This window comes from Raphanus sativus, chromosome 9 (assembly GCF_000801105.2).
Source record: "Raphanus sativus cultivar WK10039 chromosome 9, ASM80110v3, whole genome shotgun sequence".
Taxonomy (NCBI): domain Eukaryota; kingdom Viridiplantae; phylum Streptophyta; class Magnoliopsida; order Brassicales; family Brassicaceae; genus Raphanus; species Raphanus sativus.
In genome coordinates, this window is record NC_079519.1 from 19,498,326 (window position 1) to 19,567,842 (window position 69,517).

General features: G+C 37.4%; 10 protein-coding genes and 1 pseudogene across 12 annotated transcripts; 4 read left to right on the plus strand and 7 right to left on the minus strand.

Annotated features, from left to right (window-relative positions):
* Window positions 1-1,783: 1,783 nt before the first annotated feature.
* On the plus strand, window positions 1,784-3,831 carry LOC108835793 (bidirectional sugar transporter SWEET7). Its single transcript, XM_018609014.2, has 5 exons — window positions 1,784-1,978; window positions 2,095-2,131; window positions 2,576-2,957; window positions 3,136-3,255; window positions 3,445-3,831. The coding sequence occupies exons 1-5, from the start codon at window positions 1,936-1,938 to the stop codon at window positions 3,607-3,609; spliced, it is 747 nt and encodes a 248-aa protein (XP_018464516.1). The 5' UTR covers window positions 1,784-1,935; the 3' UTR covers window positions 3,610-3,831.
* Window positions 3,832-5,687: 1,856 nt separating this feature from the next.
* Window positions 5,688-7,650, plus strand: LOC108835792 (uncharacterized). 2 transcript variants are annotated; one of them, XM_018609011.2, is made up of 8 exons: window positions 5,688-5,893; window positions 5,966-6,200; window positions 6,304-6,366; window positions 6,453-6,509; window positions 6,798-6,866; window positions 6,981-7,061; window positions 7,152-7,298; window positions 7,377-7,650. In XM_018609011.2, exons 1-8 carry the CDS (start codon window positions 5,789-5,791, stop codon window positions 7,502-7,504), a joined length of 885 nt encoding a protein of 294 aa, XP_018464513.2. In that variant the 5' UTR covers window positions 5,688-5,788; the 3' UTR covers window positions 7,505-7,650. The 2 variants fall into 2 exon arrangements, with proteins under 2 accessions (XP_018464513.2, XP_018464514.2); XM_018609012.2 differs by having other exon boundaries at window positions 7,380-7,650.
* Window positions 7,651-9,430: 1,780 nt separating this feature from the next.
* LOC130500141 (cold shock domain-containing protein 4-like) lies at window positions 9,431-9,880 on the plus strand. The gene has a single exon (XM_056994868.1). It carries the CDS (start codon window positions 9,431-9,433, stop codon window positions 9,878-9,880), a length of 450 nt encoding a protein of 149 aa, XP_056850848.1.
* Window positions 9,881-17,325: 7,445 nt separating this feature from the next.
* LOC108837563 (B3 domain-containing protein At1g08985) lies at window positions 17,326-17,993 on the minus strand. Its single transcript, XM_018610597.1, has 2 exons — window positions 17,686-17,993; window positions 17,326-17,401 (listed from the first exon to the last, which is right to left on the minus strand). The coding sequence occupies exons 1-2, from the start codon at window positions 17,991-17,993 to the stop codon at window positions 17,326-17,328; spliced, it is 384 nt and encodes a 127-aa protein (XP_018466099.1).
* A 2,937-nt stretch (window positions 17,994-20,930) lies between these two features.
* Window positions 20,931-22,529, minus strand: LOC108823688 (F-box protein SKIP8). Of its 2 annotated transcripts, none has more exons than XM_056993394.1 (4): window positions 22,366-22,529; window positions 22,001-22,258; window positions 21,639-21,839; window positions 20,931-21,379 (listed from the first exon to the last, which is right to left on the minus strand). In XM_056993394.1, the coding sequence occupies exons 2-4, from the start codon at window positions 22,235-22,237 to the stop codon at window positions 21,128-21,130; spliced, it is 690 nt and encodes a 229-aa protein (XP_056849374.1). In that variant the 5' UTR covers window positions 22,238-22,258; window positions 22,366-22,529; the 3' UTR covers window positions 20,931-21,127. The 2 variants fall into 2 exon arrangements, with proteins under 2 accessions (XP_056849374.1, XP_056849373.1); XM_056993393.1 differs by having other exon boundaries at window positions 22,001-22,287; window positions 22,366-22,528.
* Window positions 22,530-23,081: 552 nt separating this feature from the next.
* Window positions 23,082-25,459, minus strand: LOC108828491 (GDSL esterase/lipase At5g08460). The gene is made up of 6 exons (XM_018602204.2): window positions 25,324-25,459; window positions 24,785-25,132; window positions 24,557-24,684; window positions 24,244-24,483; window positions 23,746-24,001; window positions 23,082-23,523 (listed from the first exon to the last, which is right to left on the minus strand). The coding sequence occupies exons 2-6, from the start codon at window positions 25,125-25,127 to the stop codon at window positions 23,300-23,302; spliced, it is 1,191 nt and encodes a 396-aa protein (XP_018457706.1). The 5' UTR covers window positions 25,128-25,132; window positions 25,324-25,459; the 3' UTR covers window positions 23,082-23,299.
* On the minus strand, window positions 25,243-27,191 carry LOC108828492 (GDSL esterase/lipase At4g10955). The gene is made up of 4 exons (XM_018602205.2): window positions 27,039-27,191; window positions 26,644-26,738; window positions 25,908-26,485; window positions 25,243-25,776 (listed from the first exon to the last, which is right to left on the minus strand). Exons 2-4 carry the CDS (start codon window positions 26,703-26,705, stop codon window positions 25,349-25,351), a joined length of 1,068 nt encoding a protein of 355 aa, XP_018457707.1. The 5' UTR covers window positions 26,706-26,738; window positions 27,039-27,191; the 3' UTR covers window positions 25,243-25,348.
* A 226-nt stretch (window positions 27,192-27,417) lies between these two features.
* Window positions 27,418-30,041, minus strand: LOC108826046 (UDP-glucose 4-epimerase 5). Its single transcript, XM_018599420.2, has 9 exons — window positions 29,707-30,041; window positions 29,086-29,135; window positions 28,838-28,973; window positions 28,645-28,746; window positions 28,318-28,545; window positions 28,133-28,211; window positions 27,960-28,042; window positions 27,760-27,851; window positions 27,418-27,682 (listed from the first exon to the last, which is right to left on the minus strand). Exons 1-9 carry the CDS (start codon window positions 29,890-29,892, stop codon window positions 27,595-27,597), a joined length of 1,044 nt encoding a protein of 347 aa, XP_018454922.1. The 5' UTR covers window positions 29,893-30,041; the 3' UTR covers window positions 27,418-27,594.
* An 8,104-nt stretch (window positions 30,042-38,145) lies between these two features.
* Window positions 38,146-41,984, minus strand: LOC130499568 (uncharacterized). Its single transcript, XM_056993754.1, has 7 exons — window positions 41,131-41,984; window positions 40,477-40,788; window positions 40,130-40,254; window positions 39,854-40,046; window positions 39,362-39,777; window positions 39,200-39,293; window positions 38,146-38,853 (listed from the first exon to the last, which is right to left on the minus strand). Exons 1-7 carry the CDS (start codon window positions 41,977-41,979, stop codon window positions 38,146-38,148), a joined length of 2,697 nt encoding a protein of 898 aa, XP_056849734.1. The 5' UTR covers window positions 41,980-41,984.
* A 6,086-nt stretch (window positions 41,985-48,070) lies between these two features.
* LOC108831534 (ankyrin repeat-containing protein BDA1-like) lies at window positions 48,071-48,747 on the plus strand (annotated as a pseudogene).
* A 916-nt stretch (window positions 48,748-49,663) lies between these two features.
* LOC108831535 (nucleoside diphosphate kinase III, chloroplastic/mitochondrial) lies at window positions 49,664-51,337 on the minus strand. Its single transcript, XM_056993412.1, is given in 8 exon segments — window positions 49,664-49,976; window positions 50,075-50,151; window positions 50,154-50,189; window positions 50,276-50,431; window positions 50,507-50,557; window positions 50,638-50,675; window positions 50,800-50,928; window positions 51,169-51,337. Coding segments are annotated over 6 exon segments (477 nt in total). The 5' UTR covers window positions 50,671-50,675; window positions 50,800-50,928; window positions 51,169-51,337; the 3' UTR covers window positions 49,664-49,852.
* Between the last annotated feature and the right edge of the window lie 18,180 nt (window positions 51,338-69,517).

A 69,517-nucleotide genomic window follows, 5' to 3' on the forward strand; every position in this document is an offset into this window, starting at 1 on the left:
CCAAACACACTACCGCCTACTCCAAACTCCAAACCGATCACAACCTCCATTAAAGACTCGTAGCTTTCCAGCAACAAGCCGGCGGATCTCGACGGTTTTGAATCGCAATTCTCTTGAATCTCTTTCGTTGCCGCTGTGTGAGACAGAGAGACGGTGGATCTCTACGGTTGATTCCGAGAGAAAAGATCGATCTCAAAAGGATCGATGATTGAAGCAAAATAGGCCGAGGATAGTATTGTCTTTTGCTCATTTGTTAAAGTGGTATTTGTGAAAATGTCATTTGATTGATGGTAAAAATAAAAAGTGGTACCAAACAAAATGTAGTTATGAAATTTCCCCTTCTTTCTTTCTCGTAATTTCCTTTTACAATGGTAAGGTTTTAAATGTTCTTTGAGTAACGGCAGATATTTTTTTTTTACTTAAAAAAACAAAACTGCATATTTTTTTCTGAGAAGTGGAAGAAGCAAATCTCACAAAATTGAAGTTGTGATTTTCTCTGTAAACTTAAAGTTAAGCTTAATAAATGCAAAATAAAGTACAACGCGATAAATCCAAAGAATATTTATCATTAGATTTTAATAACACATTAATAGGCTTAACTAGCTTTGAATTAAGTATTTTGGACATTTAACATGCTCGAATTTGACAACCTACCATCATTGAAATAGTATTGGAAGAGTCTAAGCTTGTTAGACAAGAGCCTCTAGGAAATCTAAAATGTTTACATTTGACAATCTAATTTGAATTATATTTTGAGATTTAAACCTTTAGGCAAGTAGTTGTTGCCATCTTGCTATTTTTGTGTACCAGAGCGAGACTTCGGTTTTTTCTACTCCTAAGGTTAAATGGACGTCTCAATGACAAAAGACCTTGTTTAAACCCACGTAATGAGATGATGCTAATATTAACACCATACCTAAACTTCAACATTGGTAATTTTAAGTTTCAACGTTACATATGTACTCTTCGTTGTCAACAATATGTGTTCATTTAAAAAATGTTCAAATCCACCGTTTTTGCCGATAGAAAACGATTAAACAACAAACATTTTGATTTTTAGTCAGAAAAGCAATCATTTCTCAAAATTAATAGAGTTTGTTTCATTGTTGTTTTCCTTTTCTTGATCTATTTGTATACTTTGATATGATTCATAACAAAGTTTGGCAGAAAAAACAAGCTAAAAATTATTACTACCCAATTTTTTTTGTTTGTTTCTTGAGGATCAGTTTAGGATAATTGTTTTTTTTTTGACGAACTTTTAGGATAATTGTTTAATTTGGAGAATCACTGAATTTTTTAGAAAATTTAATGTTATAGATAACATTATAAAGCAATTTATAACATAATCTTATGGGAATGGCCACTTTTTTTCTTCTAATTCCGTCAATCACTTTAAGGGATGAATTCATGTATATAATAAGTCATTTATCATTTTTTTTTATAAAGAGTCATTTATCATTATTCCACCATAAAATATATAAATGCCACGAATTGAAGTTTATGCTCATATACATCTATACAGATACAAGTATCATAAATGTGTGTTATAATTCAACTACCTTCCAAAGTTAGTTTACAAACCGATAATTACTGACTTACTCACATTTTTATTGTACACGGTGCATGCATTTATTCACACATGACACATGTATAATGTATGGTATTAATATATGTCACACCATAACATTGGTATTTTTATTTTATTTTTTTTTTGATTGATTTTTTTTTGATAAAAGATTTTCTATTAACATTGGTATTCTTGGTCTCTCGCACCCTTCTCTTCGCATCTCATTATATATAAACACCACCATCGACTATCCTTCTTCTCTGACTATTAACTGAAATGGTTCTCAAATCACTTGATTAGACTCGTCTTCGTTTTCTCCTCCTTCTTCTTGACCACCATCATCGTTATCGTAAGTTACAATCAAAACTATGGTGTCTGAACAGTATATTCGGAAGAGTGTGGGTATAATAGGTATTTTTTTCGATTATTCACATTTACGAACCTCTTTTTCCTTTCAGATTTTTCATAAACCTACCATTTGCGTCTAATATGTTGATTTTTTTCAATTCATATGATCAAATTTGCAGGAAATGTCATCGCATTATGTTTGTTTCTATCACCAACGTAAGGTTTCTTTATACTATTTTGAATAAAATTTCTGAAACAAAGAACGTTCATGAATCAATTATTTATATTTTTTTTCTTAAAGAAAATAAATATTTCATAAATTCAAGGTATGATTTCTCTTGAAAGATCTGAGTTGCGTTCACCACTTTTTAAGTTTTACTTCTTGTAACCAGAGTAATAAAGTTGATGCTTTTCTCGCAATAAAAATGTTTTTGCCAATATTTTATAAAAACAAAGAAAGTTTAACATATATATACTAGTAGATTTTATTCCAAAGAGATAAAGGTATTCTAGTTAGTAAACTAGGTAATATCATAAAATAAGAAAAACAATTCCTAGAAAAATAGATAAATAATAATAAGTGATATTAAAATGATTAATTTAAACTTAATGTTCCATTTACAATATTTTTTTTTTGCAAACTCCATTTACAATATTCAGGCCAACATTTAGAAGGATCATGAAAAATAAGTCAGTGGAGGAATACTCACCAATACCGTATTTAGCGACTCTAGTAAACTGTCTCGTTTGGGTTCTCTATGGACTCCCTATGGTGCATCCTGACAGCACACTGGTCGTTACAATCAACGGTGCAGGCATCCTAATCGAAGTTGTGTTCATTACCATCTTTTTCGTTTTTAGTGGCCGCCCAAAACAGAGATTGGTAATAGCCGCTGTTTTAGCGGGTGAAACGCTGTTCGTGGCTATTCTCGTAGTCTTGGTCTTCACTTTACAACACACTACCGCAGAACGTACGACGAGCGTTGGAATCATATGTTGCGTGTTCAACGTGATGATGTATGCTTCTCCATTGTCTGTTATGGTATGCTTTTGTTAATAATTATTATTTATCAGAATTATATTTCCTTGCTAATTATTATTTTTCTTTCATTTTGGGGTTTCAATATTTAATGATGCACTTAAGACTTTTGGCTTCCTTTACAAACTTGCAACTAATTTTTTTTTTTTTGCAAAATAATTACCTCGGAAAAAATATGAAGAAAATGGTAATAAGAACGAAAAGCGTGGAGTTCATGCCGTTTTGGCTGTCGTTAGCTGCGTTTCTAAACGCGAGTGTTTGGACAGTTTATGCACTCATACCTTTTGATCCATTCATAGCTGTGAGTTTTCTTTCTTTTTCATCAAAGTTTCATGATTTACCTATAAAACTAGATTTGATCATATTTTATTTAAAAAGAAGATACTGAACCCAAATAACGAATATGATAAAGTACAATAAATGAGAATTATATACATCGTTCGTAGGAGATAAAAGTTATTAATTTGATTTTAAACATTATTTTGTTCAGATACCAAATGGAATTGGATGTGTGTTTGGACTGGCCCAATTAATATTGTACGCTGCATACTACAAATCCACTAAAAGAATGATGGCGGAAAGACAACAGATGATAGGTTTATCCAGTGCGGTCGTTCGTATTGGACCTGAGAAAGTTGCGCAACAATCGGCTTAGCGGGGGTTTGGTTTTGATCTACTCGAACTATTCACCGTCCGATCATCATGCTTTTATTTTCAGTCTTCGTTTAAGTAATTTGCGATGTCCGTTATTTGAGGAGCAATGTGTTCTTTTGAAAACTATGTGGTTTGTAATGTTCCAACTTAAAGATTATGCGGACTAAAATAAAAATTTTAAAAGTGTCTTAGCCTGGGCGGGGGTATTGAGAAGCAATTTATATCTATCATATACTATTTGTTATTGTTTATTAATCAATTTTTTTTTGAACATCGGATTTGTATTAGATTAAAGCTCATACGAGCAAAGATTAATTACATGATGTAACGAACTACCAGTAAGATAGCTCAATCCCCTAATCTATATTTGAGAAGTGATTTACCACATGTATTCTCTACAATCGCTTTCACAAAAAATTGTGACGTGGCTATTAAGATTGATGACATGTCATATGGTTAAATATGACATGGACAATTACATTTAAAGCTGATATATATTTTTAGAAATCTTTTTAGAATATGACAATAACTCATATATTACATTTAATATTAATTTATATTTTTGGTAAACTTTGTAGAAAATGGTAATAACTCATAAATCATCACTAAAATAAATATATTCAAATATTACATTTTGAATTTCGAAATATTATATAATTATACTTTTATAATTATAAAATTGTTATTATCTAAAATTTTCTAAATTTTCTCAATTTAAAAAAAAAATCTTATTATTTAGTTTTAATTTTTGATAACTATACAATTTTATATGATTTTTAGTAATTTAATAAATTTAACTAGATGAAATAAATAATTTTTTAATCTAAGATTTTAACTTTATATATATACATATATATTCTTAAATATAATTAAAAATAAAAATATTTACTCTTAATTTTATGTTTAATTAATGATAGTTATATTAATTATTGGTCAAACTAATAAAATATATAATATTAATAAATTACATTTTAAAATATAAAATTTAACTTTTAAAAAATTCATCACTACACATGGTGCAGGAAAACACCTAGATTAATAATTATGACATGACTACTAAAATTGATGACATGTCTTATAGATTAATATGACATAAACAATTATATTTAATGTTAATTTATATTTTGGTAAACTTTTTAAAATATGGTAATAACTCATATATTACATTTATTATCGATTTATATTTTTGGACTTTTTAAAAATATGGTAATAACTCATAAATCATCATTAAAATAAATATATTCAATTATAGCATTTAAAATTTCGAAATATAATTTAAATTAAAAATATTTCAAAAATATATACATATTTTTAGAAAATTATAAAAATTAAAATCATAAAATCAAATTATATCGTGAAATCATTAGTTTCTTATATATATATATATATATATATATATATATATATATATATCTGCAGATTTTATGAATATTGTTTAATTTAATTTTTGACAATTATGCAATTTTACATATTTATTTAATATATTTAACTAAAATAAATAGATATAAAAATCTACCTAATATTCTAATTTTAAATATATACATGCACTTTCTTAAATATAATTCAAAATAAACAAAATTGTTTTTATCTTAATTTTAATGTTCAGTTAAATCAAATTTATATTAAAATATTGATAAAAAAAAAGAAATTTATAATATTAATAAAAAATTAAATATAATTTATGTTTATCTATTAAAAGATATTTTTAAAAACAATTACTGCACATAGTGCAGGAAAACACCTAGTAGTATTTTAAATTCGCATTAGTTATGTACCTCTCGGTCTATGTAAATAAGTGAATTTCTATTTTAAATATTCTTTTTAAATTCTAAACTTTATCCTCTAAAACTACATTTCTCAAATCTAAATCCCTTTCTCAACAAAAAAAGATAATCTAAATCCTGATTCTTAATTTGATCCAAAAAATAATCTAAACTAGTTAACCATAGAAATAAAATATTTATGTACTTATTAAATAAAATATGATAAAAAGAAAAGTTGAATGTCGTCATCTTGAAATTTTAATGTTAATTTAATGGGGATATTTGAGTTTTTTAATTTTAATTCAGTAGAAAGCAGTCCGCTCAAATTTTGAAAAGAAGAGAGAGTTACGAGTCGATCAAATTGGGATTCTCTCTTCTCGGAGGAGCTAAGAAGAAGGGAAGAGAGAGAGAGAGAAAATGGGGGATAAGAAGAGATGGATAGCGATGTATACGAAGCACCTCACACAGAAGAGAAAGGTCTTTCACGATGGCTTCCTCGATCTCCACCTCACCAGAAAAAAGGTTTCTCTTCCGATTTTTGGGGCTTACTTTACTCGAATCGAATAGAATCAGATCTTCATCCACTTCATGCAGGTGTTGCTTTACGATGAGGCAGATAATCTACTGGAAAGCAGGATGTTAAAATCGAACGAAGTTGTGAGCTCTGGTGAACGGCTCACGTTTCAAGCTTATCTTGTCGATGTTTGCGAACCAAAGGACGAATCTGAGCCTGCTTCTTCATCTGATCCAAAGCCTCAACCAAGTGTTCAACACCGCAAACCGTTTGCAGTCCTCAAGCCTAATTTCAAGAAATCTTCTCCTTCTTCTGGTATTTTATTCATATCACTAAATCCTCAAGAGTTTATTTTTCTCAGGACATTACCAAGACTGACTTATTTTCCTTTTTTTTCTTTCTGTCTGTCTGGCACAAGAGAAAAAAACTAATAATTTTGCTTCTTCAAAGAACCTCAGCCCATCTCACAAAATGATTAGAGGTTTAGTTTATATCCCTGGAGTGAACTATATTACTCCCTCTTGAGTGTTAGCAAGGCTATTAATGTTTTCCTTGTACATTTTGCAGCATTCAAAAAGAGAGAACTCCACAAGTTTCCCGATTCTGTTAAACCAACATTTGAAGGTTTGATCCTTTCTTTGAAACCTTCTTGTGTTTTCGAGAAGGTGATGTTTAACCTGTGGCATTGCTCTTGTTATTAAATCATCATCCCTATCTATCTCTCCTCAACTCAATGTATTTATAACCTCCACAAGGATGGAGGTTAACATAGTTCATGTTAGGGACAGGATACTCTTTTTTTCATGTGTTTTAGGCTCTATTTAAATAATGAAAACTCAACAGTCAGAAAGAAACGGAGCATGTACATGTATAATGAAAACTCAACAGTCAAAACTAACAGCAAGTATGCAGGCACTCCACCTCTTGGCTTAGCTAATAATGGAAGCAGTGATAACCCTCTGATCAACTCTCCTTGTGATGGTAATAATATGGGAAATCTACCCACTTCATACTTCCATAATTGTGGTTATTTGAAGCGTTAATCATTACAAAAACATGAGAGATGTTGCAAACTCATCTGGTAAAATGGTGCAGGAAAGTCTGGTGCTGATTTAAGCCGCCGAGAGATTGACGAGTTTAGCAAGGACGTTCCTCCACGTAGGCCTTTACGTGATGGTAAGTCAAATGTTCATTTTTTAATTGTTTCAGTTTTTTTGTCCAAAGTGGTTTCTTTGTAATAACAATACAGATGAAACCTCATTGCAGTAAATCAAATACTCTCCATGCTTCGGAGACCGAATGCTACAGCCACATGTTCTGACATTAACCCGACGACGCCAATGTCCTCAACAAAAGTACCTCCAGAATCTGATACCAGCCAAAAAATCATAGTGGAGCCTATATCACCGAGAGGTAATTCCCCAATTTAAATGCTTTTAAGACTTGAATTAAAAAAAATACTGAAATGGGAGTGTCTTATCTGAATTGCAGCAGCATCTAGAGATTCACTTCCCCAGCAGTTCATGGTGCGTGAAACCTCTTCACTGGCCAAGACAAGTGCACGCACAATGACTCATCTGAACTCGGCCTCTCCTCCGAGTTTTGACCTTGGAATATGAAACCCCCACTCTCTCATTTTACGCAAGTTCCTCCCTGAACTGTATAACTTTTTCTTTTATGAAATGAACTATACGGGAACAAAGATATGTAGTTTTATGTCCGACTGAAAAAAACTGACGAGCCAGATCCAAAGTTTAACAACTCAGTCTGATCATTACTTGTATCTCGTTTTCGTCCCAGGAAGAAAAAAATAATACACATAATAAATAGCGTGAGAACATCACTTTCATCTGACTTCTTGACCTCATAAATCTCCTACTTTCTTTTGTCAACATTTCATAAAACAACAACAGTACGTTATTTTGAAGCTAAATATAGAATAATAAAACGCATACCCAAGGAGCGAGTCTTAATCATTTCCTAGGATTACGGTCAACCTTAATAACCAACAAATATCGTCTACAAATTCCAAATTTTCAACCACACAAAAACACACTTCACAGAGCGATCTTTAGAAGAAATTTCTTGAGAGATATACGTTACTTCCATATAGATATATAAAAAGTAAAGGGAAATGGCGGGACCGGAACAAGCAGCAAGGCAGTCAAGTGAAGTATTGGGCCAGCGGCGAGCATTAGGGATGTGTCCGGTGAGAGCAGCAGCGGTTGGATTTGTGATTGTTGGTGGACTTGGCTACATGGTCTTGTACAGCAAAAAGAAGCCAGAAGCTTCAGCAGGTGATGTCGCTAAAGTTATATCCGGTGTCTCTGGTACTACTGAGAGTACTCGTCCTCGTAACTGACATTTTCTCAAATTTAAGCAAAAAAAAAAAAAAACTGACATTTTTGCTATATTTGTTTGATTGAAGTATATAGTGAATCTTTAAATATTTTAAAAATTTCAGTATTTGAATTTGTTATTCATTTATTCTTGACATCAATCCTTTTTTTTTTTTTTTGTAAACTGCATATTGACATCACTCCTTCCAAAGTCAGTTATTTGCTCTTATTTTTTTGGGAATGTGAAATCATATGTATGGCATGATATTATGCTCGAGTCATTCAATTATAACTTGAAAATAAAAAACAAATATTGTTTTTTTTTAACGCTGATTTATTATGATATTACAATTATTAGAAACATTACATAAACACGATAATAATGAATAAAAATATGAATGGTAGAAACATATATATCACATACATATACAACAAAAACATATATATTACAGGCACACACATATATATATATATATATATATATATATATATTAGGTCATTTTTGGCAAATTTTCCATATATATATCGAGTCAAGGATTTATATTTACAAATATTGAAACTTGTGATATCAATTTAATTATTTTCCAATATACATATAATATAGTGCTCGAAATTAATGGAAACTAATGAATTTGCATTCAGACGAATAAGAACACATTTTTATTGGTGAATATAGCCATGGTAGAACTTCTTAACTCTTTACTTGAAAATGGAAGCATCTATGCTAATTATTTCAAATATTATTTGAAGGGAATGATTGTCGAGAAATTTACTTCCAGAGACACATTCTCAGTTATCAATTACGTTATCAGTCACTTTGTGACTTTGACACACTTTTCTTGTGTGATAGACCTAAACTGCCCTTAACCAAACCTAAATATTACACTAACTAGAGTCCATTAACTATTATCTAACCTAAACATTTCTTTTTCATTATTTATATATTCAACATCGATATCAACACCTCTTCATCTTTTACTTTCACGAATCGCTTGTCTTTTTCTCAGTTTCAATAATTCAATCTCTATTTTTGCCATTTTTTAATTTGTTATTATAGCTTTATGAATGAATAATAAAATCGGAACTTGATTGAGGTAGCGGCGGCAGCGGTGGTGGTGACTGTGGGAGTAACGGTGGTGACTATGGGAGTAACGGTGGTGGCTCTGAACAAGATGATGATAGTTATGAACGGCAGCACTCAGTCCAATGGAAGCGGTGGTTGACACCGTGGTGGATATCATAGTAGAGGCGGTGGTGGTGGTGGTGGTGGAAAGTGATAATAAAGGTGGGAGAGATCGTGGAGACAGTGGTGGATACCATACTGGAGGCGGTAGTGGTTATGGAAGTGGCTGCAGTGGATACGAAGGTGATAATGGAGGTGGAGGTGTTGGTAATTATGGAGGTGACGGTGGCCTTTTGACCAATGTGTGTGTGGATATTGTTGATGTAGTCAGAAGAGTTGTGGATAATGAAGGTGGAGGAGATAGTGGAGGCGGTGGCGTGTATGAAGGTGACGATGGTTCTCTTGGTCAATGTGTGTGTGGATGTTGTTTATGTGGTCAGAAGAGTTGTAGATCGGGATCTCGTGGTCAGAGTTGTATTGATGTGATATGGGCTCTCGATGGTGGATATGAAAGTGGTAATATCGATGGATGAGATAGTGGAGATGGTGATTAAAACGAAAGGGTAATTAAAATGAAGGTGTAATGAAGGTGGAGGAGATCGTGGAGGCGGTGGTGTTTATGAAGGTGACGGTGGCTCTCTTGTCAATGTGTGTGTGAATATTGTTTATGTGGTCGGAAGAGTTGTGGATAGGGATCTCGTGGTCAGAGTTGTATTGATGTAATCAGAAGAGTTGTGGATGGGCTCTCGATGGTGGATATGAAAGTGGTAATAGAGGTGGTGGAGATAGTGGAGGTGGTGATTAAAACAGAAATGGTAATTAAAACTAAGGTGGAACGGTGATGGAGGAGATAGTGGAGGAGGTGGTGATATTACACCCTAAAATATTCGCTTTATTGTAGCTTGTTAGATCGTATGCCTTTACACAAAAATTCGTCTACGAAATCTCTTGTAAAATTAAAAACCTTGTCCACGAGAATTCGTTCATGAAATCTCATCCACATATCTCACATCTACAACTACACCATCCATAAATATTCATTCACAATTACACCATCCATATATATCAATATATGTATATATATATATTATAAATTTTACAAGAAATATATGCATTATGGATATCAAAATGTACAAGAGAAAAAATCATAATTTGTTTTACACATAAATATAAAATTTTATACATTATAATTTGCAATAGAGAGCGGTAAAAATTTTCACCTACTTTCTCAAGCTACTTAAATATTTATTTCTCGATATATGTACTTATCCACTTTACATTAATTATAACTGAAACGTTTCATAGTTACAAATGAAGTAAACACCACTTACAAAGCAAAATGTCTCTTTACCTAAGGCAAGGGCATCTCTGTCAAAAAAGGACACCTGTCTCAACAATGTGTCCCAAATCCATATTGTGTCTCTCACCGAGAAAGAAATACACAATGTGTCTGTTTTTGTAAGTGTCTCATGATTGTCATGTTCTTAAGATGGAGATAAAACATTAAAAGTCCTACCAGAGTGGTCTACCTTCTTCATTGTTTAGAGAGAATATTACTCTCAGAAACACAATCTGAATTGTGAATTACACTAAAAGACACAATTTTAGTTGACACATTTTATTCTTGTAATTTTACCAAGATAACCTCTAACTAATGAGGTTGTCGATTTCGTTAGGCTTTAAAACTAAACAAAACATATCTACTATTTTATTTTTTATTTATTAAACCAAATAATCTATTTCTCTCCTCTGTAACACAGATCTGATTTCTCTCATCTATAAAACAAAATAGATCTGATTTATTTTTCTCCTCTATAACACTTTCTCTGTCATGGTGACTTTGGTGAAGTTCTCCAGCTTGCTCGATCTGAGACTGCTCCGCCGGATTAGTCTCTCCAGCTCATCATCCTCAACCATTGGTGAGTCACACCATGAATCTAGAAACTCCAATCCATTCTCAATCGTGATTCTCTATTCCTAATTTCAGAGATATATCTAACTGACTCATATATGAAAAGTAAATTTCTTGTCTGATTTTTTTTTTTTAGTTTCAAGATCTGATTTCAAAATGAAGATGTTAGAAGTTGTGGTGGAGAAGCGGTGGATACCTCAATGGATGTGGTGGTGGAAGACGTGAGGGTAAAAACAGTGGTGGAGATGGTGATGGATGACGTGGTGGATGCCGTGATGGTGGATCCTATGATGGTAGATGTGGATACAAATGTGGAAGACGTGAGGAGGAAGAGGTGATGGTGGATGCCGTGATAGTGGATGCTATGGTAGTCAATGTGGATACAGAGGTGGAAGATGTGAGAATGATGAGGTGGTGGTAGATGCTTTGGTTGTGGATGCTGTGGCGGTGGATGTAAACATGGAGATGGAAGCCGTGAAGAAGAGAAAGTGGCCGTAGATATCGTGTTGGTGGATACTGTGGTGGTGGATAGAGATACAAAGGTAGACGACGTAAGGAGGAGGAAGTGGTGGTGTATACAGTGTTGGTAGATGTTGTGGTGGTGAATGTAGATACAGAGGTAGAAGACGTGAGGAGGAGAAGGTGGTGGTGGTGGGCTTTACAGACAATCTCCAACATGTAAGGTTTATTTTTGATTTCAAAAACACCTACACTCTTCTCATCTCACCAACTACGACTTCTGCCACTCTCTCATCGATATTCCACTGATCTCCATCTTTAGATACGCCGTTATACTCTATGAGTAAAAGATTCAAACTTTTCAAAACCCCATGCTTATGTATTAAATACTCTGTTAGTAAAGTTCAAGACTTTTTGGAGCACATAGATGGAAAAGACTCGGGTTTTGTTAAATCTTTGTCGAACATGCTTTGTGACGGACCCAAATTATCGAGAGGTCCGTATCTGACAATAACAATGATTTGCTCTGTTTCGTCTCTGATCTACGTTTCGTTAAAAGCTGGGTTTGTTTTCGGCGAGCCGATGAACGGAGATGGCGGAGGTAATAACCCATAAAATTATGTAACTTTTTCGTGTACACAGAAGTTGTGTCCACAGAAATCTTGTCCACTGAATTATGTCTACAAAAACTCAATCACTGTACTAAATGACGAATCAGGTCCACAATTAATTGATTCACATATTCTTTTCTTTTTTATTCAATTCGAAACCAGCTATTTAAATACCTTAATCAAGTATATGAGAAGTTAATAGAGTTGTTTACCATCTAAGACACATTTTGAGTTTTTCTAACACGTAGAGACACAATGAGCTTTTGGGACACTTTCTTTGGACACGTGTCCTTTTTTAGACTCTTATGCCCTTTGGTCCATTTAGTTGTGGACGGATGACTCGTGGATGTGATTCTTACTCTATCATAATACTTCTTTAAACTCATTCATCTTTTTCATAAAAAAAAATGTTAAACTTTTTTTTTTCTTGACAAGTTCCATGGATGATACAGTGTGGATGAGGTTTGTGAACGAATTTTCATCAACAAAATTTCCAATCCTACAATATCAGATTTGTGGATATCAGATTTGTGGACAATAAAATTAGTGGACATGAGATTGCTGGCAGTAAAAGCGTAAACAAGACATGCTTTATTGAATATAGCATGAAAAAATATTTTGTTGTGACAATAAAAGATCAATACATGATGTCAAATTAAGATTACATAGTTCTGAGGTATCCACAAAATAGAGAGAGATGTTACTGTCTATCCACAAAAGAGAGAAAGAAAGAGATGTTACCAGAGAGAAAGAGATGTACTGACGACTATCCCTGAAATCTTGAGCTCGGATGTTGCCGACATTTTTGAGAGATGATGATTATGTTTTTGAAGATGTAATGGTGGTGCTCTGTTTCTGAGGTAGCTTGTAGTATAAATGTTTGACATTTTTCATGTATTTTCAAATAACTTCTTTGGTTGTTGAGTTCATTCTCTTTACTGAGGACGGAGCTGCGGTTGTGTTGACAGAACGGCGGTTACGGAGTTACGATGAAAAGAGCTAAGGTCGGAAGAGGGGGAAGAGGCACATAATCAGTGGATGATAAAGATTCAGTGGAGTCACGTGTGGTGGAGGAAGAATAGCTATAGTTAGAGCAAGAACAAAGTGTACAGGCCAGAGAAAAACAAGGGAGAAACTGGCTTTGGTAGAAGAGCTCTTTGGATCCTTATCTCTGTTTTGTATGATTTTTTCTACTTTGTGTCTAGACTTTTGCCAGATCTATAAGAAAGAGAGAGAGAGAGAGAGGTTCCACCGACATGAGGAAGAGGATGAGTGTGTTTTAGATTTAGATTGCTTTGAATATGAGTTATGAAATATGAATATTTCTGGGAAAATAAGAGAGTGAGATGAATTAGGGTTGATAAAGTGTGAATTGAGAAAGCGAGATAGAGTTGGGAGATATTTACGAGAGATGTTGGTATTATAAATTAATAGAGTTGTAGTTGACAAAAAAAAGAGTTGTGTTGGAGGTTATAATGGTCAAACAACACCAAAGAAGTGTGTCTCATGTGGAAATTGACTCCACACGTAATTGTGAAGTCATAAAGTGTCTCTAGAGATAAATTTCTCAAGTTAATAAACAATCTCATGTTATTGATCATTCTCTTGTCCACCATTGCTTTGTCCACATACCATGTCTACATATTCTCAGCCATTTGATCTTATGCATGTAAACATATCCAACACCTCAAAACAATTTACTTTTTATACCCCTATTTTTTCATTTTAACTTTTATCATTTACTGTAACTAAACACAAACTTAATTTTAACTTACTCATCTTACGATTGTCTCCTTAGAAGAGAGAGGAAAGAGACACACTTCTTCTTACACAAAAGAAGGGTCATTTCTGTCTAGAAAAAGACAGCTGTCAAGAGAAAGTGTGCCAAAAGACAATGTGTCTCTGAGAGTAAACAAAAGTCAGATTGTGTCCTTTTACGTAACTCTCTCTTGTTTGGATTGTGTATTGAAATAGAATTTCTATTTTCTGCCTCTCTTATTCGTCGCATATTAAATGCCAAGATAGATTCTAATCCATCTTTTAGAGTTACTAGAGTTGTTTTCCGTGTATAGTGAATAGCCGAGCGTTTTTTAAAATGTATTTTATAAATTTTCATTACGTAAACAAAAAATTATTTGTGCTACATTTAAGAAAAGGTGACTAATGAAACTTTCGGCTGACATTTGTTAGATTTGGTTTGTTATGGTTTCCAACTTAATACCGTTTAGTGAATTGGTCATAATCTCTACTATTATTATTTGCGAAGTGATTTTTCGCAACGGAGCTCTCACGTTAAAAGTTAGACTGGCTAAATACGATGATACCCTTAATGATTTTATATATAATTTATTATATAACTAAAAACGAAATATATGTTAATAATAATATATTTATATGTTATATTAGATTATACATTAATATTGTCAAAATTATAAATATAATTCTTATATATATATTGTGTTGTTATCTAAAAATAATATTTTTAAAAAATTTAAATTCAAAAACGAATTTTAAGTTAATTTTATGTTAATAATATTATATTTAGATGTTATATTAGATTATAAATTAATATTGTCAAAATTATAAATATAATTCTTATATATATTGTGTTGTTATCTGAAAGTAATATTTTAAAAAAATAAAGTTAAAAACGAATTTTAAGTTAATAGTATAGATTTAGATGTTATATTAGATTATAAATTAATATTGTCAAAAAAAAAGATAATTCTTACATATATTAAGTTGATATCTAATAATAATATTTTTTAATTTTAAATTTTAAGTTAATAATATTTTATTTATATGTTATATTATATTATAAATTAATATTGTCAAAAAGATAATTCTTATATATATTATGTTTTATAAAAGTTAAAATTAACATAAAAACAATTTAAAATTAGATATTATTCAATCAAAAAAATTTGTATACTCTCACGTTAAAAGTTAGACTGGCTAACTACGAAGATACCCTTAATGATTTTATATATAATCTATTATATAATTTAAAACGAAATTTATGTTAATAACATTATATTTATATGTTATATTAGATTAAAATTTAATATTGTCAAAATTATAAAGATAATTCTTATATATATTGTGTTGTTATCTGAAAATAATATTTTTAAAACATTTAAATTTCAAAAAACGAATTTTAAGTCTATTTTATGTTAATAATATTATATTTAGATGTTATATTAGATTATAAATTAATATTGTCAAAATTATAAATATAATTCTTATATATATTGTGTTGTTATCTGAAAGTAATATTTTTAAAAAACATTAAAGTTAAAAACGAATTTTAAGTTAATAGTATAGATTTATATGTTATATTAGATTATAAATTAATATTGTCAAAATAAAAGATAATTATTACATATATTAAGTTGTTATCTAATAATAAAATAAATTAATTTTAAAAATTTAAGTTAATAATATCATATTTATATGTTATATTAGATTATAAATTAATATTGTCAAAAAGATAATTAGTTTATATATTATGTTTTATAAAAGTTAAAAATTAACATATAAAACAATTTAAAATTTGATACTATTCAATCAAAAACATTTGTATAAGTTTCTTTTCTAAAATATTTCAAATATGTGAGTTTTTTTAAAATTCCAACACAATAATAAAAGTATATATTTTTATGAATTTTTTTATCATACATAAAAATGATGTTTAATTAAATTTTTGATAACATAAATAATAATTTATTATAATTTTAAATTAATAAATATTTAAAATAAAATTATGCCAGCATGTGCGGGCAAACCACCTAGTTTTTATATATTAGTTAATATCTCATTAAATTTCCGATGTGAATACATTGTCTCTAATACTTCTCTTCGAGACGATGACTTTTATCGGCAAGAAATCTCAGAATTTTAAGACGGTTATATTCAGTCGAGCGAGTTAATTATAACCTTTATACCCGGTCGGATAAGATTATACTAATTAGGGATTTAGTATATTTAAGATCTGGACTCTAATACCATATTAGATTCAGTTTGTTATGAATTTCAAACTTAAAACTAATTGGCGATTAATGCATTGGTCACTAAATTTATGATGTGGGATAAATCGTGTCTAATAACATTAGTTCTCAAAAATTATACATCAACCATAATTTTATTTATTATTAGATTACTCCTATAGTCAGCTACATTGTCACCTTAAAAAAACATTGTCACCTTTACTTTACTTTTTTGTATATCTCACAGTAGAAGGAAGACATGTAAAGCAAGCAGTGCAACAACTATGATACTATTGTAATATAAAAATGTGTATACGTTATACATCTGTAATTACAAAGACACTTAATGAAGTTGACATTAGATATCCTCAGACTCTCATAAAATACCATAAGCATTTGATATGATTTTTGTTTTAAAATCCTTAAGTGAAGAACTATAATTTTAAAGGTTTGGGTCAAGTGTACATTGGATACGCTTTTGGACTTGTATCAAATTTAATTACTGATAGAATTCCAAATATGATGGCATGGCTTTTACATAACTTTAAGAACCTCATTTATATAATCATAGGAATAGTTGGTGTAGTTTTTGATACAATACAATATTTAGAATTGGTTATACTTATACATTAACTGATCGTCTGTGTAATTCGTTTTTTACTCTTTTAAAAAATTGATTTGGCCCCATAAAGTTTTCATTTCATCTCATCTAATTACTTCCCAAGTTATGGCTTTTAAAAAATTTCATGTATATAACCATGCCCTATGCACCTCCCGTTGGGGGATTAGTCTGGGCCTCAGCCTGGGATACACCCAAGTTAAAAAAAAAAAAAAACCATGCCCTATAGATGGTTACACTAGTTAATGACACAATACAATAATTAACATGAATTTGCATACATTACCCCATAGTCTGTGTAGTTACAGAATATCTGTATTGCACTTTTTTTATATTGCACTTATTATTTATACTTATATGATATTTATTATATTCATTTATTTTGCATAATTTACTGTTCTCCCATTGATAGATTAGAGGAGCTGTTCTCTCCTTTCTGACATGCTTGTTCTGCTTCAGACGATGGGCTGTCAAAATTTCAAACCGTTACATATTAACATCTACTTTATATATTTTATTTTCTACAAGTAAAATATGTTGTGTAGCTATAGTTTAATAACTCATTTTTCATATTTCTTTTTGGGTAATATAAATTTCATAGTTTAGATGACAAGCAAATCGCATGGGACTGTTTTGTATGATACATATATAAAACACATCCAAAATATTATTAGTTAAGACACAAAACACTAGTAAATATATATCGACCAACAAAATGAATAACCAGGATAATAAACAAAAGAAGACTTACCACATAGAGAAAATGAATTTGGTGGATTTCCAATATAAATGGATGATATCTCCTGTTTTGAGACCTCTTGCATCTCTGATTTTGTTCCACCCACATGTGATACGGTAACCACCAGATGTGTGTTTATTGAGGTTTACCCAGTAGGATTTGTCATTGTCCAAAATTTCCACTTGAGCACCATTTCGGGGTATCGTATATCCCATGTTCTTTTCCATATTCTCGGTCAGATGTTTTGATAAATACAAACAACCGGCTTTGGACAGATCGCTGTTTGTTAACACTTTTTCTATCATCATATTGTGATCCATTTTACTAAACTTTTAACGCTTTACTTTTATAACTAAGAATGCTTACAGAAAATGAAATGTTTGAGGAGATAAGAGCTTAACACATATATTTATATATAGTTCTCGAGAAAATAATGTTCCTTGTCATAACTGTTTATGTTTACAATATTAATTTTATCTTAAAAAATAATTCTCTAATTTAAGTAACTTATATGGATGTATTTTCTAATCCACCATATTTTAGTTTTAAAACTCATAGGTTAAATTATTTATTCTAGTTATGCTACTGCAACAACCCTGATTTTTTAATCCTTACAAATAATACTCCCATTTATACATGCTAAACATATTACAATATCTCAGAAACATTAAAATATTTTGATATTATAAAATTTTATTCCAAACACACTGTAACTGCACTTATGGTACTAGATATTTTTATATCTATTTAGTTTTTACAGTTAATCCAATTATATTTTTCAACATTTATTCTTGAATTTAAATTAGTATTAACAATAACCAATCTAGTCATTATTTATTTTTCATTCTAATCATTCTAAATTGATGTTTAAGATTGTACCATATATATGTATATATGCAATAAATCATTCATGCATGTTGATATGTAGTATTCAAACAATATATATTATTTGGTGATCAGTGAAATTTAGGAGAAATATTATCGAATTATTAATTAACTTCTTAAATAATTTTTATTCAACATAACATTGATCCCATTTTAGTTTCCGGCAACACCATCATTCCAGTCTGATGAGTGTTAGTCTGATTCATTTGCAAAGAAGAACATGCATATAAAGTTATTACTATTATATTGTATAATTTGATACTTATATACTTAAATAATTAGTATATTATGTATCTTTATCGTGACTCATTAACTTCAGACACATCAGAGTTTTACAGTACTTGGTTGTATTCGTCGAAACATGTAATACTAACTAAACTTGAAGGTAAATCTAATAATGCGGGTTATACTTTTAATTTTCAAATAAATACAAACAAATATGAATACATATATATTCATAAAAAGACAGTTTTCCCGATTGTTGAGCAAGAACTCGTACTCAAACTGAACTGCAATGTCACCTACTGTTTTACATTCTATTATATGTTCATTGTGTATGACAAACATGTTATGAAAAAATAGTATATATATTATACAGAACAATAATTATGCCTACCATTTTAAATAAAGAAACTCATGAGTGCAAGATCTTTTTTTTGTCAGAAAGAACTGCACAACTTCCTTAAGAAAACAAACTTAACACCGAAAACAGTAATCATCAACAATGGGATTGCGGACCAAACCCAATCTATCCACCATAGCGACGTGAAGATGGACTTGTACAGCACCATCATTGGAGCAATTTCACTTCCCTTTCAACCATTGGCCGCTAGTGCTGCCACAAATCATGAGGTTTACACAAGCCTTATCTTCAGAATACCAACACGGGGACACATTAAACAACTAAAATATCAAGTCAAAAGTTGTGTCAAAAGCACCAAAACCATCAGTGAATACATGCGCCTCATCAAATCAACATCTGATGAACTTACGCTTCTTATCAAACCTATTGATGCAGAAGATTTAATTGAACAAATACAAGATGGCTTACCAGAGATGGCAGAGACAACTTGATCTCTTTCTATGAACTTACAGAGAAACTCCTCAACTCTGAAGCCATGATTGTGTGTGAACAACCAACGACACAATCATTCTTAGTCATTCCCAATCACAGCGAATGTTGTCACAAAAGGCAACAAAAATAACAATAGTGGTACTTGGAAACACTCCTTCAGGCCTCGCAAAACCAACACCAACAACAACAACAACAACAACACCAATCCCAACAATGGTAATCGATCTCGTCCATACTTCGGTCATTGTCAGACATGTGGTACCCAAGGTCACAGTGTTTAACATTGTCCATCTTTAAAAGGTTGTTTTAGCTGATATGGTATCACACAAAAACACTAACTCTCAGTGGCTTCAGTGGCACACTTTGCCTTGGTGAACTTTTCAACACCTCGATGCTTGGCTTATGGACAGTGAGGCTTCTCATCATACTACATTAGACATGAACCACTTGGCATCTCATATGCAATACTCCGGACCAAATGGCATTGTGATTCGTAATGACACCATCTTGCTAATCACCCACACTAGTTAATGAAAATGTGTATATGAAACGCGTATGAATGGCATGTTGCTCAGTTATGTGCGCCTCTTACATTATCTGCGACAGCCTCTTCTCCCGTAGATTGGCACCACCGTCTAGGCCACTCGGCTTTTCATATCTGACAAAAGGTTTCTTCTAGTTTTTCTCTTGGTTTTTCTTGTCGCGATTTTAATTCTTTTCATTGCAATGCTTTTCATTGCAATGCTCGCTCTATCAATAAAAGTGAATGATAATTTCATGTCTTAGAGATAAATTCTATACTTTAGATGATGATGACTTATGTATATATTCTCTCGTATGATGTATCCATGTAAACTTTACATAGAGTACATATTGTGAATTAATAATACTTCTGCATTGTATATTATATCCACTATCCATAGGACCGTCAAGTAGAGTGTTGTTGACCTGCTTGTCATCGTCTTCAGAAAAAAAGAAGAAAAAATAGCAAGCTGAGAGTCTTAAGTTTAGTATGAATTTTGGGGACAAATCTAGAATTGGATGTCACTCTATTATGCAGTTGAAAAGTTTCCTTACATAAGGCAATATCTTAAACGGAGCCAGCTTGATGACAATCTGATTGGTATAGAAGCGCATTGTTAATCTACTCCTCATTGGTAATCAATTTGTATAAGTAATCCCAACCATTTACTAGATTCAATAGCACCAAATACTAATGTGCGGAGAGCTCTGTACAAACAATCCAAAGTGATTTTGCAATATTTTCTATCAAATACCCAAGAAAATAATATGGAAATTAGGAGAACAATTAGACCAAACCATTTAAAATAAACATTCAGTACATGTCATTAAAACTAAATAATAGCACTAATTAATCTAATATGCCAATTTCCAAATACGCAGGTTTCCTTCTCCCTTCACATTTTTTTTGGGTCCCATTCCTTAAAAAAAAGGAAAAGAAGAAGGGGAAAACAAAACTAGAGATATCATAGATCAATGAACAACAACCTGTTGATTGACGCCATCGATGAGCATCACAGAGCTGTGATGATGAACCATGTGCCACCTCCCATTGTGGTACTCAAAGACGTTGGTGATGAGGAAGGGACCAGCGTCCACGTTCAGGTATGCTTTCATTGTAACCCAGGCCATGTCGGTTAGTATCCGAGTGCGAACGTTGTGGACCTGAAAGTCAAACCCTTGTTCCCAGTTGAAACAAAGTTGCCAGCTTTGCATCACTTCAGCGTACCTGCAATTTTGAGGCGGCAAAAACATTACATGATTCATTCATACATATTGTATCTTCTATCACTAGAAATTACATCAGAGGATTTGCGATATTGGGTCCAATGTGTGGTTCACTAGCATACTCAAACATCTAAAGGACCCACCTTACGGCAGCTAGCAACATAAAAGCATACTCAAAAAACCGTTAATAAACAGGCAGAATAATGGGAAGAGAAAAAAAAACAGACTCTTCAAAATAAGGAAGGTGGAGAAGTAGGTACCCAGAGAAAAGTTCGCCAGAGGCATGGATGCACTTGACATAGTCGGAGTTGAGCCACAACTGAGCCATATCTTGAAGAGACCTCTCTCTGATGATGTTGAAGAATCCAGTATTCACACTAATGATTGCTCTAGTTGTTGCATAGTAAGCTTTCCACCCGTTGACAGGGGTTATAGCATCTTGTTCCAGAGTAAAATCCTAGACCAACAAAGGAAGACAAAAATCAAAAAGACCATATCCAACAACACATTCATTTACACAATCACGAATCCAATTAAAAAAAATGCTAAAAATCGTATCTTTAAAGCACAACTCATCAAAATCAACAGATGAACAAGTGAGTGATTGAAGCAAACCACCTTGTGATAGAGGGCCTTCCAAGCATTATCGTCATTAGCAGCCTTCCTCATCAAGGAATTGGTCATGGACAAGCGGCAAAGACTTGGATAATCCAAGTAACTGAGGGCGTGAGTTGTGATCTCCGGAACCAACTGCTCCATCATCGACACTCCCGCCTTATCATCCGCCACAACAACATCCGGTCTCTCTCCTGCGTTTCCGTTGACACTGCCGTTGGCCACCGACGTCGACGGCATAGGTTTCTCCAGATTTATCTCCTGAATTGAGAAAACGATTGGGAGTGATACTGCGATTATCACGAACAAGAGGGTTACAAGGGATGATGAGACATGTAAAAAACTTGGTAAAAAATGAACAGAAAAACCTTGTAAGGTGACGATGCTTAGGGTTTTGTGGAGAGATTGGTTTCTCCTGCGGAAACCCTAAAATTGAATTGGCGAGAGGAGACGAGGAAGAGGAGAGAGTTTTGTAGAAAGCGTTTTGGGTCTCCAACTCCGTAACTGACCATCGCAAATGTGTGTGTCACTATACGAAATTAGCCTTATGTTGCAAGGGTGTTATTGTAAGTTCTCACTTGTATGTTTATCCAAGTGCGTAATTTAGCCTTACCTGTTAAGGATACCACGTTGTGGCCCAAGAGGCTTTTCAGGATTTTGAGGGCTTTTTCATACCCCGGGATGTTTCTTCACGGTATTGTCTAATCTTTTTCAGTTTTTAGCAGCTCAACATTTTTTTTTATTTTTTTTTTTACTCCCATCAATTTCAAATTCACCAACACAAAGATACGCAACACTTTTTTCCCTTATATATAAGAACAAATTTTGTACTCTGATATTTTACACGCACAAATATGTACTGGAATTTCTACAATCGAACTTTTACTAAAGTGATGAGTCATCCCTATTAGATCAAAATATGGATTAGCGTAGTATAAAATTCAAATTACTTTTTAGTTAGAGAAGGATTTAGCACGCCATAAAAGTTTAGGTACCAATTTTCTTGTGACTCATAGGTGGGCATGAACAAGCCGTTTTCACTTTCTGTTTAATAAGGGCAATTTACGTAAACCTACCAATAAACTGTTGCAAAACTTATCAAAGTTTACCAAAAAAAGACTTATCAAAGTTTACTTGAATCCAAGATCTTTTTTACTATTTCCTTTTCAATCCCGTACTTTCATTTTAAGTCAGGAAGACCCCCACAGTGTTTTTCCCCTAAACGAAAAATATATGATAAACTATGTGACAAAAGACAAATATGTTCTTTTATGTGCAAATTGCTTTAACTCCTCCGTTGACTTAAGCATGAAGCATCGCTTCAAGGTTTGTTGGGTAACACATGTCCACATGGCGACCATTCCATACATTGTCCGCGAGGATGGCGTTCACGGCGTCTGTAGGATGAAACTGGTCCCACCAAAGATGTCCCGAGGCGTCAGAGCAAGCCATCTCCGGCGAGATGCACGGAAGCCATCCCTTGTACCTCCCTAGCCCACAACACGCCTCCGTCGTCTCATTAAAACCTGACAACAAAACACACAATTAAGATTAAACCAAACCTCTGAGAAGTCTTTTTCACAAGGGCTCCAGGGTCATGAGAAAACTCTATATTAGGCAACTCTTAGAAAGCTCGCAGTATATATATACAATCTAGAGAGTTCCCAAGATAATGGGATCGATCATAAGGTTATCTTGTTACGAAAGCAAAATCTTTGTCTGAAGTGAGTATTGTAGTTGTTGCTTACCGTAGAGCTGGTGGTTCTTGAGGATGTCCATTGCGCTTTGGAAGACATCGCAGTATATAACAGATGCGCCTGGAAGCTCACGGTTAAGCTGATCTACAGTGTACCTCATGACGAAGTTGGATTCCATGATCATATTGTTCACGTCTTCTGCACATTCTCCGTTCTTGCTCCTGTATTTCCAGAGGTAGTACGGTGCACAGCCAATCGGTGGCAACCCCATCACCACCATCCTCCTCACTTTGACATTGTACAAGGTCTGAGAAACAAACAGAATACTTCACTTCTTAGTGAGATCAAAGGATGATATATAACCCAATAAAGACGAAAGTATTCATAACTCAAATGATCTTAGGCTCTCAATATTCAGCTTCAAGAGCTTCAGATACCATTCAGAGATCCAAAACAGAACAAGCGTTGTGGTTTGATCTTTTTTACAAGCGAATCATACTTATCTGTTGCTACAAACTATCACCACCAAACATAGAAACGAAGTCTAACCTTGAGCTCCTGTTTCATATTGGAAGCCAAGAACTGATTAAAAAGCCAAGGAGAATAGAGACTCTGAACACTGGAGATGTTTCTGATGTAGAAATGTATGTAATCATTCACTCCAATCGAAATGTAGAAAACCGAGTTGGAGACAAGACGATCTGAAGCTTCCTCCCCAATGCTCAGTATCATCTGCTGGAAGGTATCCACAAACTGCTCAACCTGCATGGCAAATGAAACACGCTGGCCCTGCAAAGAAGGGATTCATTCTCAAGTGAACTCGAAAAAGACTTGAAATTTTGAGAATTTTTTAGAGTATTACTAATTCGGATCCACTAGACAAGATGATCCCTGCACCGGCTGATGCATAGTTAACGCCTTGAAACATGCCTTTCACGGCCCCAGATTGTCCAAGATAGCTAGGAACGAATGGTAAGCCTAGACGATTCGCTGTTCACATGATTCGCAATCAACACACAAAACTAATGATTCAGTCTAACTAATCAACTAAAGAGCAGATGATTCTTGATACAAAGAAAGCGATATTAACCTAGAAAATCAACGGGGATCCTGCCATTGCTAAACCTCCCCGTCGGCTGATGCGTATCGAAATCCCTGCCGTACGGAAGCCGATCCGCTCTCGCCAAGGTCCCAAGAAAGTTATTGGTTCCACAGTCTACAGAGGAATCTCCGAACACGAACAACGCCGGTACACGAGGGAAAGACGACTCCGCCACCGGGGACTGGGCCGTGAGCGACGGGAACGGAGGAATCGGATAAGATTTGGACGGGAACGGAGAGATCCTTGAAGATGAGTGATGATCCACGATCACTTTAGGTCTCGTGAAGAGTATCAGAGCAGAGAAAACGAGAAGGAGGAGTTTGATCGACATTCTCTCTGGCGAGAGCGGGAAAGTGCGAGTGGGGGTTAGCAAGACAAAGAAAACGTCGTCGTGTTAAATCAGCTTACAAGATCGAGACGACGAGAGATTTTTATTTATTTATATAATAAAAGGACTGCGATACATTGAACCGGCTAAACCGGAAAGAAGATAAGCAAAAGACCAAGTATTGGTTTAACATACATACCGGTTAACCCGATTTAATTTATCAATCACTTGTACTGGTAGATTTTGGTCTCGAATATCTTGTCCTCCCTCCACCACTGGTGAATCCCATGAGCTTCTCTAAAATCTCTCGAAGAACTCTTGTTAACAGTTAAAACCGCCGTGGGAATCAGATGAACCGGTGCTTCAGTGTTCTTTCCTCCGCTCACAACATCCATCACCAAACCGCCCAACGAGTGCTGTGTAGCTAACCTCTCTACAAAACCGGCTCCTATTTCCTCCATCTTGTTTCGGTGCTCGAAGTAACCGATAAACTCCGAGCACAAGTGGTCCCCGGGATTGACGTAAAGCCGTGGAAACCAGTCGGACAAGGCGGCAAACGGGTCGGGTGGTGCTGGTAATGCACGGTGGTGGTTTTGGCTGACTTGTTGGGTGGCTTTTTTGGCTAGAGCAAGTCCAGCCGTGATCACACTACCTGTACCATTAAATGATATAAAGTTAATATGCAAAACGTGGACATTCCCGCTAACCGGTTTTGGTACAGTATGGTTATTTTGGATTTTTCCGGTCTATCTGACTCGTTTGGAAGACTATAAGGTACTTTACCTGCGATACGTATCCCGTGTTTGATCCTCTTATCTTTGATTTTTTCGATAGGAGGAGACAAGAAAGGCGGATTAAAGGCGAAACACTCGGGAAGAACACCGGTTCTAGCGACTGTTTTCCCGGCGAGCAAAGCCATGGAAGCACCAAGAGAATGACCAGCGAGCCAGACATTCGAACAACCAACCGAAGCCACCATGTTTCTCACAGCTTGCATAGCTATCTCAAACCGTGTGGTAGTGTGCAGACCGTTTTTAATGATGTGGATGTCTAGCTCGATGTCGCGGGAGATGGAATCGGCTTTGTTAACGGTTCCTCTGAACGCAATCACGAAACGAGGACTAAGTTCTTGGGACTTGACGGTAGTATTAGAAGACGGTCTGTACTCGTAGATTCCTCCGAATATGGAGAAGTCAGCGTCGTCTACGAGCTTGCGAATGAGGCGGAAATGGAAAAACTCAGACCATAGTGGAGATAGAGCTAGGTCGGGACCTTCCCTTTGTAGCTGACGGTCACGCTCCGCTACATAGATTCCTTGGACCAAAGAGGCAGCTACAGATCGCCTATGGTGTTCATTAGCCCTGCAGAATCAAGACGAAAGAACAACCATCTTAATGTTAAATCAGGGTTTAGCCATAAACCAATGGTGCCAAAATAGTATCTAACTCTTACATGAACGAAAATAATTAGTTTTTATAACCAAAAAAATATAAGAGGAGAGAGAGAGAGAGATACAGACCAATCTACCGATGTTAAGTGTAATGGACCAGTGAGGCTGAAATCATCTCTCTCGCAAATCATTGTTACTCCTTCCTCCTACACTGTAACTCTAATCTGGGGAAGGGTGAGACATTAGAACAGCAAGTGTCGGTTATATTCAGTCACAGTTGAACATAAAGAAGTCATGTGTAAAATCTCAGTCTCGTATCCTGAAGAACCCTAATCGTAATACGATAATGTAATTCAACTAAACTGATAAACATTTTCAAAAAATATGTTTTTTTTCTATTAGCAATGTGTTATCCCTAGGAAATAACAGAGAAACCCCAAACACAAGTTCGATCTAAGGAAACGATATTATCCAATATCCAATCACAGATAAGAAAAAAGGGTATGAGTTGAAACTTGACGAACCTTGAGAGGCGGATTCAGATCTGGAGTTTCGTTTAGTGTCACAGCGTTGTGATGATGTTTATAAAAAGGAGTTAATGGCGAAAGAGAGTCTTGTGGGGGAGGCTCAGACTTCAAAGCCTCAGAAAGGGACATTTCAACTCTCTGTGATATCGACTCGAAAACGACGTCGTAAGTCGCAACTGCTTCAAGATACTTTTTTGCCGTATAAACATAAACATTTGCTTTGTAGGTTGGTAACAAACTTGATTTTGTTTATTTGTAGCTTCCCTCTCTTTGGACTCCGTTACAATGAACAAGACTTTTGTTTCTTTGTTCATAGTTTTTTTAGATCAGGAAAGACAAATTACGCCGACTAAATTAACAAATTGATCACTTGAAACAGTAAAGATATGATTATTATTATTATTATTATTAAAATGATAATAATATACAACGCAACTTCAATATTTTCTTTAAATCAGCTTTTTTTCCTGTGAGTGTTTAACACATGGACATGGTATAGGTAGACAAATAAGTTAAAAAGAAAAGAAGAATAACGAGGGTTAATGAGAAATCTTCAGGCATCAGAGGAATCATATCCATAAGGATTATTACTAGTCCAGTTCCACGAGTCCCTGCACATCTCCTCAATCCCGTATTTGGCTCTGCGCATTGTTACAAACCCAATAAGAGACTTCTTTCAAGTCTCATGAATATGAATGACTAAATAAATGAAACTTACTTCCAATTCAATTCGCTTTCTGCTCTCTCCGTTGATGCATAGACAACTTCAGCATCTCCCGGACGACGTCCAGCAGTCACCAGAGGGATTTTCTGAAAGGATGAAAAAAAAACAAGTTCCAAACTTGAGCATAAACAGGACACAAAAACATGATCAAGAATCCAAGAACAAAAGAAAGCATCATTGTCTTTTTTTTTTACCTTCCCAGACGCTTTTTCAAAGGCATCAACCATTTCAAGAACAGATGTTCCATTTCCAGTTCCAAGATTGTACACTTCACAACCTAAAATATAATACACACAGAGAGTTACAGATTTGAGTATGATTCACAGTGGAAAAGAGAAACAAAAAGGAGTTGTTAATATCATCATACCGATTTTGCAATCCTCTAGCTTGCGGAGAGCGGCTATGTGTCCATCAGCTAAATCCATTACATGAATGTAATCTCTAACCTGAGCAAAACAAACAAATAAAAAAAGAGAGAATATGAGATCAAAATGTAAAGAAACTCTTCACTTTCTATGAAAAAAACAAACATAAAATGATAGACATGCATACCCCTGTTCCATCTGTTGTGTTGTAGTCACTTCCATAGACAGTGAGATGAGGTCTCCTTCCAACAGCGACTTGCTGTACAAAAGGCATGAGATTGTTTGGAATACCCCGAGGATCTTCACCAATGTCACCACTAGGATGTGCACCAACAGGGTTGAAATACCTAAGCAATACGATCTTCCATTCCGGGTCAGAGCCATATACATCACGACAGATCTCCTCAATGAATAGCTACAGTAAACCAAACAAACAAAAAAAGATCCATAACTTAAGATTCACTTAATTAACCTGAAAATTCAAGTGGGTTTTGGTTAAAAGAAAATAGTCCACCTTTGTTCGTCCGTATGGGTTCAATGCTGAGATTGGAAACTCCTCTGTGCAAGGAACTTCTTTTGGTGAGCCATACACAGTTGCTGATGATGAAAACACAAGCTGGAAAAACATAGTAGTAATGAAAAGATTAAACAAAAAATATAGAGAAATGGTCTCAAACGAGAAGACATATGGTAGGACAAAATCATACATTTTTGCAGTTGTGTTGAGCCATAACTTCCAAAAGCGTAATAGTCCCAGCAAGATTGTTATTATAATACAGCAAAGGCTTGTCTACACTCTCACCGACTGCTTTAAGTCCAGCAAAGTGTATCACTGCATCAAACCTGTACATAGAAATAATTCCACGTTCATCAATAAAACTTAAAACCCAATCATATGCATAAACCAAAATCATTGTTGGTGATAAAATGAAAAAGATAGAAAATCTTATCATACTTTGTTTCTGAGAAGATCTTCTCAAGGACAGGTCTATCCCTGAGATCAACCTACAATAAAATAAAAAGAAAACAATGAAGTTTAAAGAATTCTTGATCCAAAAGATTTCTTATGCTAATGAAACAAAACAATCAAATTCAACAAATGGCAATCCAGTTTCAGACAGAACAGAACATTCAGAACATTGGCCAAGTACAAAGATAATATTATTTTACTCTTCCACATGGCACTGACAAATTTATTCCTAAATCATTAATTTTCTCTATAAACGTAATTTTATTTGCTTCAAAAATATATAAGATTTTGATATATTATATTTAGAAACATCAATGGCAAATAATATCATTAAAATTGCTGATAATTAGTGAAATAAATAACAAAATAACAAAATTAGTTAGATCTCTGCAATATCAAATAATCTTCGAAAATAGATCATTTTATTCCGAGAATTTATGCTTAAAGAACATTAAAATAAATAAAAGAAACCGCCTCCTTTAGTATAGTCAAATAGATGTTTAACAAGTCAAACGACAATCCAAATTTCGTTGAAACCCTAAATTATTAGAAATTATTGAGTCACACGTTACATAGTCCCTAGAAAAAAAATGAGATTCACCGAACCTGGTGGAAGGAGAGGCGTTCGCCGTGTTCTGCGGCGAGTTTCTTCACGCGCTGGAGCGAAACGGCGGAGGAATTGTCGAGGTTATCGACAACTACAGCGGAGTAACCGCCGGTGAGCAGTTGAAGCACGGTGTGACTTCCGATATATCCAGCACCGCCGGTTACCAAAACGTTCTTAGACACCATCGTTCACGAGACTTAGCGAAAGATTAAAAAAAAAACTTTTATTGTTTGTTTTTCTTTTGGCAAAAACTTTATTGTGTGTTGTAAAGGATTTAAGAGAAATGGTTTTATAGGATTGTTCGGCTGTTTTGTTTGTTTGTGATCCAGCGAAGAAGGGTTTTGATAACGGTGTAGGTTACGTGATTTCACTAAACATGGAAGTTTTGATTTGAACATAGAAGTTTAATAATAAACTTACCCTTATTTGTTTTATTTATTTTGACAGGTAAACAGGAAAATAACAGCCTTATTAAAACGCAGAATTTAAGGGAAAATAGAAGAGTATCTGGTATGGATGTTGCCATGTTGGGATAATACAACTGTTTCAGTCATCAGATCTTCCCTAAAAACATCGTCTTAATTAAGCTCAAGGAGATGTTAAATTAAGCTTTATCTACTAGTCAGCCAGACAATATTAACGGGGGCTGAATAGCGAAATGGAGCAAAACTGTGGAATTGTTTTAATAAAGAAAATTTATTCGTAAAATTGCGTTACAAAACGTTAGTTACTATAAAATAATTCCCAATTAAGTATCTATACCATAACATATATTGACATTGTTAATTTAGTTACTCAAAGCAAGTTGTAAAATACTGAGTTGATAAATATTTTTTCTGTTTCACAATGTAAGATGCTTTAAAATGGGTATTTTAAAATATTTAATATTTTTAGATTTAGATAAAATTTAACTTGATAACAGTTATGTGATAAATTATATTTTGTAACTGTTTGATTTTAGTTTAGTATTTAATATTAGTTTTATATAACAAATTAATCTTGAGAGTATTGCAAATATGATCTAAACTTGAAATCAAATGAAAAAAAAAAACATTTTTGGATATTTCATTTGTTCTATTCACCCTAGAAATTTAAATTATTCACGAAAATGCTATTATTTTTTTTCTTTTCGAAAATGATTGTTTTATTATATCATCCTCTTATTCCTCTTTTATTTACAAGTTTGTATTATGATCAATAGATTAACAACCATGAATAATCAATTTCAAGCTCTAAATGCCAATAATATCAACATCTAAATTTTCATATTCTTATTTTTTACACATACAAACAATCTTTCTTTCATTTTCTCTCTCATTTCATTCTAAAATCCTAATTTTTTTATTTTAAATAAGCGTATTAGAGTTACCCAAAATTCATGATTCTTGGTTAAGAACGAGTGGATATAGCTTTCATTAAAAAGTTATTTGTATTTGGAAAAACTAAACATGAATTTTACTGGACCTAAGAATGATATTTTTTTCAGATTTGTTTCGCGACAGTTTCTATAGTCCCAACATCATTCTAACACAAGAGAATGCTCGTCAAACCTTATGTATGTCGTCACCGAAGTGGAAAAGGGTCTTGTGTTTCAATCACTTGGATCCGGTAAGTTTGTTCGCCAGAAGACCGAGAGTTAGGAGCTGGCTTGAGAGCAGACGGAGCCTAAATCCCTCGGAACTACTTATTCACTCTTAACCTTCTTTGCTTCGACCTAGTAGTAGCAGAGCGAATTCCCTCACTTGCACTATTTCCGACTTCTCTCGTCTTAGTAGTTAACTCTGCCTTCTTTCTGGACTATGTTCTTATCCAAGAGAAACCGGTTCAACTAATGAATAGTATGTTTTGCCCTTCTATTAATTTATTTAATAGAACGTCGCTTATGCCTATTCCAAAGACGATCACGCCCATCTCTTCAGAAAGAAAGTGGTTCCTACGCGCAGAGAGAAACAGAAGATAGGCTACGCTCCTCATCTCGAAATTGAAAGAAAGCTACTGAACTAAGACGTAACTTCTACTAGTGTGTTCCTCTAGCTTTTAGGATCAGACCATAAAGAAGGTTAAGAGAGAGAACTGACGATAAATTGAAGGTGACTGTTAGGTTCTTAGCTTCTCACACAAGTCTGCTCGCTTCTCATCTACATTCCATGGAGCCCGCTTCTACCAATCTCTTATTCCTTGGTAAATGGAGAACAGAGTCCCCATCACAACAGAATATGTGCATGAAGCCGCCATCCGCCCCAACGACAGAGTTTGCTCACTCATCCAGCAGAAGGAGAAGCAGCGTAGGAGCAGATAGATGGATATTGATTCTAAACTTTCTCTAGGCAAAAGACGAGCTAGGGCTATCTTAGTTCCCATTGTAATCAGACAAAAAATTCACTTTCTTTCTTCGATGTGTGGAAATCGTCTAGGCTCTTGCTTGCCTTTACAAATACAACATTTATTATGAGATTCTGGTCAAACCGAAATATGTTTTTAACTTTCAAAAGTTTTAAATAACTTCGAAGTATCAAGTCATATGGTTTAATGTGTCTTCTATGAACATAAGATATACCTTTTAATTTTCATGAGATTTACACAACTTCAAAGTATTATATCTATCCATATCTAGTGTTATGAACTTATCGTTATGTTTATTATATGTTGAATATTATATAATTACAAGCCTCCATTTTAAGTTGCACAACCTTAATATTAACAAAATAAAATTTTTACAATGAAGACAATAGTTTATGATTACAAAAACTTGAATTAATAAATTAAGCATTACACAATTTTTTTAATAAATAAGAAATAAAGTGGATATATTATTTATAGTATTATATAAACTATTACACAAGAGTCTGTTAACCATAAGAGAGAACTAAAATTTTAAGTAATATTTAATCGCAAATTGGTCTTCTTTTAGAAGACTTCTCTAGAAGTCTTATAATTCACAGTCAAATTCACTTGAAATTAAGTCTTATGTTTAAATTTTAATTTTCCACTTAATTTGCGTGAAGTGTTAGATGTCTTTCGAGAAATTTTCTTGAGAAGTCTGCTCAAGAAGTCTGCTCGTGAAGTCTCCCGAGAAGTCTGCTATGAAGTATGATATACTAAAAAAAATTACATATCTATATATGTTTAAAATGATTTCAACCAAAGGATTTTTTAAACAATAAAACTTTTAAGCTTAAATAAGAAAAACAACTATAATAAAATGTATCTTACTTTATATAAAGAAAGATAAACCAAGAATTTAAGCTATGATAATAAAATAATCACATTAATTTGAACCTATAACTTTATTTTGAGTTAACACACAAAAACACAAAAAAATTGTGAAAACTAAAATCTTACCAGGTTTGGCAGTTTCCATAGCAGACTTTTCCTTCGGAAGTCTTCTGAAAAAATAAACCTGCTAATTAATTCTGAATTCAGACTCGGATCTGAAAAACATGCATATTTAAAATGTTAAAATAGCTTCAAAATATACAAAAACTTCAAAAAAATATGCATAAATAATAAATAAAACAATCACATTATGTTAAATTTATATTTTTTGGAATTGAACATATAAAATACAAAAAAAATCTATTCAAGTATAGAATTTTAATTTAGGTGTATTCGGATGCCTGAAATATTTCGGTATTGTTCAGGTTTGGTATTGTTGGGGTTCAGATCTTATTCTTCATATACCAAAATTTTGGATCCATTCAGATATTTTACCAATTTTAGTTCGAGTTTGGTCTAATTTTTTGGCTTGGTTTCTGTTCGCTTCTTTGGGTTCAAATATTTTTTCCAACCCTAATAGCTTTAATGTGATTTTTCCTATAATTTGTATTATTTTATTTATCGGTTTTATATAAAAAGAAACATAATCTACGTTTTAACGTGGATAAAAAATCTAGTGTAAAGTTATTTACTTCTCTAACCAGGAACACGTAGAGACAACTGAGGTTACCTAAACGCCGGTAAAATATAGAAAGCAATTTTTTTAAGGGCTTATTGCAAAAGTGACTCAAAACTTGAAGTCAAACACAAAACTAACTTTTTCTTTTGACTCATTTTTTTTTGAGTTTTTAACCCCACATCTGCATTTTATCTACGAAAATGCCATTAACCTTTTTTTTTTTTCGAAAATGGCTTCTTTACTGTCTCAACCACATTTTCTTCAAGTATTTACAATATTGCCACTGCCATGAATAGTGGGAACAACCTTGTACGAACTGTTTGGAGCTTTTAATGCCCTTTAATGCACGTAAATCTCTTAACACTCTCTCTGTTTCAATTGTTATGAACTAAAAACAACATTTCTTTCACTTTCTCTCCATATTCATCCAAAAAACTCAAGCTTTTGATTCAAAATATGGGCGATGGTTGACAGAGCCATATTTCTTTCGTTTTGACTTACGGTTGCTTTCGTTTGAGGTTCTGGGTGGTTGGAGAAGACCCTGTGTGCAAACGAAGTCATCTCACCTAGTTTAAGGTACGAATTTGAATTTTTTTCAAAATCTGTTCGCGTAGAAGACTTACTTGTAAGTCTTCTGTATGTAGAAGACTTACTGCTGAGTCTTCTGGTCAAACGGACGACTTAAACTAAGTCGTCCAGCTTTGTTTGTTGAAAATAAAAACTCCAGACGACTTATATAAGTCGTCTATGAGAAACAGGCTAGTTTTGCATTTGACCGAATCGTGTCAGATCTTTGACTATTTCTGGACGACTTATAATTCAGTCGTCTCTGGGAAAGTTAAAATTTCAATATTTTATTAAACTAGACGACTTACGTGTAAGTCGTCTTAGGTTAGTTTTGTAGTTGAAAAATAAAACTTCATAATTTAACTTTTACCAGACGACATAATATAAAGTCGTCCCGTCAGAAGACTTAATTTAAAGTCGTCCGGGGAAAGCAAAGTCGTCCAGAATTTTCCCAATTTTCTGGTCAAACCTTGCTTATCCCGGACGACCTTAAATTAAGTCGTCTAGCTGGACGACTTTTAGTTAAGTCGTCTGGAGAAAGTTAAATTTCAAGTTTTATTTTTCAATTACAAAACTAACCTAGGACGACTTACATGTAAGTCGTCTAGTTTGAATAAAATATTGAAATTTTTACTTTCCAGAGACGACTGAATTATAAGTCGTCCAGAAATAGTCAAAGATCTGACACGATTCGGTCAAATGCAAAACTAGCCCGTTTCTCGTAGACGACTTATATATAAGTCGTCTGAAATTTTTTTTTAACAAACAAAGCCGGACGACTTAGAATTAAGTCGTCCCTTTTAATTTTCAATTGCAAAAGTGACCTCTTTAGACGACTTACCTTTAAGTCTTCTGGACGACTTAATTATAAGTCGTCTGCGATAATGTTTATTGAACTTCTTCATTTTCTCTATGTTTACTAATGTGTTTTATTTTGAATATTTGCAGATGATTTTTAAGTTACATGCAGTGTATGGACAATGGTTGTTGAGAGATTTCCGTTGGGATTTTGTGGTTGATGATCTCAAAGGAGCAAGATTGTTTTTATTGAATGAAGATTCAACACATGCTGAACTTGTTGCAATGACTCAAGAAGATTATAACCTGGACATGAGATCAGTGACTGTGGTGATTAGTTACTCATTACCAGCAGAAATGATGATGACTCCAGGCAGTCCTCCCATTCATGTTACAAGTGATAGACAAGTTCGAAACTTGCTCGAGATACTCAAAACGCATAGAGTATGTCTTTGTGTATCAAGCCGCAGCAAGGTGGAAACGGTTTCAGAGAAAAGAGAAGAAGCTGGTGAATGGGAAGAAGATGTTGGTGATAATAATGAAGCTGGTGAATGGGAAGAAGATGTTGGTGATAATGATGAAGCTGATGAATGTTCTGAAGATGTTGGTGATAATGAGTCTGTTGAAGATGAAAATCAAGATGGGGAGGAGGAAAATGGGGAGGAGGAAAATGGGGAGGAGGATGCTGATAACACTATTGTTGGTGAAACGGATCAGAATGGTGGGGATTACAGTCTTTATGGAAAGGTTCTAGATGAGGACGAGGAAGATGATGATAATATTTGTTTTGAAGAAATTGAAAAGACATATGCTAAGACAAATGCTATTGAAGGAGGAAAATCGGATTGTACCAGCATCTATGTCAACCAGAGTTTTGTTAGCAAGGATGCACTGCTTTCAGAGCTGCGGTTGACAGCAGTGAGGGGTAAATTTTCTTTCAGAATATACAAATCAACAAAAACTCTCCTTGTGGCAATATGTCGGGTTAGCGGTTGTGGATGGAAGATCAGAGCGAGTGTGAAACATGGGCCAAGCACGTTTTGGGTAACAAAGTATGTGGAAAAACATTTATGCTCAATTGGAGACCGAATCGCTCAGCGGAAACACTGTACTCCAAAGTATGTTGGTAGTCTTTTCATTGATCGTGTTGGGATCATTGACGGGATAACTCCACAGCATATCACTGATGCAATGAAGAACATGTTTGGCATGACGCTTGATTACACCACTTCATACAGAGCACTGTTATATGCACAAAAATTGGTGAGAGGATCAGCAGAAGAAGGGTATTCGCGTCTGCCTTCATATCTCGAGCAAATCTCCATTGCAAATCCTGATTCTATCACGGCTATAGAACTTGATTCTAAGAAAAGATTTAAGTATCTATTTCTCTCTTTTGGAGCTTCTATCAAAGGTTTTAAGTATCAGAGAAGGGTCATTGTGGTGGATGGAACTCACCTAAGTGGAAAGTATGGAGGTGTTATGTTAGTTGCAGCCGCACAAGATGGCAATTTTCAGATATTCCCATTGGCTTTTGGGATCGTGGATGCTGAAGATGAACCTTCTTGGGAATGGTTTTTCACAAAATTGGCTAGTTGTATATCTCATGACAAGCCTCTGGTGATAGTCTCTGACCGGCACGCGGCCATTAAAAGTGCGTGTGAGAAGGTGTTTCCTTGGGCAACCCGAGGAATATGTTACTATCACCTTCAAGATAACATTGTCAAAAAGTTTAAAGGGAAACATCTCATGTACTTGGTGAAAGGGGCTGCTTATGCGCACACGGTTTACGATTTTGACCGGTACATGGCTGAGATACGGAGTGCAAACCCGGAACTTGCAACGTATTTGGAGAAGGCCGACGCCAGGCTATGGTCAAGGGTTTATTGTAAGGGGAACAGGTTCAACATAAAAACAAGCAACATCGCTGAATCTATTAATTCCGCACTGAAGCGAGCAAGAGGATTTCCGATTCCGTTCCTGCTGGAGTTCATAAGGCAGAAGTTAGGAAAATGGTATTGGAAAAGGAGACAAGATGCTTTGAGTCTCCCAACTGAACATAGCCGGGGTGTTGAATACTTGCTTGCTGTTCGATCAGAGATAGCGGATACGATGACGGTCGAACCAATTGATGGATGTCGTTTCTTTGTCAAAGGTGGCACAATAGACTGTGTGGTTGATTTGGAACATGTAAAGTGTGATTGTGGTGTCTATGGAGTGGAGAAAATACCTTGCTCTCATGCTATAGCAGCTGGAACACATGCTGGTGTGCATATCGACACACTTGTATGTCCACTTTACTCAAAGAATCATCTGTATGCAGGATACTCAGAGAATATATATCCTATCGTGTCACAACATATTGAGGAACGAGAATGCTTTCCTCCAAACGTAAAGCGTGGTCCGGGGAGACAGAAGAAATCAAGATGGCAATCTTGGTTGGAGCTATCTAGGATGAGAGGACACAAACCCAGGAAGAAACACAGGGCACGGAGATGCTCAAACTGCAAGGAAACTGGCCATACGAAACCACAATGTACACAACCAGTTGACTAGTTGTCCAGACGACCTAAATTTAAGTCGTCCAGTCTTGATTACCCGTCCAGACGACTTATTGTTAAGTCGTCCAGACGACTTATTTTTAAGTCGTCCAGTGTTTCGTCTACCTTCTACTATCCCTTCAAGTGTATTTTATTTTTAGACTACCTTCTACTATCCCTTCGAGTGTATTTTTTTTAGAAGACCTTTAACGAAGTCGTCCAGTGTATTTTATTTTTAGACTACCTTCTACTATTTTTAGACTACCTTACTTGTAAGTCGTCCAAACCTTCCAGACGACTTATTTGTAAGTCGTCCAGCTGGAAACCTTCCAGACGACTTATTTGTAAGTCGTCCAGCTGGAAAACCTTCCAGACGACTTATTTGTAAGTCGTCCAGCTGGAAAACCTTCCAGACGACTTATTTGTTAGTCGACAAGTTCAAATACACAAATAAATCATACACAAATAAATCATACACAATAAATCATACACAAGTTCAAATACACAAATAAATCATACACAAGTCATAAATCATACACAAGTTCAATTTTTAATACACAAATATACAAATACAAATACAACGACATGTTCAAAGCCATACACAAGTTAGAAAATCTATACAAGTTAGATTTGTGTATCTAATCATACATGCCCACGAACATACCACCATCCTCATTATCTTTCAAATGCTGATCAACAAGCTCCGTCCATATAACCACAGCCATATTATCCCTCATAGTCTTCGCATTGGACCTAGCAAAGTCTTTAGCGCTAAAGGGGACCCCAAGAGCATGACATTCAATGTACTTTAGAGTGTACACGCCACAATCACCATTGTTGGCCGTGGGTACATCTTTCAGCAGTCTCTCATATGTGTATCGCTCCAACCCGTATTTGACCCGTTCTTCCTCGGTGGCTGCGCACTCAGCAAGCATATAAGGGACCATCTCGAGAAAAGGCTCCATTATCTCATCCCATGCTTCTGGTACGCTAGATGAAGGTATGCTGTCCCAGACGACTATGTGCCTCTTAGGGATCGATATCCAGATAGCAACCCAATGTTTGTTGTTCAAGTTCACTGGCGCATAGATATCATCAATGTCCTCCCCCCACTTCTTGTTTGATTGGCAAAATGAAGGCATTGATCCGTCATAAAACAACGCCGCCCCACTAGGTAGCATTCTTCCTAAACCTTTGTGATCAGGTGCCGATGCTTTGAAGAACAGATACTGGTCTCTCCAAGAATGGGAAAAGTTGTGATCCAGGAAGCACATTCGCTCGCTCCGGAAAGCTTGTGGATTCTCCTGATACCTCTGCCTCAGCACATTCATCCAAGCATCCATATGCTGCATATAAAATAATACAAGTTAGAACCTCCCAGACGACTTATTTGTAAGTCGTCCAGCTGGAAAACCTACCAGACGACTTATTTGTAAGTCGTCCAGCTGGAAAACCTTCCAGACGACTTATTTGTAAGTCGTCCAGCTGGAAAACCTTCCAGACGACTTATTTGTAAGTCGTCCAGCTGGAAAACCTACCAGACGACTTATTTGTAAGTCGTCCAGCTGGAAAACCTTCCAGACGACTTATTTGTAAGTCGTCCAGCTGGAAAACCTTCCAGACGACTTATATATTTACAAATCTATACAAAGACAAGTTACCAGACGACTTAAAGATAAGCAGAAGACTTACTACGTCTTCCAGCCATGCTTTGGGTGTCCGGAGTTTATGATACCACCAAGTTGGTGATGTACGTGGTTTGTCCTCAAGCTTAGTGTAATAATCACTGCAAACAAAAAAGCAATCAGTTTTGGTAGACTAAATCAAGCTATTATGGGTAAAGCAATCACTTACGGATCAGTTTTCAACCAATCAGCGAGCTCCTTCAACTTACGGCTGTTTAGTGAGGGAAATGGATTATACTTTCCCACTCTAAGGAGTTTCTTTCTCTCTGCCGTATAAGGAGATATCTGCGTGGGAGCAGGTTTCTTCGTTCGTTCACTCCTTGCACGCACAGAAGCAGTGGGAGCTGTTTTGTCCAATACAACCAGGCTCGGTTCTGAAACTGGAACGCTTGGATCGGTGGAAGCAAAGCTCGGTTGTTGATCGTTGGAAGCGAAGCTCGGTTGTTGATCGTTGGAAGCGAAGCTCGGTTGGTCAGTGGAAGTGAGAGGAACAATCTCTTTGGAGGTGACACCATCTGCTTTATCCTCCGGCAAGATCTTATATACCGAGATCGCCTCATCTGCTGTATCCTCCGGCAACAATCTCTGCAATAAAAGTTGCACACAAGTTAACCCTGGACGACTTAAATAAAAGTTGTATGGACGACTAGTTGATAATAACCTCTTTGGGCAGAGGAGAAGGCTGTTTCGTTTGAGGAGAAGGCTGTTTCTTTTGAGGAGTAGGCTTTGCCTTTTGAGGAGTAGGCTTTGCCTTTTGAGGAGTAGGCTGGGTTTGAGGAGTAGGGGTAGGCTGTTTGTTACTAACCCCGGTTTCTTTGGCTTGAGGGGTAGGCTGTTTGTTACTACCCCGGTTTCTTTGGCTTGAGGAGTAGGCTTTGCCTTTTGAGGAGTACGCTGTCTGGTTTGAGGAGTAGGATGATTGGTTTGAAGTGTAGGCTGATCCTTTTGAGGAGTAGGCTGGGTTTGAGGAGTAGGGGTAGGCTGTTTGTTACTAACCCCGGTTTCTTTGGCTTGAGGGGTAGGCTGTTTGTTACTAACCCCGGTTTCTTTGGCTTGAGGGGCCTGATTGGTGACACCAACCTTCTTCTCCACAGCTTCCAATCTATCGGACAACTTCTTAATCTCCCTGATGCACTTCTTAAACCCATCTTTCATCATGTCACCTAAGCCACTTCTTAAGTCCTTGAACATATTTTCCAACTCCTCTCTGGTCACCCAACTAGCCTCTTCTCTAGCCTCTTCTCTAGCCTCTTCGCTAGCCTCTTCTCTAGCCTCTTCTCTAGCCTCTTCTCTAGCCTCTTTAGGAGCCTCTTTACGAGCCTCTTTAGGAGCCTCTTTACGAGCTTTCTTCCGAGGTCTCTGATTGTCTTCCTCCTCCTCCTCCACCTCCACCACAACCATCTCTTTGGCTCTTTTCGATGGAGTCACAAACTTAGTTTTTGTACCAGTGACTTCCCAGCAATCCATGGTCCACTTCCACGGTCTCCGATCATACATGACTTTAATGATGTTCTCCGCGGGCACGTCCTCAACCTCAGAGTCCCATTTTGGCCACATTTCACTAATGTCCTTCTCAACAAAGTTGATCACGCGGGTCTGCAGTAAATAGAAGAAGAATCGAGTTAGATATTTGAAACAAAATACTAAATAGACGACTTAATTATAAGTCATCTACTAAGTCGTCCAGCTGGACGACCTTCCAGACGACTTATTATAAGTCGTCTGCTAAGTCGTCCAGCTGGACGACCTTCCAGACGACTTATAATAAGTCGTCTACTAAGTCGTCCAACTGGAAGACATTCCAGACGACTTATTATAAGTCGTCTACTAAGTCGTCCAGCTGGAAGACCTTCTAGACGACTTATAATAAGTCGTCTACTAAGTCGTCCAGCTGGAAGACCTTTCAGACGACTTAATTAAGTGAAGATGGAAAGGTACCTGACTCAAGATAGCAGCTTTCATGAGTCTGCGGCCTCTGCTGCCATCGTAAGCCAGAATCGGTGGAGGCGGTGGAAGCGAACTGTTTTCTCTGGGACTACCAATACTAGCACCCAATCCCGGAATAGCTGTGTACGCCCAGACCTGAAGAACTTGTATAAACCCATCCACGGTGTAACAGCCAGTAATATCTTTGTTCCACAAAGAGTCCATCAGCACCTTAAACGCGACTCTCCCCCATGGATAATTCTCAAACCGTTCTAAATCCATCACTAGCCTTGCCAGAGTAGCTCGTGTAGCGGTTGAAAACTTTCTCCCTTCAATGAATCCAGTGAAGATGGAAAGGTACGCGAGTCGCTTGCGATCTTCCTTGGACCAATCCCCGCATCTCTTCAGTGCTGCTATTATCTGATCAGTAGTTGGCCCAGCTTCCAGATGAACTCCCATCATCCCCCAGAAAGAAACCATCTTTGGGGTAACTTCACATTCTGGTGTCTCAAGGTCCTCGATGTACTCGCAGTTTAGACCAGTGATGTTTTCAAACTCTAACAGTGAAAACCTCGCAGGTTCTGGACCAACGAGACACCACATCTCGTACTTCTTCTTAATGTCCAGCTTTAAACTGAGCAAGTAGTGAACCAGCCTTGAAGCCCAACCAAATCCCTGCTCCTTGAACTTGATGAAAACTCCCAATCTCGACTCCTTGAGCTCTTCAAATTCAGCATCAGTGAGAGCTTCCCTAAGAGCAGTATGCAACTTCTTGTTATCCGTATGATACGAAATGCTATTGTGGGCTTCTGGCTCTTCCCCTAAAGTGTATAACCTACGGGGGAGTTTTGGAATATCCATCCTTTTTGTCTGCAAAATAATCAAAGACAACAATAGAAGTCAGAACACAAGCTAAATCAATCACGCCTTTAATATAAGTCATCTGGAAAGTCGTCCAACTGGACGATTTAGTTGACGACTTATATTTAAGTCGTCTGGAAAGTCTTCCAAATGGACGACTTATATTTAAGTCGTCTACTAAGTCGTCCAGTTGGAAGACTTTCCAGACGACTTACTTACAAGTCTTCCATTAGAAAAATTTCAAGCGGACCTGATTAGTCGCAGAAGGATTTGGAGTACTCGTCATTGTGGTTATAGATCTGAAAAAATAAACGTAAAACGGTGAGAATGAGTAAATTGAAAGAGACAACGTTTTATGTTCATCTTTTCCTCGAGTTTGATGACTTACCGGCGTTAGGGTTTACAGAGAAACGGCCCTACGGTTTACAGAGAAGAAGCGGCGGCGCTAGGGTTTAGAAGAAGCGGCGGTGCTAGCTAGTGTTTAGAGGAAGCGGCGGTGAGAACGTTGGTGAGCACGGTGGCGAGGGCGACGGTTTGTTCGAAAATAGTGGAAGCGGGGGCGCTAGGGTTTAGAGGAATCGGCGGCGCTAGGGTTAGAAGAAGCTGCGGCGACAACGGTGAGAATGAAGTGAGATAGATAGCCGACGTTGAGAACGATGGTTGTTCGAAAATAGTGGGAATTCGAATCGCCTTTGATATCGCCGGTGAGAGAGAACTGTTAGGGTTTCTGAATTTCGCGGAAAATGAAAAAAAAAAAATCACCTTATATATTGGGTAAATGATCCGGTTAGCTTTAAAAGTACATTGGTAAACTTTAAGGTTTGGTCCGGTTTAGACGACTTGTTCTAGTTGATAATGTACATCAGACGATCTAATATTTAGTCGTCTGGGCACAGAAGACTAAATATTAAGTCGTCCTAGACCCTAAAATGAACCCCTAAACTAAAATGACTAAATTAACTTACTAACCACGTTATAAAATCAAATTATACTTCAATAGTGTTTACTATACACAAAAATGAACACGCTTAGGTAATTTTAAAAAATTTCAAAAACGGTTTTAATGATTTCCAAAATCTAACCCTAAGAACACATACAATACTACAACATATGTTGATGAAACATAAACTAAAGAATATCACGACTCACTACTTTCACTCAACTGGGCTGAAAACAATTGAAATTTGTTATATATTAATTTATATCTCTTAAGACATATGTTAATTACATAATTCCAATTTTTCACTTATCAAAATATTTTTTACAAAATTTTTAAATTATGTTTAAGAATAACTGTACAGACGACTTTACTTAAGTCGTCTGTTTACAGACGACTTGCGAGGGGTAGAAACGTAAAAATAAATCCGTTTTTTTGTTTGCTCACAAGGAGATAGTTGTAATTTCAATAGCCTTTTAGGTTACTTTTGCATTTGACCCAAGTTGGGGTATTCTTTTGGGTTTGACTCCAAGTTTTGAGTCACAATTGGTAATTCTCCCTTTTTTTAATAATGATAGGCAAAAAATCTCGAGACAGATCCATAATCAAACTTCTAAATTTTAAAGTCAGTTGTTACTAACAACAAAATTTTTAATAGTTACACTACTTATGAGAAACAAATGTGTGTATCAATTTTAATATACAGTGAAACCTTTATAAATTAATAATGTTTAGATTACACCAAAATTATAATTTTTTATTAATTTATCGAGATATTAATTAAATCAAAAATTCAATTTGGAACTATAAAATTATATTATTTTATAGAAATTTTTAGTATATATTAATTTATAGATTATTAATTTAAAGAGGTTATACTGTATATAATATATAAAAATTGACATACGTAAGATTGGATAACCAGTAGAATTGAATTATAGTTTTATAGAACACTATTTACCCACATCAAAGCCTCTCTTTCTGTCTGAATATATTTAATAAACAGGTATAGTGGATGAGTAAAGAAGATCTTACGGAAACAAAAGAAGCAAAGAAGAGTCCAAGACTCCAAGATGTGTGGGTCGCTTTCCACTTGTCGATGCAAAGAAGAGTCTAAGACTCCACTATATTCTAAAGTAATTCCCAAAGGAGTCAATGTCAATGCCGACCATGCAAGAGAATATGACTTGAATAAAGCCGAACGTTGGGTTGGTCCTAGGGCTGGGACTTATTAATAAAAGAAATTGTCAATCAAAATCTAGTGCAAATAAGTTATACATGCTTATATAGGTACTCATATTGGATCAGTTTCCAAGCGCATTTGGGTCTGTTCGTTAAAGATCAGATGTAAAATACACTCTCTTTAAGTTCACGCTTACTGACAAAAACCCAATCCCATGGAGGTGATCCAATGCAAAGTAACAGATCAATAAATACGAATGATTTTACCTTTGCCACAAATCCTCATTGTGTAGATCTATACTGAGCTGGTAGGGTAATAAACCTGCACAAAAGATAAAGGGTTGAATAAGTGGAAAAGGTTCGAAAGATGATCCATTTTGCAACAAACAACGATGAGGATATGTATTGTTTTTTTTAATTATACAGAGGTATTCTGGCTCTACAGAAGTGGTCCAGACTAGTCACGTGTTGCCACATGTCGGTCCTCTATTCCTGTCGATGCCGAAATGTTAATTCCCCAGTTGCCGGGATTCGAACCCAGATGGCGGAACTCACAACTGTGAACCCTTTACCAACTGAGCTAGAAGCCCCGGTTGAGGATATGTATTGTTGAAGACCCGGGCGTCTAAATCCTCATGCAGTCTTAGATATGGCCATCTACCATTTCATTGTCACAACAACAATAGACTAACAGAGCTATACTACTCTTCAGGACGCGACAAAAAGACATATAACTCAGCATTTAGGAGGCTGATATGAATGCACCCTGAAATTATGATATACATCGGAAGTTCTGATTCAGAACTAAACTACAAAGGAATTAAAAAGGTATCCAAATGGTAGGACAAAGAAGGTACGATGACAGCAACAAATTGACCAAGAACACAGCAACAAAACTAACCTGTCTAACACCAGACCGTGAGTCCATATGACGCTGTGCTTTCACTTTACTCTTTTTGGCAGTACCGTACCATTAAAGCTCTCCTTCTTATTCTGCCTCAAATAAAATGGTCAATAAAAAATCAAAGAGACATCAAAAATTCATTACAAAAGGATAAGAGCAAAAGAACGTAAAGTTATGCTTCCTGCCTTTATTCACATTGGTATTGCTCTGTGAGTCTGTGACATCTTGATAATAGAATCTATGCTCAACAAGAAAAATAAGAATGAGTAAGTAAAGAAAGAAAGAAAACATCTTCTTAACTTGGACACATCTGTATGAGTAAGAAAGAAAACATTGAAACACAAGTCCATTTTCTTCTCGGTGAGAGAAACAGTCTCTGTAGTAATAGGTTGTTCAGTCGCCATCTGCAACTTGTTCTACTAACTAAATCCTAATACTACACCCAAAAAAAAGTACAGAAGTTCTTGAATCAAGGGAGATTGAAAAGAGACAAGAACCCCAGTCGACTGATTCAAGAATCAATGAAACAAAACCTGAACTAGTTTTGAGTCGTGACATGAAATGGTTGCCGATTCACGGGGAACTCGACTGCCGCAGTGAGACCAAAGGAAAGGCTGGCGGAGAGTGAAGCCAGAGATAACTAAGTCAACTCGACTGGTCGGCGGCGGATGCGAACTGATAATAACTATTACGATGAATTCAACTGATAATAATTAATACTGAAGTGACATTGCTCCTCTTTTGTTTGTTGTGAAGTCCTAATTCCAAGACCAGTCATCGTGATTTTAAGCCTTATGCAGGCCATGCGAGGCGATTAATTATATGACGGGAGACATTTGCAACCAAGCTCAGCAGGTTTTTATGATATGGTTCCATGCAAAGTATCGCGTTCAATGAAATGTCCTAAATATAATTGTCCCAGTGAACTGATCTTTTCTGTTATGTATATTCGTGCCCAAAAAGCTAATAGGCACAAGTAATGACCATTGACAAAGCTAGCAGCTTGTAACAGTAAGTAGTTGGCTCATTCTATAATTGAATTTTTTTTTTGGTTGTGATTTTTTTTACCGGCAAAAAGGTAATGCGTTAAAAATTTGCGTGAGTATGGTTTTTTTTTTTATCTTGGCTCACCATTACCCAGTTCATCGTTTTGTTAGTTGCTTCTCTCTGTGTCAAGTTTCTTATCTCCATTTGCATTTATCATTGCCATCCCAGGTATGAATTCCAGATATTTGTTGTTCCAGGTATGAACTTAAGATCTCACAATAGAGTGGGATATATTATGATTATGGTTTGAAGCTTAACATTCCTTATTTCCTTTTGAATAATTGTATACTTTTAAACTCAAGTTCCTGTTGGCCTTTCTTAGTTTTCTTTGTAGTATAGGTTTCCTAGTTGTAATGTCTTTTTGTGGCAATTGTGATGTACTTACAAGATTTGACATCAGAGTGAATAGATTAATGGGTTTCCATCATCGTGATTTTAAACCTAACTAAATTAAATTTGCGATATCTCCATCACTCTTTTTGAAACGCCATTAATAATTCACCTAGGTAACAATATTGTTGACAGAAAGAGATGGTCGTACGGACTTCAAAATTAAGATTAGGAGTAATGAAAGTTTTTCACATGCAAGGTAGTTGGTTTGAGACTTTGTGCCTTCTACTTAAGCATGTGTTGCAGGAGTCAAAGCACGAAAAGAAAGAAAAAAAAACTGTAGAGGTATCAGAAACCTGGATCACTATAAAATTATGTTGATTGTCAACAGATGAAAAATTCGGTGGAAGTTCAGTATCAAAACGACCTAGAATGTTTTGCTCTTCTGCTATCAACTTGTAGAGTCTTTATGTATCTTCATATTGTATATAGAAAGACTCTGCAAGTTATAGAAGAAGATCCAGACAAAGGTTATCTTGATAAAGTGCCATTATTTGTGATTATGTATAATGTTTAATGAAATGTCGGTATTATTCAAGGGAACTGCCTTCCCATGGATCCGTTTCTATAACACGAGTAGGTAGAAAGAACATCGTTGTAGTGAAAAAACTTATAGTTATTCATAAGAAATGACAATGAACAAATAATTTGATTATCAAAAAGGGTCTGTTTTAGAATTTCTGCAATTAGTACTGTGACAAAGTTCTCCAGTATTATTGTTGCCAACCATTTTGATTGTTTTGTTGGCTCTACCTCTCCCTATGCTAAGTTCTTATCTCCATTTTCATGGAAGTTAAAAATGTTCATCGTTTTTTTTTTTTTTGTCAAAAAAAAAGATCTTATCTTATCTGCACTTTCATTTATCTTTGCAGTCCCATCAATGTATGGTTTCAAGACCTCTGCTCATTACTACAGCTCTAGGTATGAACTTAAGATCACATGTCCATTGAGGATTTATAGTCTGTAACTTTTGAAATTCAGTTTAGCAAAAAAAAAAAAAAATTTTGAAATTAATATATTTGTTATTCTTATTCTGATGATGATACATTACAAACTCAACTTAATATGGGGTCGTTTGCTATTGCATTCTCTGATGGAAGCTCTGTTCATTCATATGAAATATAAGGTATGGACTGAAAGATCACGCTGTCAGTTGAGGTGGATTGGTATATCTTTTTAGTTTTATCAACGGACAGTTGAGGTAGAGTAGCTACCATAGGACTGTTCATTTGTAGGTGTTTGGTATGGACACAAACTCTGGCCGTACTTTCGATCATGCATTATGTCTTTTTTTTTGGTATCGTTTATCAGTATTAAAGCTTTTCATTATTATCATTTTTGGCCTCAATATATGCATTTGGTTTCTAGTTATACAATCATGTGGTGGCAATAGTACTGTGTTACGTACAAGGTTTGACACTAAAGTAACAATAGCCTTAATGATGGGTTTCAACTTCCAACCACCATGATGGGTTTCAGACTCATTTGAAAACGCCATCAATCCATCTAGTTAGCATTTGGAAAATGTGTGGTCTAAAATTAGAATAACTAAAGTCTTTTATATATAAGGTAGTTGATTGGAGACTGTGTTTTCTACTTCAACATGTGTTGCAAGAAACAATGTTGAAAGTCTTTGGAGGGAGCTAAAGACGGGGTTACTAGTTGAGTTATGCTAATTTTTGTGGATGTCAACAGTGTATCTAAGATGGTAGCTAAAGATGCAAATCTGAATGAGAGGTCAAATACGAGCACTCAAGATGAAAATATCTACGAGAAATTGAAGAAGGCTGCTCAAGATGGAGATATAGAAAGACTCTACAAGTTGATAGCAGAAGATCAAGACATTCTATGCCACTTTGACAAAAAATCCCTTTTGTGAGACGTCACTACACCATTGCAGCTGAAGATGGGCAAACTCATTTTGCCATAGAGTTATTGACCCTTAAGCCGTCCCATGCAACTAAGCTAAGCGTGTCAGGTTTCATTTGGCTCTGCAAAACAACCACATTCAAAGGGTGGGAGGGTTTGTGGCAATTGAAAGAAGCTTAGTCAGCATCAAGGGAAGAGGAAGGACTACTCATTTGCATCATGTGGCTCGGACAGGTGATGCAGAGTTGTTGAGTGAGACAGCTGGGCACATTGCTGTGAAGAACCACCAGCTTATGGTGTTTAAGGTTGTATTGGGGTGGGTCAAGAGAGTAAACAAAGAGGAAATCTTGGACTGGAAAGATGAAAATGGTAACACAGTTTTCCATATTGCTGCATCAAATAGGTAAATATTTATCTTATTGTTTAGTTTCTCCCTTTTCCCCAAAATTTTTGTCCGAACATTTCGGTTACCTTTATTATTATGCTCTAGTACTTTCTTGGGAGCTGCTTCTTAACTATAACATCTGGGAATTTGCTAGTTGCTTTATTTTGTTTACTTCTTGCAAAGTTTATGGAATCTTAGTATATATTTATGTCTCATATTTTCTTTTATCAACTTAGGATTATTCATCCTAGAATTATGTGCAGCATACCCGATTTTTGCAGGTAATGAAGTTGCTGCGTAGAACTGTTAAAAGTAAAAGCCAAGAACTTGGATGGTAAAACTGCAATGGACATACTCCAAACACACCAATCTCCTTATTCCTTCCACTAAACCAAACTTCTCCAGAGTGTTAAAGAAAGACTTCTCTGCCGTTCCCCAACAACTCTTGCTGGATACTTGAGCAAAAATCTTGTCGTTTATTGAAAAGCGGAACAATCTCTTGGGGGATGAGCAACTTCAGCTTGACTAGGGTCTAGGGAGAGGTCTGTAAGCAGTAGCGACCGCCGGCGATGCAATACTTGTGGTGGCTATACTGATAGTAACTGCAACATAACCTAACTATATTCTCGACTCCAAACAGCATATTCGAATCTAAATCAAGGGGCGTCTTTATCTTGGCATTCCCATTGATTATTGGAACCACGCTGTTTGCTACTTTCATGACATTCATTGTTGATAAACGTAGCCGGTACCGAGTCGACTCGACTTCCCAGGTGAGCTGCTTCAGCATATCTGATCCAGTGTATCCTGGCTATCTTTTACGATTTATTGGGATTTGTGTTAAGTGTTGTTAGGTTACTTCTTGTATTGGAGGTGTTATGGTTTTATTTATCAATGTTGTTATCCAACTTATTAACCATGTTTATATATTTCAATTTAGAAGAGTTACATTTTTGTAAGATATTCAAAATCTAAAACTCATATTTGTATTCACTATTCAGTGCTTACTTAGGTCCAACAAAAGAAAAACTTCAAAACTCAAATCATCCCATATAATGTATTATATTACTTCTGCTCTGATTACAGAGTTCACCGGAGATGTGTTTGTATTGATTGGCTTGGGTAAAGAAAAAGAAAAGGCACAAGAGAATGGACGGAACTAGTTGTCGCCATAGATCCACTTTTCAGCGTTATTAGTGTAAGAGACGAGTTCTTGAGGCTTAAACCACAGGTTGATCTCGTCTTTTGCAGTCTCTGGTCCATCACTTCCATGGATTATGTTCCTGATGTACAGTAATTCCACATTTTCAGTTACCAAATCTTGATAATGTCCTTATACGAATTTTTTTAAAAAGTAAAAAAGGACAGGACAGGACATTACCTCCCAACAACAACTGCAAGATCTCCACGGATAGTCCCAGGCTCAGATTTCTGAGGATCGGTGGCTCCAATCAGTTTTTACGTCCGTATCTGATCACACCTTCTCCTTCCCAAACCTATAACGAACGAGAAAGAGTTATGTTAATTGATACAATTTGTTATCAAGTACCAAAAGCTGAGGAGAAAGGGTCTGTCTTATTACCATGGCAAATAACAGGACCAGAGCTAAGCCATTGAAGAAAGGTCTTTCCATGAGAACATGGTAATGCTTCTGTGCGAAATCTTTGGAAGGAACAACGACCTTGATACCAACAAGCTTGAATCCCTTGCGTTCGAACCGAGAGACAATCTCTGATATCTGTTGTTCATGAGATTAAGATTAGCACAGTTATGAATAAGAAAATAACTATAGAAATGAGAAGACCAAACTTACCAGTCCACGTTGCACTCCATCAGGCTTGATAGCTATGAATGTACGTTCCATCTGATTTGAACATAAGGGATCAAGAAGATATAAAAGACAATGAAATGAAACAGAGAAAAAAGGATATGATTTATTATTACCTCAGCAGCAAGAACCTCCTGATCTTGAACCATGTAGGCTATTACAGAAACAATAAAAGACAGCATATGTCAAATGCTTTCACAGCGAACTGACTAATAAAGTGGTGAAAGTTTCTGATTCAGATTTGGCTGCATGATGATAATCAGATAATGTGGGTAAACCTGCAGCAGCAGGAAGAGCTAAGAGTCCAGTTATCCAACTCTTTGAAGCAGCACCAGAACTCGATGATCTTCCAAATTTAGATGCATAGAGAGGGATCTTTCCCTATGCTGCTGCACCAATTGCTCGTCCTTCGGAGAAAATTAATAAACATTATTTAGATATCTAGATTGTTCAATGTAGCCTAACAGAGCATCATTCTCTTTACTCCAACTAATCAGTCAATCGATCAAGTAAATCTAAGAACAGAGAGATCCAAAGTGCCGTTTCATGGCACATGTATAGAGAGAGATTTTACTAACACGAAATGAATCTTTAAATCAAACAGAGATAAGACAGAGAGAGAGAGAGAGAGAGCAGATTAAACTAACCGGAGAACAAACGAGGCAACGAGCATTCTTAGCCGAGGAAAGAAGAGACCTAGCTGCTCTGGAAGCAGATCTGCAGATTTGAGAGCTCATCTTTCTCTTTCTAGATTTTAGTGGGAGGGATGAATAGAAGAACCCTGAAGTGTGTTAAGGTAAGATATGCAAGTTATGGGATGTAGAACACACTAGTCCAGGTTATTCAATTCCAAGAATTACAATTATATTTATTCTTTTAAAAACCCATACATGCTCTTTTTAAAAGCAATAAATCAAATAATCTCAAGACAAACCTCGACTTGTTTGCTAGTATTACTCGTTCAGAGATCTAAGACAGATTCTGAACCATCTAAGCCCTTAACCCCTAAATGCTTTGCTTCTCCTTTTTCGGACGTAAAAAACTCTCTATTGTTAAAAGCTCTTTCTGTGTGTTAACTGGCAACACAGTGCCACGATTCCCTTCTATATATCTTTAGAGAAGCCGTAGATCTAATCTATCTACCCAATGTAAACTTTTCATTTCTCTTACTTTAGCGAATAAGCCAATCTTCCTTTTCTCTTTAGAACGATTGCTTCTTCTTCAAGTCTTCCTTTAATATGCCTCTTCATTAAATCTTATTTTAATGCATCGGTTTTGATATGTGCTTCTCACGATCGGTCTCTCCAATGTAGTAGTTCATGTTGCACTTCATGAACTACTTCAGCTCTGCTACATCATCGTTTTCTCATACACCTTCAATCTTCCCCTTATTAATTCGTCGTCTCACAAGTACCTGAGATAGAAGACACGAGCAAACACCACAACAACACCAGTACATATGCCCAAGAGTTATTTCAACCAAATCAAGACAATTAAGAACATACTTATATTATCCTAAAAAATGGGTTCAAGCAATTTAATACATATCATCAAAAGATAGCATATGCAAATGCTCTTTCATAATCTTAGCCAGTATGAAAACACGGATAACAAAGAATTGCAACAAGTGGTGCAATTGAAATAACATAGGTATAAAAACAAAGCAAACAAGACAAAGCTCCCCCACAATCTTGGTCTTATGCATCTCAGTCTTCTTCTTCTCCCCCTGCTTGTGAGCACACGGATTAAAAACAGCAAGAAAAAGATCAATATTTCATAAAGAGAGACCGATACTAACCTGCTACAGCGCTCTGAAGATCCTGAACAATCTCGGCTAAGGCTTGGAGAGCTCGAGTCGTGTCATGTAATGCCACTTGCAGATCAACCCTCGTGAGTGGTCCCTGAGGAATGACAACTGATTCAAGCTCATAAAGAGATACTCGACGTGGTCCAGTTCTGGAGCTCGGTGTAGCAGTCCGTGGAGCAGGAGTCGAAGCAGGAGATGGCTGATGTGTTGTCCTAGCAGAGCTTCTCTTCGGTTCAGCTTTAGCTGGTGCCTTTCCTTTAGCTAGTCGCTGCTCATAAATCTCACCCACTCGTTTATCCTTCTTGTATGGTACAGGACGTTCAAGCGATGGCTAGGGTAAGATGGAACCGCAATTCGCTCTTGGAGAAGTCCCATGATTAACCGAGGGAAGATTAACCAACGTGCATCACTGCGCTGTGTAACTCCAAGATTGATGATTTGTTTGAACATCATCTTGCCCAAATCAACACTGAACTCCATGAGCCATCTTGAAGACCAGCATTGCCCTCTCAAGTGAGACATGAGTCTTGTGAGTAAAGGGGATCCAGTTGTGGGCAGCTATAATCATCAGGACTCCATAACACGGTGTAAGATCTGCTATGGTGAGACCTTCCCATTCTTTCCTTGTATCTCCGGTGAGGAACAATGTCAAGTCAGTCATCGAAACTTCGTCCATAGCTGTCTCTGTCTCCTCTTCTTCATCTGTGAGTGGCTCCCAGTCTAAGACACTGTTGATGATAGCAGGTGAGAACTTCTACGCTTGTCCTCTGGCTGAGACGATCACTTCTTCAGCATCTGCTTCGTCTTTCGTACTTGGCAACCCAGCATATAACTCAGCTACGACTTGCTCAACATACACACCAAGAGAATAGACAGTTGATTCCATTGAGCCCTTCTTAATGACCGCTAAGTACCCCCACTGATCAGTTTCCTTCATATCTACAGTTCGTTCAGCAAGTATCTTATGCTTTAAGAACTGATCGTACCTCTTCTTGAGAAGACTTGGCATTGCTTCCTTAGCCAAATATGGAGACTTGGCCGCATCTTCAGGAGTGAGGAACTGAGATTGGGTTGGTGTACTGGTTGCATCTGTCTTTCTCTGTTTCCCAGAACGTAACCTTAGCCGCTTCAACACCCTTTTCTTTTTTCCTTCCTTCATTGAAACTTCCTCTGAATCAGATCCCAATGTAACAACATCATCTTTGGGTTCTTCAGCAACCTTTTTAGCTGATTCAGATTCGGCTTCACTCAGAGCTTTCTCCGTGTCTGCAACCACAAGAGGTAGACTAGACTCATCCTTATCTTCTGGCGATTCATTTCTGACCGGAGCATCTGGCACGTCGACACTGGAGGGTTCCTTCTGCGGCTGCGGATCTGCTTCAGTAACTTTGACAGATGGTTCTCCTCCAAAACCAGGGGTCGTTTCATCACTCTCTTCCAATTGAGCTTTCTCATTCGCAGTATTGAAGGAGTCAATCTCCTCGGTAACTTCAGGAAGAGCCGTAGATACTGGCAGATCGTTTCTCGGCGGAGGCGATTCAAGTTTACCATCAGAGAGTGACCTTCGACTTGCTTCAGCCTCTGCATGTTTCTCTATCTTGGACGATTCACCTTTCTGAGCTGAGTTGTTCGCTTTTCCCATGGTAGAAGATGGTTTCTTTTCGTGAATTGTGAGAGAGATGGAGAGAGGCTGCGAAATTGAGTTTCTTAAGCACGACAGAGATTTTCTAGGGCTTATAAACCACTACTTCCCTTAACTGAATAAAACTGAATCAACTTTTCTGATATTGCACATCTGGTCCCTGACTTTTTATCCTCTCCTTTGTATACCTACAACATTTAATTTCTCTCATCCAAACACATAAGCATTAGGCACATTCGTGAATTAATGTTGTATCATCAGACTTTCAAGATAACAATAAAACAAGAGTCACAACTCACAATTGGCTGATTCAAGATTAATATAAAGCATTAGATCAGTTTATTTACCATTCAGGTGATGTGCTTCACGAGTTGACTCAATGCTTGATTCAGGCTGCACATATAACTCTTTCTAGATCTTATACTCTGGTGCAACCGATTATCTTTTTATGGCTAGCTTTCATATTGTTATGCCTTCATCAATACTGCCGGTTTTCATTCTTTATTCTTGCGCTGTGAAACCCCTGTTGTTTCCCATCATGAATCTATCAACTTTTTCTTTCTTTTGATTTATTGAGAATCTTTCTGTAACATTGCTGGCTCTTTTTATTGAAAGGGGGGGCATAGATTGACGTGAAACCTGTACCATTACAGTATTGACGGCATACCAAGCAGCTCTTTTTTCACAGCGTTCTCGGGTTCCAAAACCAATCTGAATCATATATACATCCCGAATCAGCACCTGCACTACTCTCTGCACGACTTGACTCAACAATCAAGATTACACACACCAATTGCATTTCTTAGTGTGATAAAGCGATTAAATTCAAGAGATTTAGGGGCTGACTGGTTTTCCCGCTACCACCCGCAAACGCAGCTTTTGCGGTTCATAGCGGTTGTTGGCGTTTCGAACAATCATAGAAAACGCTATAAATCGCTTCAAACCGCTCTGAACCTCTTAAAATCAAAAGCTGGTTCCAGCTAGCGTTTGCGGTTGCGGGCGGTTGCGGGAGGGTAATTTTTTTTTCTTTAAAAACAGAATAAATAAAATAATACTAAAAATATCCAATAAAAATTTTCAATTGAAATAATAGAAATTGTAAAATGTATTCATATTATATTTCAATTTATATTATAAAAATTCAAAACTAAAATATTTTCTATAAATTTTTAAAATTGAATAATATGATTTTATAAATATAAATTTTATATTTATCATATTATTATGATTTTTAATATTTTTATAATTACCTAAAATGTAAATATTGTTAAATTATTATTTATCAGATGTTGCGTTTGTTAGTTTACCAGTCATAAGAATCCCGCAAACGCAACAATTTCTAGCAGCTGTACGAGTTGTACAAATCTCTAGAAAACGCTTAAAACCGCAACTACCCGCACCCGCAAACTCCCGCAACCGCAACCGCAACCGCTGCGGTTACACCAGTCAGGCCCTTAGTGAATATATCAGCCAACTGCAAATCAATAACTACATGTTCGATTACTACCTGATTGTCTTCAACTAATTCTCTGATGAAGAGGTGCCTTATGTCAATGTGCTTCGTCCTTGAATGCTGGACCGGATTCCTTGAGATATCAATTGCACTTTTGTTGTCACAATGCACAAGAAAGGGACCTGAGTGCATTCCATAATTAGCTGACATTTGCTTCATCCAGATAAGTTGTGAGCAACAGCTACCCATGGCAATGTATTCTGCTTCTGTCGTAGAGAGTGATACAGAGTTTTGCTTCTTGCTTAGCCATGAGATAAGATTGTTTCCAAGAAAGAAACATCCTCCACTGGTACTTTTCCTGTCATCAGCATATCCTGCCCAATTCGCATCACAATATCCCATAAAGTTCTTGTTGGAATTCTTTGAGTAATACACTCCCAAGCTCTCCGTTCATTTGACGTACTTGATGATTCGCTTTACTGCATTCAGGTCTGATACCTTAGGCTTGGCTTGATATCTTGCACACACACCAACACTGAATGATAGATCTGGTCGACTAGCAGTTAAGTATAGCAAACTGCCAATCATCCTTTGATAGAGCATAGCATCAACATCTTCTCCAGCTTCATCTCGTGCAAGGTTCAGTGATGTACTCATAGGGTGTCTTGGAAACTTTGGAGTTCTCCTTACCAAACCGTTTTACCAAGCTGTTAGCATATGCACTCTGAGATATGAAGACACCTTTCTCTGACTGAGATACTTGAAGTCCAAGGAAGTACTTCAATTCGCCACACATACTCATCTTAAACTCTTGAGTCATATTCTGAACAAACTCATCAATCAGCTTCTGTGACGTCCCTCCAAAGATAATATCATCCACATAGATTTGGACAATGATTATATCATTCTACACTTCTTTGAAGAATAACGTCTTGTCTATACTCCCTCTGATGTACTCAGCTTTCAACAGAAATCATGTGAGTCTTTCATACCATGCACGAGGTGCTTACTTCAATCCATACAATGCTTTCTTCAACCGGTATACATAGTCATGATGTACTGGATCCTCAAATCCTTTCGGCTGCTCAACATAAACTTCCTCCTGAAGTATTCCATTTAGAAAGGCACTTTTCACATCCATTTGATATACTTTGAAGTTCAATATACATGTCATTCCTAGGAACAACCGAATGGATTCCAATCTTGCAACTTGGGCAAAGGTTTCTTCAAAGTCCACTCCTTCAATCTGTGAGTATCCCTGAGTCACAAGCCTTGCCTTGTTGCGTATAACTCCTCCATGCTCATCAGTCTTGTTTTTGAAGATCCATTTTGTTCCAACCACGTTTACTCCTTCAGGTCGAGCAACAAGTTCCCACACATCATTCCTAGTGAACTGCTCAAGTTCCTCCTCAACTGAGACAATCCAATATTCATCACGAAGTGCTTCAGTGTGTGTCTTCGGTTCCATTGATGAGACATAGCATGCGAACTGCACCATTTCTTTGAAGTTGATAACTTTTCCACGAGTTTTCCGTCTTTCTTCAATGCCTCCAATCACATCTGACTTCGAGTGGTTACGGTGAACTTGCTGAATCACTAGTTGGGGTACCGTATCTGCTGTAGGACCTTCCTCAATGGTTTCTTTAGCAGCTACGGTTGACCCTTCTTCTTCCTCTTCATCCGATCCTAAATCACCACCTACAACCATATACAAATCATCAAACACAACATTGACTGATTCCTTAATCGTTTCTGACCGCTTGTTGTAGACTCGGTATGCTGAACTAGACTGTGCATAACCCAGAAAGAATCACTCATCACTTCTTGAGTCAAATTTCCCATGGTAGTCCTTGTCATTCAATATGTAGCACCTGCATCCAAAAACATGAAAGTAACTCAGGTTAGGAGTTTTGCCTTTCCACATTTCATACGGAGTCTTTGTTGTCCCTTTTCTGACATACACCCGGTTGATTGTGTAACAAGCCGTGTTGAGTGCTTCAGCCCAGAACCTTTTGGCTATCTTGTTACCATGAAGCATTGCTCTTCCCATTTCCTGTAGGGTCCTATTCTTCCTTTCAACTACTCCATTCTGTTGAGGTGTTCAAGGTGCTGCAAACTGGTTAACTATTCCTCTTGACTCAAAGAAGGTAGTCATGGCTTCATTTTCGAATTCACCACCATGATCACTGCGTATCTTCTTGATTCCTCCCTTTTCATTTATGAGTTGAAGAGCCCAGATTTTGAAACTCTCAGGAGCTTCTGACTTTTCCCTGAGAAAATGTACCCACATGAATCTGGTGTAGTCATCTACAAGCACAAACACATATCTCTTTCCTCCGATACTCTTTGTTTGCATAGGCCCCATGAGATCTATGTGTACTAGATCCAATGGTGCCTTTGCCTGAACATCCGGTACCTTCTTGTGTTGTATTTTAACTTGTTTTCCCTCATTGCAAGCACCACACACAATCTTGTCATTGATCTTGAGTTTGGGTACTCCACGAACCATATCATTGCAGACTAGATTCATCATATTTTTGAAGTTCATATGCCCCAACCGTCGATGCCACATATCCACATTTCCTTGAGCTGATAAGCACTTAACCTTCTTTTCCCACATGTAGCAGTTGTTGCCAGATCTGACACCTTGTAGTACTATTACGCCATACTGATTTATTGCACGACAATCAATTGCTGAGAAACACACCGTAAGTCCATCATCACAAAGTTGACTTACGCTGATCAGGTTAGCCTTTAGTCCTTCGACAAAGTAGACGTTGACCAATTTATGTACTTCTAAGTTACATGTTGTGCCTTTGCCTTGAATGACTCATAGCCTCCATCTCCAAAGGTTACTTTTCCTCCTTTTACTTTAGACACTTTATCTATATACTCAATGTTTCCCGTCATGTGTCTAGCGCACCCACTATCGAAGTACCACGGTTCATCAGATTCTGAATCACTTGACACTCGCGCCATGTTACATCGAAAGGTACCTCTTGTTTCAGTCACTGTCCTAGGATACAAGTCAGTCTTCTTCATCCAGCCTCGAGACGTTTTACCAATTCTCCAAAACTTGTTTTGTCTCCATACTTGCTTGACTCGTTCCAGATACTTGTAGCAATACTTCTTGTAGTGACCAAACTTCCCACAAAAGAAACATCCGCTGACTAGAGCTGGAGTAGCTGGAGTACTTTGTGTCTTAACTTCTTCAACATGTGCAAATCCTCCAGACACAAAGCGTGTGGTACCCGTTGAGCTACTCTGTCTTCCAATGTAACCAAGTCCCATGGTAGAGCTTTCAGTTCTTCCACTGCTTATAATCTTGTCAAGTTTCTTAGTTCCCGTGAGCATCTTAATCTTCTGATATTGTTGATCCAATTCAGCTTGGAGATCAGCTGCTTTCTTCCTCTCAGCAAGTACCTCTTCTCTGAGTTCATCAGCTTGTTTAGCCAGAATCAACTTCTCCTTGATCAAATTCACACTTTCCTTGGCCAACTCTGCCTCCCTGTTGAGATCATCCCTTAGAACTTGTATTTCAGCTTCTAGTCTCGCCTTCTCTTTGATCAGCACCAGATTCTCCGTGCCCAACTTCATCAAAGTCTCACGAACTTCCTTGTAGCTTTCATCGAGCTCATTCTCTGGTTCAGCATCACTCTTTGACCTGATTCACACTTTACTATTCCCAGAAATGCCACGAAGTTCTTCACTTCCTCTTCACTTTCGCTGTCGGAGTCACTGTCATTGATTCCTATCATGGACTTTTCTGGCTTTTTCCTCCCATCAGACTTACATTCAGCTTGAGTGTGTTCATATCCCTTGCAGTTATGACACTGGAGCTCTCTTCTCTTCACAGTGGGACACTCAGTTCGAAAGTGACCATACCCCTTGCATTTGTAGCACTTTGCATCATTCTTCCTGTAGTTCTTTTATGGCTCAGATGTCTTCCTTCCTGGACCAAACTTCTTCTGTCCATTCTTCACCTTTCGTAAAGCTCTATCAAACCTTCTGACCAGAAGACTCACCGGATCATTATCCTCCCTCTGATCTTTTTCAACTGATGCAAGAGCAATTCCTTTCTCCTTCTTTCCACCAGACACTTCCATCTCATGGGCTTTGTTGGATATGGACTTAGCACAAAACCCATTACTATGCTAGGCCCAAAATCAGGCCCGGTCCATTAATAAATTGATGATTCCACAGACAGACAAACCTGTGCTTTCACTATAAAAGGAGATGTCAGAACCACAGAAAGGAGAGACTAAAAAACGTCAGAGACCACCAGAAGTCTGAGACAGCTACCTCTCTTTACTTGAGCGAGTTCGTCTCCGACGACCACCGGAAAACGCCACCTCTAAAAGTCCGAGACGACCTCTTCTCACCAGAACAAGCTCGTCTCCGGCGACTAGAAACATTTGTAAAGAGAATCCGTTTAGACGATCTCGCTTAGACGATCTCTTTAAGTTCTTGTAATTTCCGAGCTTGTTATTCTTGACTCTTAATACGAAAATCTCCACCTCCTTTACTTCTTTTACTATACTACCTCATTAACTGGATATAGCAACAACAATTGGCGCCCACCGTGGGGTTGGAAATTCTTCTTTACTTCAAAGATAGTTCGGCGATCACAGAATTCACAACGCAACAAGATGTCCTGACTTCCAAAATCACCGACGACCATGGAGTAGCGAGCGTACAACCAGCTGCAATGACGACGTCAAGTCATCCAACAGCAGTGACGACTTCAGGCTCGACGATGATGACGTCGGACCATCCATCGATGTTGGCGATCTCAGACCATCCGACTGCGATGGGGACCTCGGACGATCCAACTGCAAAGATGACCTCAGACCATCCACCGGTGATGGCGACCTCGGGGAATCCAGATGCAAATGCGACCTCGAACCAAGCAACGATAATTCCTTGGAAGACGCACTCCACCATCCGCCGAAGCAACAACAACCGTATCCATCTCTCCTTGACAAGCAACCAACGAAGAATTCGCAAGAAAAACATGGGCCATCCCAGCCATAGTGACAATCTCGAACCAGCCAGAAGTGATGGAAACCTCGGGCCACCAAGGCAACAACTCGACGATCATGGCGGCAACCTCGGACCATCCAGCTCCAATGACAACCTCGGGCCATCGGACAGTCCATCAATGATGACAACCTCAAACTATCCAATTGCATCGACGAAATCGCGCCCATCATCGACGAGCTCGCGCCCACCATCGACGAGCTCGCGCCCACCATCGACGAGCTCGCGCCGACCATTGACGAACTCGCGCCCACCATCGACGAGCTTTCGCTCACCATCGACGAGCTCGCGCCCTCCATCGACGAGCTCGCGGCCACCATCGACAATCTCGCGCCGACCAACAAGCTCGCACCCACCATCGACGAGCTCGCGCGAACCATCGACGAGCTCGCGCCCACCATCGATAATCTCTCGCCGACCATCGACGAGCTCGCGCCCACCATCGACGAGCTCGCACCCTCCATCGACGATCTCGCGCCCTCCGTCTACGATCTCGCGCCCTCCGTCGACGATCTTGCGCCCTCTATCGACGAGCTCGTGCCCACCATGGACGAGCTCGCGCTAACTATCGACGAGTTTGCGCCCACCATTGACGAGCTCGCAGCCACCATTGACGAGCTCACATGCATACTCATGCCATCAACAAACACGGGTCAACAACAGCGGAAATACCCAACGATCTCCTTACATAGCCCTCCCTAGCTCGGTCCGACGCCAAGATCGATCCCATCACACCTCAACCAAGCTTCTTCACCAACGAGGAACTGTAGGTAATGGAAGGAGAGCTCTAAATCTCAACCGATGAGCTTGGGACATCTACCGGCGAACACGGAGCAAAGGAGCTTGGGATTTGCATTAGCGAACTTGAAGGACGAACTCAGAGCTTCCATCAACCACACCACCCAAGCTCCTTCTTCTTTGTAAAAAAAAAAATCGAAAGTACCCCACCACCAGTTCAGCCTCAAAATTTTCTTCATCTCGATCCGCAAGGACCACCACAAAAAAAAAGAGAGGACAAGAAAGAGATAGAAGTATATAAAAATAATTATTACCTTGCTACCATTGAAGGAGACAAGAAATAAAAAGTACCCACCACCAGTTCAGCCTCAAAATTTTCTTCATCTCGATCCGCCGGTGCGTACATATCAACTCCAACTCGACGATATTCCATCACCATCGCCATGGTCGTCTCTACGAGAAAATCGGCGTCGTCGCCTCGCGAGCTGGGAATGACAGGAGTAAGGACCAGATCGACATCACCTCCTTGCTGCAAGCTCACCACGGTGGCCTCTCATCCGACACATGTTCCTAGCTGCAAGCTCATCCTGGTCGCCGCGTCTCTCCCAACTAGCAAGCTGGAAACGACCACCAAAGCTGAGACCAGATCGATGCCACCTCCTTGCTGCGACCTCACCATGATTTCCACACCTAAGAGGATGATCAAATATGACGATCAACCAACACAATCAACCACGACGATACAAATTATCTTATATGGGACCATTCCCAAGTGCTGCAGCTCCGCGCTCACACTTAACAATGAGATTTGTAACTCGTTCATCTTTAAACGGGATCCGTTTCCAGTGCTGCAGCTCAGCACTCACACTTGAACGAGCTCTACAAATTCATGTTCATACGGGATCCGTTCCCAAGTGCTGCAGCTCCGCGCTCACACTTAACAATGAGATTTGTAACTCGTTCATCTTTAAACGGGATCCGTTCCCAGTGCTGCAGTTCAGCGCTCACACTTGAACGAGCTCTACAAATTCATTTATTATATGGGATTAGTTCCCAAGTGTTGCAGCTACGCGCTCACACTTAACAAAGAGATTTGAAACTCGTTCGTCATAAAAAGGGTTCAGTTCCCACTGTTACAGCTCAACGCTCACACTTGAAAGAGCTCTACATACTCATTTTCATACATAATTCGTTCCCAAGTACTGCAGCATGACTATCACATCGTCCACTTCGAAGACCATCTCACATCGTCCACCTCGAAGACCATCTCACATCGTCGACCTCGATGACCATCTCACTTCGTCCACCTCGAAGACCCACTACAAGAAAAATGCGTTTTAATAGCAGATCAGGATAGCGTTTTTTCGCTTTCTGCTATGGTTGACATATCCGTTAGTTTTAGATAGCGTTTGTATTTTTGGAAACGCTATGATAGACCGGCATAATTGGAAACGCTATGATAGTATACATTTAATAGCACATAAAATGATAAACGCTACAATAACGTACTTTTTAAATCCCTAAACCCTAAACAAACTGAACCCTATACTCTAAGAAGAAGAAAAATAAACACTAATACAATAATAATCTTTATAATCTTTTAGAACTTAAACTCAAAATCTTAAATATAAAATTATAAACTTAAATATTTTAAAATTAAACACCAAACCTATATACATGAAATCTAAACCCTATATTATACATAATCCTTAAATATAAAATCCTAAACTTCATATTTGATAGTTCTAAAATTTCAATACTAAAACATACATGTTAAAACCAAAATAAATTTATTATATGTATACTCCCAGAATTTCAACACAAAACCTTAAACTTTTTTTATCAAAAAAACCTTAAACTCTTAAACCGTAAACAAACACAATAAACTTAAAACCTTAAAATTTGAATAAACACAAAACTACCAAATCATTTTTTCTTTAATTATATAACCACAAAATTAAAATCACACAAGTTTATATTTGAAATGTTAAATATGTTCTTATTTTTAAGTTCAAACCATTTGTAGATAAAATAAATGTGTTTTTTCTGCCATTGATTAATTATAATCTAAAGGTCTAAAGTCATTATCCTAGTGCTCATTTCTTATTGGTTGATTCTTGAAATCTGGGATCTCTATTTTTGGCCATTGGATTACATAAATCAATGGCTAAGAATCAATGTGGCTCTTTCTCGTTTAGCTTACTCTGTAAGCTTTTTTTTTTTTTTAATAACAGTGAACGCTTTTCTCTGTATCTCATCTAACAGATTCATTTTTTCTTCTTCTTCTTCTCTCTGCACCATCCATGGCGTAAGGTCCACCATCTCTCCCATTTCCACCGTCTCTCACCACCACAAGTCACCTGCAATCACGTTCGTGACTCCGCCGAACCGGGGCGTCCAAGGCCAGCCAAGCTCCGTCAAGAGAATCCTCAACCTCTGTATCTCGCTTTGGAGAGTCGCCGCTCAAAGTCCAAGGAAGAACACGCCCTCTACAGCGCCGGCCCATGAGAAGAATCAGCGCCGTCGGAGACAAACCCTAGAACCCCATCGTCTTCCGAACGGAGGTAACCATCGACTGACGAGACACCAAGACTGAGACTGTTAGAGAAGCGCCTCTGATTTTCATAAAATCTTGTCTGCTCTGTCAGGTTGAGTGGATTCTAAGAAGCAAGGAGGTGGGGGAGACATAAACACAGTGGAGAAAAAACAAGAAAAAAGGAGAAGATGAAGAAGCTTAGAGGCCTCCACGACCTTTGCTATCCATGGCTTGACGGCGGCGTTAAGAAAAGAGGAGGCCTGGTTTTCTTACTAGGTTTAGTTTTGGTTTAGTTTTAGTTTAGTTTTGGTTTAGTTTTGGTTAGGTTTTGGTTTATACTTTTAATTTATAAATCATATTCTTTTTTTACATTAATAAAAAAATTAAATATATAAATGAGTTTAAATTTTAATTATGTTTTTAATATTTAATTAAATTTTATTTTTTATTTGTTTTTATTTTTTTATTTTGTTTTTGTTTTTTATAATAAAAATAATAACGAAAATTATTCGCTATTAAAGAATTTTTAATTGCAGATAGAAAAGCGCTATCATAGTGGAAGAAAAGATAGCAGTGCTAAAAACCGCTATGTAATGTCCTTCACCTATTATGACGGGCGATGATACAGCGCTTCAATAACCGCTATCATATCGTTATATAGCGTTTTTCGTCCGCTAATAAAACCCGTTTTTCTTGTAGTGACCATATCACCTTCTCCACCATGATGAACATCTCACACTGTCGACCTCGAAGACCATCACACCTCGTCGAACTCGATGACCATCTCACATTGTTCACCTTGACATCTCCACCACTAGCAACGACCTCGCCATCTCCGCCATCAGAGGCTACCTCGCCATCAGCGGTGACCTCGACATCTCCATCACCAATGGCGGCCTCGCCATCTCCATCATTAATGGCGGCCTCGCCATCTATGCCACCAGTCTCGATGTCGACATTTGCACCACCAGCTTCGATTTCAACTTCATTGCCAACAGCAAACTCAGATTCTTGAATGGCATCATCTTCCCCCACAAGAAGAATCGGCGACATAAAAACCTACTGTAACCACCGCTTTCTCACCAAGAAGCGACCCACCGTGGTCGTCTTGCAGCACGCCTTGCTCGTCTTTGTCTCTTTCACGCAAGCTGGAAACAAACGTCGAAGAAGAAACCAACACATTTCCTCGCGACGAGCTCGCTACAGCCACTTCAACGGAGGTCGCCACCACACCTCCTCGCAACGAGGTCGCTACAGCCACCTCTCCAACGGAGGTCACCACCACATCTCCTCGATGACGATGACTTTTAAAAATTATTACTCGAAAAACCAGGCGACGACGAAGAACTCTCCGCCCTTGAACCATTAAACGAAGAATCCCCCGCTATACCCTCACGATCCACACTCGATGCTTCATCATCGCCACCCAAAGGAGCATCCAACCTCAGTTTAACGGACTCCAGTTCATGGATAGAAGCTGACAACTCCGGCGCAACAATATCGGCAACCACTAATGACCACATCGATAAAATCTCATAACGACCACGAGAGCATCTTCTACCAGCCGTTTCAAAGTCACATTCGCTTCTCCAAAGCCGGCAGATTCGGCAACCTCAAACCCAGCTCTAGTCACCGCTTCCTCACCAAGTGGCAACCCACCATGATCGTCTCGCTGAGAACTCAAAGCATCCATCTCAACAAGCGGCACACCCTGCTCGTTTTTGTCTCCCTCCCGCGAACTGGGAACAAACGCCAGGAAATGGAACAACTCGCCATGACCGTCACCGGAGCTCATCGCTTCTCCTCCCCTCTCGCCACCTACTTCTCCGACCAGTAAAGCAGCAGTCGCCGGAGAAAGAAGCAGTTTTCCATGACCGTCATCGAAGCTCGCTGTCATCGCTCTTTTTTCCTTCCCGCCACCTACTTCATCAATTGATAAAACAGCAGTCGCCGGAGAAGAGAACACCATGACAGTCCTCTCTCTCCCATTGTCATCTCCTTCCCCCGAGCTCGCACCGCCAGTCGATGCGCCATGGTCGCCAGTGAGAACAAAGGTAAAACAGAGAATTATTGAAATATAAAATAGCTCGGAGAGCTTTATTTAGGTGCATAAATAGAAAGGGAGAAGCTTTGTGTTTGTCACCAAGATAAGTAAGATTGCAAATGATTCATAAATATGAAAGGAGAGGCTGCATTCAAAGCAACCAAAGTTACAATGATAGAGAGCTAACACTCAAATACATATGGAATCACTTGGTAAGAAACCCTAAACATATGGGCTTTTGGGTTTGAATATTGCATTGGGCTTGAACTCTCTAATACTCCCTCACAAACTTGGCGTGGATGGAATAGCCAGCAACGCCATGTTTGAAACCACAAATGAAGCTGGCCTGGAAAGGGCAGAGTTGGAGTAGGACGCTTGTGAAGTAGGCAGAAGGCTCTCTTAGCCATGGAGAACAAACTTAGTGTGAGAACTATTCAGGTCTATACATGGAAAGTATCACATGACTCACTCAGAGGTATTCTCTTGATACTTGGAGAGTTTAGTTGATCTTCCTCAGAGGTATTTATGACCTATTTGTCTCACTAAGAATCTGGGTTTCCTTTACCCATTTCATACTCCTAATCTGTCTTATGAAGAAGAAAAACTCTCTTTCCACATCTTCCAAACGATCCTAGTCACACTCTGATTAATTCATTAGCAACGACCAACTTGTATTTCTCTGGCATTTAATCAAACACTAGGTGTGCAATCCCTAATACTCGCTTGAATGAGACCCATCACTATCACAGCAACTAGCATAACCATTCTAATTGACCATCAAGACCACCAAACGAACAAGCAACCACTAACTTTATCTTGTGCTCTGTCTGAGAAGAAGGAACAGTGTTGGGGATGGATGGTCACCACCCACAAGGCCCAGCGAACAGGAGGCCCATTACCATCAAGGAGGGAGCGGTCGGCTCGGCGTCGGCTCCTCGACTGACCCCGACTCGGCTCGTGACTACTTTATCTAGAGGACGAGCAGCCGAAGCGAGCAACCAAACAGCTCGGGCCGAGCAGTCATCCCGATTGGGCCTGTACATCGAAAAGCCCATGACCAAAGGGAAGCGAATTAAGTCGAGACTAACCGACCTAGGAGACTATATAAGGAGTTGAGGACAAGAAGGAAGGGTATCACCACTTAGACACACAGACTTGCGGCTAGATTAGGGTTTTCCATTACTCTCTTTGTATCTCGCCGCTCTCTCTTGTACTTCCGGCTAGGAGCTTACCGAGCATCGACTAGCCGGCTTTCTTACTCTTGTACCCTCGTTATTCCGACTCTAATAAAACGTCTCTGTTCATCCCACTCTTGAGTTCTTTTACTTTCTGTTGACCAAACTCACCTCAAACAAACAGACAGGTGGTTACCTTGGAAAATCATAACGGTTCCTTGAATGTAATCTCTTGGCTGTTCACTTTGCAGATTTGTATACATCTGCAACGATCTTGTCAATATTCGCAGCTCAGAGACACCAAATCAGAAAGGAACTTTTGTTGGCTCGGTGTATCTTCATCAACGCACAAACCCGCAGCCATCTCGTGGTCTTCACTTCGTTCTGAAAGTCAGCTTGAGAACTCCATTGCCTTCTGGGCGCTTGTTGATCTTGGGACGTGGAACACAACGATCCTCAGTGTCCAAAGCTTTCTTTTTGTTTTCCTTTTTTTTTTAAAGAAAAAAAAATTTGGTAAGCAGAGAAGAAAGAAGTCACGAGTGCTGGAGTTGTCTGGGGAGAAGGTCTGTTTGTCAGAAGCGTGGAGCTAGCCGAACAGAATAAATAAAGAAACCAACATCTACTTGCTGAGCTCTGATACCATGAGAACAAAGGTAAAACAGAGAATTATTGAAATATAAAATAGCTCGGAGAGCTTTATTTAGGTGCATAAATAGAAAGGGAGAAGCTTTGTGTTTGTCACCAAGATAAGTAAGATTGCAAATGATTCATAAATATGAAAGGAGAGGCTGCATTCAAAGCAACCAAAGTTACAATGACAGAGAGCTAACACTCAAATATATATGGAATCACTTGGTAAGAAACCCTAAACATATGGGCTTTTGGGTTTGAATATTGCATTGGGCTTGAACTCTCTAATAGCCAGCACCGCCGGAACCATCTCCCATCCCACCAGCGAGCAGCCCGCCATCACCGGAGCTCGTCTTGCTCGCCGCACTTCCATTAATGAGCAGCTCGCCATCACCGGAGCCCGCTACAGTCGCCACACTCCTACCAACGAACAGCTCGTCGCGACCGTCAGAGCTCGCCGCCACCGTTTCTCTCCCACCACTCAGCTCGCCACCATCGGAGCTCGCCACCACCGGAGCTCACCATCACCAACGAGCAGCTCGCCATAGCCGCTTCTCTCCCATCACTCTGGTCGCCAAAATCATCTCCCATTTCACCAAGTAGATTCGCGACATCTTCCTCCATCTATTCTTTTTACTCTCTGTATTTTCCCACCACACAAATCTATCTTATCTTTTTATAATAATAATAAAAAAACACAATAAAAGAAAGAAATTAAAACGAGAGAAAAGAGAGAGAGAAAAAGACAACCTCTTGTTGGAGAAAATGAGACCAAACCTAAAAACCCCTTATCCCCAACATAAGAAAAAAACCACATGTCCCTATCACATTTTTTTTAATAAACCAACCTGATTTTATCTCAGAAATATTTAAATTCACCAGAACTCAACATCTGGTGAACTGAAGGGGGGGGGGGGGGCAATTGTTGGATATGGACTTAGCACAAAACCCATTACTATGCTAGGCCCAAAATAAGGCCCGGTCCATTAACAAATTGATGATTCCACAGACAGACAAACCTGTGCTTTCACTATAAAAGGATATGTCAGAACCACAGAAAGGAGAGACTAAAAAACGTCAGAGACCACCAGAAGTCTGAGACAGCTACCTCTCTCTACTTGAGCGAGTTCGTCTCCGACGACCACCGGAAAACGCCACCTCTAAAAGTCCGAGACGACCTCTTCTCACCAGAACGAGCTCGTCTCCGGCGACTAGAAACATTTGTAAAGAGAATCAGTTTAGACGATCTCGCTTAGACGATCTCTTTAAGTTCTTGTAATTTCCGAGCTTGTTATTCTTGACTCTTAATACGAAAATCTCCACCTCCTTTACTTCTTTTACTATACTACCTCATTAACCGGATATAGCAACAACAGGCTTGTAGCATTCCAACCACTTCATCAAATGTCATCTCATCGGTGTTACAGGAGACACTCATTGCTGCTTTGTATGCCATAAACTTAGACGGCAAGCACCTCAGGAACTTCTTCACGAGTTTCTTCTCTTTGTATTTCTTCCCAAGTGTGAGTGCTTCTTGCGCCAGTGAGCTGATCTTTGAGCTGAAGTCTCCAACAGATTCATTCTCCTCCATCTTTAGCTCTTCAAACCTCGTTGTAAGCATATCCTTCCTAGAACTCTGGACCTTCAGAGTACCTTCAAAGTGCCTATGCAGAATATCCCATGCATCCTTCGCTGCTTCACACCCTTGAATTAGTTCAAATTGATTCCTTACCACACTGCAATGTATGACAGTTAGCGCACGAGCATTGAACTTTGCCATCTTGTTCTCATCGTCAGTCCAGAACTCTTCCAGCTTTGGAACATCTTGACCATCATCGCCTCTTGCAACAGGTGACTTTCAACCAGATTCCACAGCCTTCCACGCCAATGGGTCAATACCCTTGATTGTAGCCTTGATACGCGCCTTTCAA

Bases quoted from the DNA above. Each gene is read 5' to 3' on its own strand.
- LOC108835793 (XM_018609014.2), top strand. From the start codon at position 1,936: ATGGTGTCTGAACAGTATATTCGGAAGAGTGTGGGTATAATAG. The intron at 1,979-2,094 runs GTATTTTTTTCG...TCAAATTTGCAG, and splicing joins GAAGAGTGTGGGTATAATAG to GAAATGTCATCGCATTATGT. The intron at 2,958-3,135 runs GTATGCTTTTGT...AAAAATATGAAG, and splicing joins CTTCTCCATTGTCTGTTATG to AAAATGGTAATAAGAACGAA.
- LOC108835792 (XM_018609011.2), top strand. From the start codon at position 5,789: ATGGGGGATAAGAAGAGATGGATAGCGATGTATACGAAGCACCTCACA. The intron at 5,894-5,965 runs GTTTCTCTTCCG...CACTTCATGCAG, and splicing joins TCCACCTCACCAGAAAAAAG to GTGTTGCTTTACGATGAGGC. The intron at 6,867-6,980 runs GTAATAATATGG...AAAATGGTGCAG, and splicing joins GATCAACTCTCCTTGTGATG to GAAAGTCTGGTGCTGATTTA.
- LOC130500141 (XM_056994868.1), top strand. From the start codon at position 9,431: ATGGAAGCGGTGGTTGACACCGTGGTGGATATCATAGTAGAGGCGGTG.
- LOC108837563 (XM_018610597.1), bottom strand. From the start codon at position 17,993: ATGGATCACAATATGATGATAGAAAAAGTGTTAACAAACAGCGATCTG. The intron at 17,402-17,685 runs GTAAGTCTTCTT...AAATTTTGACAG, and splicing joins AAATTCATTTTCTCTATGTG to CCCATCGTCTGAAGCAGAAC.
- LOC108823688 (XM_056993394.1), bottom strand. From the start codon at position 22,237: ATGCCGTCGACGTCGGTGGCCAACGGCAGTGTCAACGGAAACGCAGGA. The intron at 21,840-22,000 runs GTGGTTTGCTTC...TTGTTGGTCTAG, and splicing joins GGAAGGCCCTCTATCACAAG to GATTTTACTCTGGAACAAGA. The intron at 21,380-21,638 runs CTACTTCTCCAC...AATTGCAGGTAC, and splicing joins GCGAACTTTTCTCTGGGTAC to GCTGAAGTGATGCAAAGCTG.
- LOC108828491 (XM_018602204.2), bottom strand. From the start codon at position 25,127: ATGTCGATCAAACTCCTCCTTCTCGTTTTCTCTGCTCTGATACTCTTC. The intron at 24,685-24,784 runs GTTAATATCGCT...TCATGTGAACAG, and splicing joins GATCCCCGTTGATTTTCTAG to CGAATCGTCTAGGCTTACCA. The intron at 24,484-24,556 runs GTAATACTCTAA...CCTTCTTTGCAG, and splicing joins TGTCTAGTGGATCCGAATTA to GGCCAGCGTGTTTCATTTGC.
- LOC108828492 (XM_018602205.2), bottom strand. From the start codon at position 26,705: ATGATTTGCGAGAGAGATGATTTCAGCCTCACTGGTCCATTACACTTA. The intron at 26,486-26,643 runs GTCTGTATCTCT...TTGATTCTGCAG, and splicing joins CACTTAACATCGGTAGATTG to GGCTAATGAACACCATAGGC. The intron at 25,777-25,907 runs GTAAAGTACCTT...TTAATGGTACAG, and splicing joins ACACGGGATACGTATCGCAG to GTAGTGTGATCACGGCTGGA.
- LOC108826046 (XM_018599420.2), bottom strand. From the start codon at position 29,892: ATGGTGTCTAAGAACGTTTTGGTAACCGGCGGTGCTGGATATATCGGA. The intron at 29,136-29,706 runs GTTCGGTGAATC...ATTTTATTGTAG, and splicing joins AACGCCTCTCCTTCCACCAG to GTTGATCTCAGGGATAGACC. The intron at 28,212-28,317 runs GTATGCATGTCT...TGTTTTGCTCAG, and splicing joins ACACAACAGATGGAACAGGG to GTTAGAGATTACATTCATGT.
- LOC130499568 (XM_056993754.1), bottom strand. From the start codon at position 41,979: ATGGATATTCCAAAACTCCCCCGTAGGTTATACACTTTAGGGGAAGAG. The intron at 39,294-39,361 runs GTAAGTGATTGC...TTTTGTTTGCAG, and splicing joins GATTGGTTGAAAACTGATCC to TGATTATTACACTAAGCTTG. The intron at 38,854-39,199 runs GTAAGTCTTCTG...TTTTATATGCAG, and splicing joins AAGCATGGCTGGAAGACGTA to CATATGGATGCTTGGATGAA.